Raw genomic sequence first — 72,089 nt, forward strand, 5'->3', positions numbered from 1 at the left:
AATCTGAGCGACTTACCTACAGGGCAGGGGAAATATCCAGGTACCAAACACCTCCTCTCATCTTCCTGTGAACTGTCTTCCTCCTCTTTGAAACCTCAGACCCCACCCCATTCCTTAGCTCAGGATGGCATGTAAGCCTCAATGGCCTATGTCTTTGAGTTTCACATCTTGTCTTGTAATGTACATAGTTAAATTTCTTCATCTTGGTTAATCTGTCTTGTGTCATTTTTTTTTGTTAGATCAGCCAACGAACCTTGTAGAGCAGACTGAAAAATGTGTCCTCCCCACAAAATCAACAAATATTTGTTGATGACCACTAGTCACCAGGATATGAAAAAGACACTGGAAGTATAACACTGTATAGCAGACAGTCATTCTGAATTTCAAGTTAACAGCAGATTAACTAGAGAAGCAAGCAGAAATGACAATGCACCATTCTAGTTTCATGGAGGTACAAAAAAGGGATACCTCAACCAATCTTGTGTTTTAAGAATTGACAGTGTTCTAGTCAATTGGAACAGGCTAGACAGACTTAGCCAGTAATGAGACACTAGACATGAACACTGGAAAACAAAACAAAATAACATAAACAAGAACTTTGAATGTTAAGATAACTGATTAATTGGGGGTGACAGTGGGGGTGCACAAGAAAAGTATTAAATGTCCTTATACTTATTTGTATAGCTTAGTAAACATTTTATTTTGAATTGCATACAGAATTGATGTAAAGTGACCTGGGAAACAGGCGGAGTTCAAGAATAAGACAGGAATGTGTGTGTGTGCATGTGCACGCTCAGTCATGTCCAACTCTTTACAACCCCATGGACTGTAGCCCACAAGGCTCTTCTGTCCACGGAATTTTCCAGACAAGAATACTGGAGTGGGTTGCCATTTCCTACTCCAGGGACCTTCCCAACCCAGGGATTGAACTGGTGTCTCCTGTGTCTCCTGCATTGACAGATGGATTCTTTTACCACTGAGCCACCTAGGAAGCCTACAGAGGGAAAAGTCAAGGGCAAAGTTAAATATCCAAGGCATATGTTGCAGCTCTTACAAACTCAAAGTGACAACCTGTTCTAAAAACTGATAATGATCTCCTTAGTAGAACATAGGTTCCTTTCATGCAGAAATCTTGTCTTAGTCATGTTTGTTAATACCAACACCTGGAACTGTACTTAATAGGTTTTAATATCAAGAAGTCATCCCCAAGTCATGTTAAAATAGACATAATTTCTCAGACAGTGAGAGATGGACCCAAGATTCTATTCCTAACAAGCTCTCAGGTGATGTTGATACTGCTGAGTGGGCAGCCACACAGACTTTCGAAGAACTAGTACCTTGCCCTCTTATATGGGAGAGCTCAGACATTTCTAAATAGGACAGATTTACATCTAAATAAGTTGAATAAAATCAGATTGTTTTTAAAAAGTTATATACCATATACTCGGAGAAGGCAATGGCACCCCACTCCAGTACTCTTGCCTAGAAAATCCCATGGACAGAGGAGCCTGGTAGGCTACAGTCCATGGGGTCGCTACGAGTCGGACACGACTGAGCAACTTCACTTTCACTTTTCCCTTTCATGCACTGGAGAAGGAACTGGCAACCCACTCCAGTATTCTTGCCTGGAGAATCCCAGGGACGGCAGAGCCTGGTGGGCTGCCGTCCATGGGGTCGCACAGAGTCGGACACGACTGAAGCGACTTAGCAGCAGCAGCAGCAGCAGCATACCATATACTATGCATGCCTTGGAAAAGGAAATGGCAGCCCACTCCAGTATTCTTGCCTGGAGAATCCCAGGGACAGGGGAGCCTGGTGGGCTGCCGTCTATGGGGTCCACAGAGTCGGACATGACTGAAGCGACTTAGCACCACCAGCAGCAGCATAGACACATAGATGTAGGCAGGAAACAACTTATTCCACATGCAAGATACGGAAGACTTGCTAGAAGTAATATTTGAACAGAATCTTGATTTCCTATTGGAATTTCAATAGATGAGCCAAGAATTTTTGCAAAATTAGAGAGACACAAAAGGGAACTGATTTTTTTTTGTTAATCGTTGCTTTACAGTTACTTAGAGTGCGTGTAAAGAAATGATAGCAATTAGAAAATTGAAGAGAAGATTTTGACCTCCTTGCTAAAACATACAACTTCCAACCTTTCCTAAGTTCATAAATTTAAATTCTACAGAGAATTGATATAGAAAAAGCTAGTACCTTTTGGCAAAACTTCAGTTAGTACAAGTTGTCATGTGAAATTTTTATCTTTGGGTGTTTAATCATTTTTTTTCAGAGCTTTTTCTATACCAAACTGAGGTTATTCAAATAATTTTTCCAGAAATTATCATATTATTATAATATTTAATATGATAGTTTATTTTATGTGGCAACCTTTCAAGGCCATGATTTCCAGATATTTGATCAAACAGTGCAGATGCTGCCATCAAGGTATGTTCTAGATGAGATCAACATTTAAATCAATAAATTTTGAGATTGCTCTCCATAATGGGCCTCATCTAATCAGTTGAAGATCTTAAGAAAGAACAAAATGAGATTTCCCAAGAAAGAAAGAACTTTGCCTCTGAATTGTCTTTGGGCTTGAATCTCTCTGTCTATCTATTGTATACATACATATATATATATATATATATATATATATATATATAGCTTATTTTCTTGAAATAACCACAGGGCACTCTATTACACAAAGAGCCATTGTGTACCAATGTACCATCCCATGCTATTTGTAGCACAGTGTTTATTTATTCTTCCCTGCAGGACATTGACCATGGCCTCATGAGTACCCCAGAATCACTTATCTATGCATATATATGTATACGTATATGTGTATATACACATGTGCACACACACACACACACGCACACAAGCACATGGCTTCTATTTCTTTGGAAACTCCTGACAAATATTTTACTTCCACTGATTCTAGAACCCTATTATACAGATAAGACTGTCCTCATTTCCAAAGATTCTATGCCACTTGAGGGGAGTTTGGGCCCTCACTCATCAGGGAATGGTTTCATGTTGTTTACTCCCTCAGAAGCATCAAGGAAAAGAGTGGAACTATGCTTTACTTCAGCTATCATCATTAATGGACTAAAATGAATACCTATGACAAATATTATATATATATATACATATATATATATGTAAATGAGATTCATTGCCTTAGTTTAATTTGTTTCAAAACATATTTGGGGAGTGCCAACCCTAGGCTAAACTTTGTTCTAGGAGCTGGGAAAAAGAAAGTCAATGACAGAATCCCTCCTCTAAATGGGAGGAATGCTGTATATTACATGGTAAATGCCTGGTAAATTCAAAGACAAGTGATTCTGGGGTACTCATGAGGCCATGGTCAATGTCCTGCAGGGATGAATAAATAAACATCATGTTACAAATAGCATGGAATGGTACATACTGGCTCTTTGTGTAATATAGTGCCCTGTGGTTATTCAAGAAAATAAACCATTGACCATTAAAGAAAATCACCTAAATTAAATGTCCTAAAGACTGGGTCATGAGGAGAGAACGAAGTTAAACAAATTGGAAAAAAGCTCTCTCCTCAGCCTGACTTGCTTCTGCTAATGTTATTAAGTCCTAAGTCAATGGGTTGGAGTTGTGGACAAGTCAGTGATGGGAGGCAGCCGTGCTGTTCCTACCTTGTTTGCAACTCAGTTCTCAGACTGACCCGACCAGGTCTAGATGTATCCACAGGACAAACATGCCAGCCAGTCCTGCTGTTAGTAACATGTGAAGGCCTCAGTCCTTCACCGCCTCCTTGCCCTGAAACTGAGACAGCAGAGATTTGCTGACATTCACCTGTTAGCCCGCCTCTTTACAATTACCCAAGGTATTTCTTGGGTCACTCAGTTTAGATGGGGAATTTGGCTTGGGAATAGTATGAATGGCTTGAGGCAAAGGTTACACTGTGGTGCAGTGACTTTGGGTTAATGTGTCCTTTTAAGTTTTAGTCTGGGGACAGAGGGGAGTAACCATGCTACATGGCATTGTACAAATTCAGCCTCTGGACTAGCAGGGGAGGCAGGGGGATTTCCATGCCTTTTTTTTATTGGAAAACCAAAGGGCCATCATTCTTTGGAAACAGTTTAACAATCTGCCTGATGTGCAGTCAGCTTTCATGAAATGTAATCATGATGATGATGTTAATGATGAGGGTTGGGTGATGAAGACAATCGCAGCTTAAAGAGGAAATAATTTCTCTCCGCCACTGCTTTTAGTGGACTTTTGTATTTCATGTCATTTCCCCCGTTTCTCAGATAAGGCACATAAAAATAAAGAGAAGCCAAATTAAGTAAGGTGTGCAAATTTTCTGGTCAACTCAATGTTAGATGGTGGTCCAAAAATAATGCAAGGAATATGTCTGTCAGTGTGTACTTGTGGGAAGATTACATTTTTATGGTGTGTTTTCTTTACTTAGCATGGCTCTTATGGTGTGTATGGCATTCACGGGCAGTGGCACATGGGTGGTTTTCTAGAGATGGAGACTAGCATATAGCTGTTCCAGCAAACTCAGGGAGAAGACAGAGGGAGGAATAAATGGAAGAGAGAGAGAGAATGAGACTCTTCGGCTATTCATGTCTATTCTAGTCCCTGAGCTTAAAGAGGAAGGTGGGGACTATTAACCCTCTTTCTTTGAGCCAAGCTGTTTAGCATTTGTGAGACTGGAAGAAGGAGGAGAATGAAGGGAGGGTCAACATCCAGGGAGATGTCTCGTGTTTAAAATTTGGAATGTATTTTGGGGTTTGTAGGCAACCAACTGAGAAAGCCAAAGAAGCGGTGTCTGTGTGTCACTGAGTGTTCATTAGACTGCTGGCAGCTGCATCACTTATTTTAGCAGATGATACAACAACTTCACTAAAGTGTGGTGTGTCTTGCATCTGTATGAATGTGCCTTTGACTTTCACTGGAAAAAAAAAAAAAATATCCTGCAGAGCAGCTTCTAATACTTTCATTCTCCTTGTTACCACTTAAAAATTCTCACTGATTGAGATGTTACATATCATTTTGAGTGGTGTTAACTTAATTATTTCTTATCTGTTGAGGATTTAAACATGCTGGTGTAGCTGGAATTAATTATTAAATAAAGAAGAAAATGATCTGTGGAGCAGAGATGTACTATAGATGAAGCCATTTTTTTTTTAATCTTGCCCTTAACTTCATCTCTCTTTTTTGCAGACTTCAAAAAGTTTCATGGTACCTGCAAATTAATTTTAGATAAAATAGGGAAATTTTAAGTACAGGAGCTGCAAACTTAATAGTCTGTTTTATTAATGAGGGATTTGCTTATCAGTGCCTTTAATTTTGCAAAATGCTTCCTTCTCAAGCATGACAGGAAATATTGAAATGTCAGACCACCATGGGAGCCACCAAAATATTCATGAGTGCCTCAGAGAATCTTATCTATGTACAAACAGAAAAAAAAAAAAAAAAGCCTAGATATAGATCAGGGAAAACTTAATTTTTTCTATATGAAATGCCTTCTAAATGAAGATGTATTATTTTCTGATATAATTGAAATTCGGTTCTCATAAACTAGCAGTAAAAATCGATCTTAATCAAAATACAGAATGATTACAAATGAATGATAGCAGTTAAAAACTATTGAAATTATTTTTTTTTTATTTTAACAACCAAAATTATATGTTTAAACAGTAAAGGAAAAGGAATCCTACTCAGCTCACAAAGAATCTCAATCTGTCTTATTATCTAATTATGAGCAATCTGAAATTTCTTCTCACTTTTGGCTGTTCCCATTCCTTTACATTAAATTTGGCTGATGTAATTACTTTAAATATTCTACCTAAAATATTTCATCAACTTCTAATAGCCTCTTAGTAGAAGATATATATATATATTTCCCTCTAGCAGTTCTTCTATCTTAGGCTGAATGCTTTTAAAACCATCCTCATCTTCATATTAGATCTCTTTTTTTTCCCTTTATAGAATGTATGCTTTCTAAAATCCAGATTTTTTTTCTGAGTAAATACTATTTTGAGACATGATTTATTAGAAGCAAACTAATATGCCGGACTTGGAATATAAAGCTACCAGAAAAAGAAATTCTGAGAAATAGGAGAGATGGACGGGGAAAAAGTCTTAAAGAGCAAGGTAAATCTGAGTAAGATATAAAAAACATAATTTCTATCAAAGTTATTTGATGATGTTTTTGGAGCTGTCCAGATCTCAAAACTATTAAAGACAACATATTATATATAACTCATAAAATGTCTTTTAGGATTGATCTTAAGAAATAAATAACAATTAAAATTCTGCTTTGTAAATGATCATTTTTATTTAATCATTTATCTAAATCCAGATTCTCCTTCTCTATATCTTGTTTAGGCAAAAGGACACCCTCAGAAATCAATTGAAATGATTATGCTTGGAGTTACCATTTTATAACCCTAAAATACTGTTTGATTGACCATATTTTAATTGTTCACATACTCTAATACTTACTATAACTTTAGCATTTCTTATTTAATAAGTAGGTGAAAATAATTTATGAATTGAATGTGAAATTCAAATAGATGAATTCTGCACTGGAAAGAGCTTAAAATGTACCTTGTGTCAGCTGAAGCTGGTATACACAGAATTTATAGCAGAGTATATCAAAGAGCTAATTTGGATAATTTTAGTAGAAGATGATCATCCATATAACTCCATGAGTAATTTGTTTATAATGTGCACACAGAAATGGAAAGAAAAAAGGAAAAGCCAGGCCTTTAATCAAATAGCAGCTGATTGTTAAGTCTATAGGCCTTCCTTTGGTATTAATAATCAGTTCTTCCTTTCCAATTACAGTGCCTTTAGAACATTATTTAAGGAATTTAAAGAAAATCATCCATGGAGAAAAGTTCTTTATTCTTTGATCTAGTTTAACTTATTATAGTCTCCTTTAATCTTCAGCACATTTTTTCCAATTGCATATTATTCAGGTAAGTAAAATAACTCAACATTTCACTAATTACAGAGAAATGTAGAAACATCTATTTGTGGGGTTTTTCAGATACCGCTAGAAGGACAGTAACTCAGTAACTTTCTGAAGGATGATTTGGTAATGAGTCACAGAAGACTAAAAATTCACAAATTCATTAACACAGGATCACATCACATAATTGGTGCTAAAAAGAAGTAATAAATAATATTCACACAGAAATACATATGGAGGATTTTCAGTATTGGGCAGTTTACAATACAGAACGCTATTTGAAAACACCAAATGCCTTCCAAGAAAGTACCCTCATGTCAATAGAGCACATAAACAATGATGCAGTAAATTCCAGTTCACTGGAATATTTTGCATCAACTAAAATATTATTAAAGTAATATATAATGCAATGGAAGAACAAATTAAATACTATTGACTTGGAAAATAGAGTTGCTTTGATCTCATTTTGAACACTCTGATCTCATTTTATTTTAAAAATTATATCCCATGTATTTTTAAGAAACATAGTCTTAAAACGTATAGTCTAATATATATATATATATATTAAAAATTTTAAATTTTTTGCCAGTGAAGTTTTAAAATAATAGATCATGAAATATATTTTATTTTTTAAACCCAGATTATATGTATAATCATTCCAAAAGCTTCACCTTACTCTCTCAATTAATGTCTTAGTCTACAACTATTAAGAACCTACTGTATAGCACAGGGAACTTACTCAACACTCTGTAATGACCTATACAGGAAAAGAATCTAAAAAAAGAGTGGATATATGTATATATATAACTGATTTACTTCACTGTGCAGCATGAATTAACAAAACATTGTAAATCAACTATACTTCAATAAAATTTTATTTAAAAATATTCAAAAAATACAATCTTGCTCTCTGTGGAGAGATTGAGCTTGGGAAGCAATGGGATCTTCCCAGGAGACTCTCCATGCATCATTCCATTTCCTTCCTCCTATCTTCCCTCCCCTCTTTTCTATTGCTCCTTACTCTTGACCTTTTCTTTTCTCAGGCTCTCTAGTCCTCCTCCCAGCAACTCCTCCTCTCATTTCCCTTTCTCTTTCTTTCTCTCCGCTTCAGCCTTCTTAACTTAACTGCCTCCTATTATGCACTTTACTCTTTTTTTTTAATGTATTTATTTTCTCTTATTTTATATTGGAGTATAGCCAATTAACAATGTTGTGATAGTTTCAGGTGGACAGCAGAGAAACTCAGCCATACATATACATATGTCCATTCTCCCTTAATTGTCAGAGATTTGATTTAGGTCATACATGAATGGTCTAGAGGTTTTCCCTACTTCGATTTAAATCTGAATTTTGCAATAATAAGTTCATGATCTGAGCCACAGTCATCTCCTGGTCTTGTTTTTGCTGACTGTAAAGAGAGAGCTTCTCCATCTTTGACTGCAAAGAATGTAATCAATCTGATTTTGTCATTGGCCTTCCGATGATGTCCATGTGTAGAGTAGTCTCTTGTATTGTTGGAAGAGGGTGTTTGCTATGACCTGTGCGTTCTCTTGGCAAAACTCTGTTAGCCTTTGCCCTGCTTCATTCTGTACTCTAAGACCAAACTTACCTGTTACTCCAGGTATCTCTTGACTTCTTACTTTTGCACTCCAGTCCCCTACGATGAAAAGGACATCTTTTTTTTTTTTTTTTTTTGGTGTTAGTTCTAGAAGATCTTGTAGGTTTTCACAGAACTGTTCAACTTCAGATTCTTTGGCATTAGTGGTTAAGGCATAGACTTGGATTACTGTAATATTGAATGGTTTGCCTTGGAAACAAATAGAGATTATTCTGTCTTTTTTGAGATTGCACCCAAGTACTGCATTTCACACCATTTGTTGACTATGAAGGCTACTCCATTTCTTCTAAGGGATTCTTGCCCACAGTAGTAGATGTAATGGCCATCTGAATTAAATTCACCCATTCTGGTCCATTTTAATTCACTGATTGCTAAAATGTTGATGTTAACTCTGGCTATCTCCTGTTTGACCACTTCCAATGGATCTAACGTTCCAGGTTCTTATGCAAGGAACCTGATTGTTCTTTACAACATCGGACTTTACCTTGACCACCAGACATATGCACAGCTGAGCGTTATTATTGCAAAATTGAGACTTGAACTTAACAAAGTAGGGAAAACACTAACCATTCAGATATGACCTGCATCAAATCCCTTGTGATTATACAGTGGAAGTGAAAAGTTGATTAAAGGGATTAGATCTGATAGATTACCTGGAGAATTATAGACGAAGGCTGATAACATTGTAGAGGAGGTGGTGATTCAAACCATCCCCAAGAAAAATAAATGAAAAAAGTAAAATGGTTGTCTGAGGAGGCCTTACAAATATCTGAGAAAGAAGAGAAGTGAATGGCAGAGGAAAAAGATATATCCATTTGAATGGACATAGCAAAGAATAGCAAGGAGAGGTATGAGAGCCTTCCTAAGTTATCAACGCAAAGAAATAGAGGAAAACAAGAAAGACTGGAGATCTCTTCAAGAAAATAAGAGACACCAAGGAAACCTTTCATACAAAGATGGGCTCAATAATGGACAGAAACAGGATGGACCTAACAGAAGCCGAAAATATTATGAAGAGGTGACAAGAATACACAGAACTATACAAAAGAGATCTTAATGACCCATACAATTATGATGGTGTGCTCATTCACCTGGACATCTTAGAATGTGAGGTAAAGTTGGCCTTAAGAAATATCCCTATGAACAAAGCTAGTGGAGCTGTTGAAATTTCAGCTGAGTTATTTCAAATCCTAAAAGATGATGCTGTGAATATGTTGCACTCAATATGCCAGCAAATTTGGAAAATTCAGCAGTGGCCCAGGACTGGAAAAGTTTGGTTTTTATTCCAATCCCAAAGAAAGGCAATGCCAAAGAATGTTCAAACTACAGCAAAATTGCTCTCATTTCACACAATAGCAATGTAATGCTCAAAATTCTTCAAGCTAGGCTTCAACAGTACACGAACCAAGAATTTTCAGGTGTTCAAGCTGGATTTAGAAAAGACAAAGAAACCAGAGATCAAATTGCCAACAACTGTTGGATCATAGAAAAAGCAAGACAATTTCAGAAAAACATCTGCTTCATTGACTATGTTAAAGCCTTTGGCTGTGTGGATCACAACAAACTGTGGAAAATTATTAAAGAGATGGGAATACCAGACCTCCTTAACCTGTCTCCTGAGAAACCTGTATGCAGATCAAGAAGCATCAGTTAAAACCAGACATGGAACAATGAATTGGTTCCTAAGTGGGAAAGGAGCACATCAAGGCTGTATATTGTTGCTCTGCTTTTTTCAGTTATATGTGGAGTACATTGTGTGAAATGTTGAGCTGAATGAAGCACAAGCTGGAATCCAGATTACCAGGAGAAATATCAGTAACCACAGATATGCAGATGACACCACCCTTACGGCAGAAAACAAAGAACTAAAAGGGCTCTTGATGAAAGTGAAAGAAGAGAGTGAATAAAACTCAACATTCAAAGAACCAAGTTCTTGGCATCTGGTCCCATCACTTCATGGCAAATAGTTGGGGAAACAAACCAATGACAGGCTTTATTTTCTTGGGCTCGAAAATCACTTCAGATGGTGACTGCAGCCGTGAAATTAAAAGACACTTGGTCCTAGGAAGAAAAAGTGTGACAAACCTAGACTGCATATTAAAAAAGCAAAGACATTACTTTGCCAAAAAAGGTCTGCCTAGTCAAAGCTATGGTTTTTCCAGTAGTCAGGTGTGGAGGTGAGATTTGGACCATATAAAAGGCTTTTTATGGTCCATAAATTGATGATTTTGAACTGTGGTGCTGGAGAAAACTCTTGAGAGTCCCTTGGACAGCAAGGAGATCAAACTAGTCAATTATAAATATTCATTGGAAGGACTGATGCTGAAGCTGAAACTCTGATATTTTAGCCTCCTGATGTGAAGAGCCGACTCATTAGAAAAGTCCCTGATACTGGTAAAGACTGAAGGTAGAAGGAGACCGGGATGACTGAGTACGATATGTTTGAATGGCATCACCAGCTCAATGTACATGAGTTTGAGCAAGTTCTGAGAGCTGTTGAAGGATAGGGAAGCCTGGCATGCTGCAGTCCATGGGGTCACAAAGAGTTGCACACGACTGAGTGAATAAACAACAATTCTACTCTGCCCCTCACCATCCCTCCCTCATAAGTTCATTGTCTAAGACTGTGAGTCTATTTCTGTTTTGTAAATAAGTTCATTTGTATCATTTTTTTTGAGATTCCGCACGTAAGGAATATAATACAATAGTTCTCTGTCTCACTTCACCCAGTCTGACAATCTCTAGATCCATCCATGTTGCTGCCAATGGCATTATTTCATTGTTTTTAATGGCTGAAACATTGTATATATTACTGCATCATCTTTATCCATTTCTCTGTTGATGGGCATTTAGGTTGCTTCTATGTTCAACTATTGTAAATAGTGCTGCAATGAACATTGGAGTGCTCTTATCTTTTCCAATATAGTTTTCTCTGGATATATACCCAAGAGTGGGATGGCTTGATCAAATTGAAGCTCTATTTTTAGTTTTTTAAGGAGTCTCCATACTGTTCTCCAGTTGGTACAGCCCCCTTTACTCTTTTCCTCATCCTCCTCTGACTATGACCTGGAGATTCTGAGGGCTGAATACAGAGATGTCTGACTTAAAGCATGTGCTCTATTTTGCTTCGTTGACTTTCTAATAATAACTGTAATGGGATTTTAAGAATAAAACATTGTCTAATTTAGAATCAAATGGATGACATCTCAGAGTTGAAGCCAGGAAGACTCTTAAGAGGGTCGGAGTATCATGGAGCCTGCAGTAGCCATGACCATAACCTTAACATACACTTACAAAGACTTTTGCTATAATTCTCTTTTATGCTACCTAAGCTGAATCATTTATGAGTTAATTCTATACCACACAATATATTAATAAAGATGCTGCCCTCGTATTTTAAAATGTGGCCTTTTATAAGAGAATGAAGATTAAGGGTGGTATTTAAAATGACAAAAATATCCTGTATATTATTTTTAAAAAGCATCTAAAAACCTTGTGAACAATTAAAAGAGTAGATATTCATTCTCATGACACAAATACTTCTTCCAACAACTCTTTCACCCTTACAAGTTATAATAAATATCTGATATGAATGGCTCAGAAATGCATTCTCTCCCTTCTGTCTCCCCCCAGTCTCCAACCCTAATCCTACCTAAGAAAGGAATGAATGTTAGTAGGAGGAGAAAAAGTGATCACAGGGCCAGTCTGAATGAGGGCTTAGAGAAGTTTTAAAAATCTGTTTGACAAAAAATAAATCAACATCAGAGATAAATCTCATACAAAGTAAGACATTTAAGCAAGGCCAAATGACATTTCATGTTATCTGGATATAGTAACATTCAAAGTATTTAGCCTTGACCTCTAAGAACATGTGGATATCTGCTAGTGGTAATAATAGTGTCATTGATTACCTAACCATTTTCCTAGCTAGCAGAAATAAAGGCATGTCATGATTCATGCTAAACCAGAAAGAGTGCTTGTTTCATACTTCCATGTCAGAGGTTTCTCAGAAAATGAACAAGCCTTAAGAAACCCTTAGGAAAAAAGAAAGCAATGAAAGCAATGGGTGAAGGCCCTAATGCAGAATGAGCACTAACCCATTGGGAAGGTCTGTTCATGGCTCTTAGAAGGCCACATGGCTTTAGCAGGCCATGTTACCTGAGTTTGTTTTCTAATTACCACACATGCATGAGTATCTGTACCATATTATCTCTGAGCTCCATTAGATCTCATGGTATGTGATCTTGTTTGCTTTGGTGAAAGCTGTCCCCTTCCTTCCAAACGTACACACACACACACACACACACACACATGTGCACACACACACACATACTTTACCTCTGCAATTACTGTTAATATTGGGAAAATACTTTTTCAGTTCATAGATCAACTAAAACTTTAAGTGATATTTTCTTTAATTCTCTGGTAACTTTTAAGTATAACAGTTGTATCTAGAATGAACATTCATTTGCATGTCCAGTTGATGTCTCCTCTGCTTCCTAAACCCTCAATTCCACATGGGAATTGGCCAAAGGGATATGGACCTGTCTTCCTCACCATTTATAAAAAAAAACTTATTATTTATATTGTTATTTTTTATTGTTAGTTTTTGGCCATGCCATGTGGCACGTGGAATCTTAGTTCCCTGACTAAGAATCAAACCCACACGCCCTGCATTGGAAGCGTGAAGTCCTAACCACTGGTCCGCCAAGGAAGTCCCCCTCTTCCTTTTCATTTTGCACATGTTTTCTTCCTCCTTTGATTGGAGTGAGGACTCCAGAGGCTGAAAGAGAACCATGTCTTGCTGCTGTAGTTTTCTTTGCTCACCACTGCTTCTGTGGCCAAGACCGTTGTCCCAGGATCCCCTTTACAGCTGAAGTCACAGTGCTGGTTCTCAGGCAAGTTCATGTGCAGGTCACCTAGGGGCTCTGAGGGCCCCACTGTGCTTGTATCTCTGAAGAGAGACCTTCTCTGCTTAAACTTTTCTGGTGCCCTTCATTCCTGCTCTGGGAGGAGATGTTTGCTGCTGGAGTCAGACCTCTTGGGTCACATAGCAACAAGCTGGTTCAAGCTAGGCTGATTCCTATAGTGTTCACTTCAGTCTCTATAAGCTCAGTTTTCTTCTTGGATCCTCCTCTCTGACCTGTTTTCTCTCTTTCCATTTATCTGCCTTCCTCACACTTCCCTTGCTCACAAAAGCCTAGTCAGCAAGCAGGAAAGTTTACCGTGTAGGCAGATGCCCAACCAGGACTTGGAGTGTCAGTCTCAGTTACAACAGCCTCCCTTTAATCTCTAAAAGTAAATCTCTTGGAATTTCACATTTATGGGAAGATGCTGTAGCGTTGTAAATAACAGCAGAAAAAAAGCCACAGTACTCACTTTCAAGCTTGCACATCTAATTCAGCTCTAACTGTATGCTACCATCTTATTATACCAACTGAGGAAGAAGCAGGTAAAAGTAACATTTTGTTGTTTGTTGATGTGGATGGTATATGTGTGTCTGTCTGCATGCTTTAAAATCTCAAGAGGCCTAGTAACAATGCTTTTCTGTTCTTTTTAGAGTGCTTTCAGGCTAACTCTCCCCAGGTTTTGTCAAAGTGAGCAATTAGGGTAACAGTGTAAAGCTCACTTCACATCCTGCTACTCCACACTGAAGTGCAGGTTATTGTTTCTATGAGATTATTTCACCAGGTTCCTAGGAGAAACTTTCTCCTCATGGTTATTCTTTTACTGGAAGAAGGAGGAGCATATTGACTAGAAGAACTCAAGAAAGTTCAGTTCAGTCACTCAGTTGTGTCCGACTCTTTGCAATCCTAGGGACTGCAGCACACCAGGCTTCCCTGTCCATCAATAACTCCTGGAGCTTACTCAAACTCATGTCCATTGAGTCCGTAATGCCATCCAACCATCTCACCCTCTGTCATCCCTTTCTCCTCCAGCCTTCAATCACCCCCAGCATCAGGGTCTTTTCCAATGAGTCAGTTCTTTGCATCAGGTGGCCAAAGTATTGGAGTTTCAGCTTCAGCATCAGTCCTTCCAAAGAATATTCTGGAGTGATTTCCTTTAGGATGGACTGGTTGGATCTCCTTGCTGTCCCAGGGACTCTCAAGACTCTAATCCTCTAAAGATGAAAATCAGGAAAAAGATACCTCCAAAGTTCTTAGTTAATCTTTTATCTCTCTTCTCTGTAAGGTGAGCAGCTTCTTAACATGTTGGGAAATGTGGCAGCCAAAACCCTATATGTCACATATAAAAAAATTTCAAAAATCATGGGAGGGGTCTAGTTTTTAGAAATTTTATAAGAATCTCATTTTAAGCCAATTGATTATGGACAATAAGGTAGCATCCTGAAAAGCTATTTGAATTTGTATTGTATAGTATACAATAGTATATGAAATAACTCAATGTCCATTAATTGATGAATGAATACATAAAATGTCTTATATGTATACAATAGAAAATCATTTGATGATAAGGAAAGAAATATATTACAATGTGAATATACTTTGGAAATCATGGTGTCAGAAAATATGTCAAAATATGTCAGAAAGGACTTCATACTGTTCATTTATATTACATGTTCAGAATAGACAAATCTGCAGAGACAAAAAGACTAGTTTTTGTCTAGGATGTTTTGAGAGAGGACAAATGTTGTAAAGTTAGACTGTGATGATTATTGTATAATCTTATGAATTTGTGAATGAAAAGATTCTGTTCACTTTACATGGGTGATCTGTACAGTATGTGAATTATATGTCTATAAAGCTGTTAACAAAAGAAAACAACAAATATACGAGGAGTTCCCCTGAACTAGAACAGTTGATCTTATAGGTAGCTTTCTTACCATGTTACACTGACTTTCTCCTAGAATGGATCCCAGATTCACAAAGGGTCCAAATTCTTTAGAAAATAGCATAAATTTTGCTAGAAGGAAATTAATTTTTCTTCATGAACATCAACATATGATACAATGACCTTCTTTACATACACTTTTCATGACTGAGCTCATATGCTAATAACTCATTGGACAGAAGAATGTGTGAAACTTAAGTCTGCCTCTTGAATGGGGGTGAGGAGAATGAAATGTCCAGGAAATGATCAAGAGTGAGTATTTGGTTGTGGAAATGAATTATTATAACTTATATCTATATCTTTAACTATTTGATATTTGCATAGATATCTGTGCTCATCAGGGCGATAAGTCAGATAATTCCTTAGGGTATATGAGTTATCCTGAGAGAAGGCTGAACATTCTGGAATGTGCAGGGCATGATAGGAACACCCAAGTGTGGTCATATACTTACAGGATGTTGTGATATGTTGCAATTTATGCATGACTATAAATATGGATTATATTATCTAGTTTCGCTGACTTCCATGCTCATCAAATAGCCAAGTGTCTGAGAAAATTTCCTTGAAAAAAGCCACAGAAAATATTGAATAATGCCTATGTAAACAAAGCAACAAGATATCTGCAGAACTGATACATCTCCGCCTAATAGAAGCTCTTTGTCAACCAGGTTTTGAAGTAAAACAGTCAGAATTAGGCACGTCTGGCAAAAATCTGACCAAGATTTTTTAAACCATCAGGAAGACACTTTTAAATTTGGATTTCCATCCACTATTGTTGGTGGTAAAATTTCCCTTAAATGCACGTTGTGCCTTGAGTGATTAGATAGTGATGCTTGAAAGGCACAAAGCAATTAGGAAAGCTTTTTGGAAATAGGTGCCCAGAATGCAAAGGAAAAAAAAAGAATATTTTTAAAAAACATTATGTGGAATTCAAATGAGCATTTTACACAATTTCATTAAGCTTAATAAACATAAAACTTTCTTATTTAATAGTCAAAACAAGAGAGAGAAGAGAAGTAGATCTGAACACCAAATAACATTGAATAAAACCTTATTCTTCCTGGCTCTGTTCAAAATGTTGAAGATAATACATGGCAAATGTCTTGTTAATGAACCAATCTCATTTCTTTGTTCTTAAGTATTTTTGGAAGATAATGATAAAGATAAATGTGATAAGGACATGAACAAATGAATATAATGATAGATTTTAAGAGAGGAAAGAAGTACTGATAAATGACAGCAAGGATGAACACATTGACCAGAAGTGAAAGTTCAGCTGCATAGTTCAACTGAATGTATAGATATTTCTAGCATGACTCAATTTATGAGACTTTTTTAGATTACAGTGAATAGCTAACTTTTTGTGAGCTGCTTTTCTGGTTTCAGTAGTGAAAGACTCAGAACAGGTGAAGAAAATGTCTTAAAAATCTGTTCCTTTCATTAGAGAAAAAAAAAAAAGTTTTTTTGTTTTGCTTTGTTTTGTTTGCAAAATTTTCTTTTAATACTGATGGAATGACTGCTTTGACTTAAAACACAATTTCTCATAAAGTCATAAAAATTGCACCACACACAAAAATTATTCACTGCATTATTCATAAGCAAGTTATTTCAGTGGAAAAGTTTTGCCAGAAATGGTCAAAGTACTGCGTGAGGTCAATTTTTCACTAAAAAAAAAGACATTTAAAATATAGTATCTTTTTTTACAATGCTTTGTAATAGATTAAAAGTAAAAGAAAGAATATCTTTTGTATTATGCAGAAGTTCTCATGTTACCTCATGGAAAAATACTTGTAAGAATTGCATACTTATGTATTTTCCTTTTATTAAGAAGACAAGTGTTTCAAATTTGTGAACCTGTGTGTGTGTGTGTGTGTGTGTGTGTGTGTGTGTGTGTGTGTGGTAAGTGAGTCAAAACCCACTCTCTACCAGATAGCACTCCATACCACACCCTAGAAAGAAAGACAAATTAATGAATGAATAAATATTTAATCTAGTGCTTATAGGCAAAACTGATAGTTTAACAGAGAATCGGAAAGTAACTGTTTTCAGTAGAAAAGAAAAAAAGGAAAAAAATGATGCTCCAGAGAGAGAATTTTTTAATTGTGTTTCAAAATGTTTCCATAATTAAGTAATTTTGACCAAAAACAAGTATGTCACATATAAAATTTATTTTATGCCTATATTTTAAATTCAAGAGAGAATTTCATACTCTTATTTTCAAAGTGAAGAACTATAATAGGGTCTGGATTGATTCGTTATAAATATGAACTTGCAATTACCTTCAACTAGTTTGCAAGGATAGTAACATGGACATTTCCTAATCAGATTTCAAGAAAAAAAAAGCCTATATGCTTTGTGTATTAGGTCGTTGGAACTAACCAACCATTGAGTAACTGGATATAACAGGATAGCCAATAATGTACTTCTTCGATTTGTATCCACATATCCTAGTAATAAATCTTTTTTTTTTCCTTTTGACAGCCTTTAAGACAAGTCTTCAAACAAATGGAACTTAGAATTATATGATCACAGAGTTATATCACAAAACATTAAACCAATATTTTCAAAAATCATAAAGCATATTCATGTTGTGCTCACCAAATATGTTTTAGGGAGAATAAAAATATTTTTGAACAATTTATAAATGCATATAAGTGAAATACTTTTTAAAAAGCACTGTTAGTTTCAATTGCCTTAAATTTGTTTTTAATCTTCTGTAATGCACAGTTATTAATATACCGGAATTGTACAACCTGAGATAAATAGACTTAACAATGATTAAGAAACTGATATATACATTAATTTTGAAAGAAGTCTAGAGTTAGGCAGTGCTACAGTTAGTTCAGTATGTGTGTGTATGCATGTGTGTGTATGTGTTTGTGTGTGCTCAGTCATGTCCAATTCTTTGCCACCCTATGGACTGCAGCCCACCAGGCTCCTTTCTCCATGGGAGTTTCCAGGCAAGAATACTAGGATGATTTGCTATTTCCTCCTCCATGGGATCTTCCAGACCCAAGGATTGAACTGGCATCTCCTGCATCTCCTGCATTGCAGGTGGATCCTTTACCGCTAAGCTGATGGGGAAGCCAGTTAGTCCAATAGCTCAGATAATTTCCTCAGGAATCTTCCATTCAGCAATTCCACTGTTCTCACTATTCTGACATGTGCATCCTCCGTGATAGCTGCACTATGTCCTTAACCTACTGTCTCCAAGGATAGCACGGAAATGGTCAACACAAAAAGACAGTTCTCCTTGGAAGAAACACTCTTTTTTTCAATGAAAAAAATCTTCTCTGGAAATTTCTAGTAGATATCTTCTTGAGTTTGCTTGATCCTGACTGATTTCCATGATTATGTTTGGACCAAACCGCTGGCAGCAGCAAAGAGAACAGCCATGGTCTACTGAGCCTGAACATGTTTCATGCCCAAGGACTAGACAAATCACCCAAGTAAAATGGGTTTTCTGCTAACAAGAAAAAAAAAGTTTTCTGTTAGGTAGACAACAAATGTTTCTGCACCTGTAATACATTAGTTTAGTATGTCTTGTATATGATTTATGAGGAAATAAATATGCCTATATCGGCATTTTGTGCCCTTTTATTTATTTATGTTTTCTGATAATTGTATGCTATCAAGAAAGTTTTACAGTTGTGGGTATACTTTAATCCCAGTGATATTTGTGAAAGAATGATCTAATTGAAAAGTTTCTAATTAATCATTTTAAAAATGAATTAAAAATAAATCACCAGTAAGTGAATAAAAATTCTGTCTAAGAGGATTAAGAATAGGGAATGACTTGAGTGCTTCAGTCTTTGTTTTCATTTTTAATACAACATTTTTGTTTGAAGGGAAACTACTGAGAATTCTAAACAGCTCAAACTAACTGGACCTAAAACTATCAAAAAATATTAGGAAAATATCTATAATAGCTGTCACTTCAAATGAATAAATGAGACATCTTAAAAATAGACTTGGCAATATAAGGCATAAGTCTTAGACTGTAAATGGTCCAGAAAAAATACTGGGTTTTTCTTTAACTCCAGTCCTGGCATTAGGGATCTTTACAAGAAGTGCATTGTTAGTTCATTAAATGTTTAACATTAAATGGTATATTCATCAAATGTAAATTAATTTCAAGTAAACATTAAATTAGAGCCATGTAGTTAGTATATCAACAATATTTATGTGCTGAGATTTACAAAAGAGGCTATAGTCCTTAAGAATACAGAGAGTGAGTCCAGTGAGGGTAACAGGACAAATACAAACAGAAAAGATTTAACTAAGAATATATAATGGGAAAATATACAAAGTAAATGTCAATCCATCCATCTCTAATGAACTGAATATATAAATACTTGAAGAAAGCTGAAGAAAATTGAATAACTGAAGTCAAATGGAAGCATTCAGTAGAGAATTTAAGTGATGTCAGCAGTTGACTTGTTCATGAAGAGGGCAGCAGACTTGTGGCTGAAAAACAGAGTGATCATACATCCATCCCAGTTGGCTTGGAAGAGTTCTAATTGATGTGGACTATCCTTGTAACCTGATTTAGAATTTTCTTTCTTTTTTTTTAAAGCCGAATATTATTACTAAATTTTGCTTTAACATAGATGAGATAGTTTTGGTAGATCTCTGCTTTATATTTCCAGCCCTGCATTAACTTCCTCTAATAGTGAATTAAACACATGTATAGTGGACATAGTTTTCTTTTTTATATGTGGATAAATATAAAGAGCAAACAGTGATATCCTGCCACTCATTTTCCAGTTGTTGCAGATGCAGAGTAGTTACCCTCTCCTTTTCAAGACAGTAGCATCAAGGGGCTTGCTGATAAACCATGGGTGCTGAAATAGCACGCTGCACAGGCTGCACTGTGCTGTCACTGCAGTCATGTCTGACTCTGTGACTCCATGGACCATAGCCCACCAGGCTCCTCTGTGCATTGAATTCTCCAGGCAAGAATACTAGAGTGGCTAATCATTTGATTCTCCAGGGGAACTCCCTGACCCAGGAATCGAACTAGGGTTTCCTTCATTGCAGGTGGATTCTTTACCAACTGAGCTATCACAGAAGCCCCTATTGGTTGTGGGACACATATAATTCACAGGTGTGTTCAAACAAGCTGCACTATTCCAGCATCTAAAATAGAAGTCCTTGCCAAAAAATATTTGTATACATACTCACATAAATGAACTACAACATTTTTCTGATGCTACTGATATTGAATAAAACATTGTGGTAGTATAAAATTCTCCTTTTATTGTGCAACATTAATCTTAGTTTGGATATATTTGAGCTATAAAGAACTACTTCACAAATCAAACTGTTTTCTATATTTGTATTAAACTATTTTTAATATTTTTGGTTGTAAACTTTTTAATATTGGGACTTTTTAAAAATGTTTTATTGGAATATAGTTTCTTTACAGAGTTCTATCAGTCTCCATTGTATATCAAAGTCAATCAGCTGTACCTATACGTATATCCCCCCTTTTTTGGATTTCCTTCCCATTTAGGTCACCGCAAAGTACTGAATCGGAGAAGGCAATGGCACCCCATGGACGGAGGAGCCTGGTAGGCTACAGTCCATGGGGTCGCTAAGAGTCGGACACGACTGAGCGACTTCACTTTCACTTTTCACTTTCATGCACTGGAGAAGGAACTGGCAACCCACTCCAGTATTCTTGCCTGGAGAATCCCAGGGACGGCGGAGCCTGGTGGGCTGCCGTCTATGGGGTCGCACAGAGTCGGACACTACTGAAGCGACTTAGCAGCAGCAGTAGCAGCAAAGTACTGAATAGAGTTCCCGGTTACATAGTAACTTCTCATTTGTTATCTATTTTATACATAGTAGTATATAGGTCAATCCCAGTCTCCCAATTCATCTACCCCCATCCCCCATTTGTATCCATGTTTGTTCTCTATGTTTGTATCTCTATTTCTGTTTTTCAAATAAGTTCATCTGTATTATTTTTAGATTGCACTTATAAGTGATATTACATGATACTTTTTTTCTCTTTATGACTTACTTCACTCAGTATGACAGTCTCTAGGTCTATCCACATCTCTGCAAATGGTGCAATTTCATTCCTCTTTAAGTCTGAGTAATATTCCATTGCATACATTTACCACATCTTTTGTATCCATTCCTCTGCTGATGGACATTTAAGTTGCTTCCATGCCCTGGCTATTGTAATTAGCACTGCAATGAACAATGGGGTGCATACATGTTTTTGAGCTATAGTTTTGTCTGAGTTTTTGTCTAACATTATGTGGAAAGGTTAGAGCTATATAATTCTCTGCAGTGTAAGTTCACTTTATCTCAGGAGTGAGATTGCTGGGTCACAAGCTTCTATTTTATAATGCACATTTGCATGGAACTCTAGTCAGCTATGTGTGTAAGACATGTAATTTTGCTTTAGGTTTATTCTCATATTGATCTTACTTCTAAGGTCTAATAGTCAAATTACACTTGCATTTCATCACAGCATTATCTTTCTAGGTAATGTGCCAATAAACACTCTTCTTCGCAGCCACCATCAACGCGAGTTATTTCAAACTTGAGAAGCTGGGTATTACTTGCTCCGTAAGAGACAGTATTGCAAAGACATGCCTTTAAAAAGTATACCATGTCCTTTACTGTTAGCATTAATTTCTGATATAGACTAAATGTTAAAATATCTGAAAGGATTAGGAAGCACACACCTTTGAAAATATAATTGATGTTTTATTTAATTCATACACAGTGCTATAGCAGCAATTCATGACTTTAAAACCTCCTATGTTGAGCCAAGAAAACCATTCTTAGAACAAACTGCTCTGAAAAAAATGTGTCTGTTGGATGCTAAAAATGGTGAGATTCTAATGAGAATGTATCTGTTGATCAACAACCTATTTCTACCATTATCTGAGCACCATATGGCACAGCACTCATGATAATTTTAACATTTGTATTATCACAGTGAAGCCAGCTTATCTTCAATTCTCATTAAAGGAAAAAGAAAATTCCCAAATCTACCCACAAAAGGTAAATATTGAAATAAGGAATCTTTGTACCATTACTACTGTTTGTGCTCCCCTACCAGTGTGTATTTTTCATGCACAGCAGGTAAAGTAAGAATTAGGGCATCAGCAACAGTGGCATGAATTTTTGTTTATCCCGAAGGAGCTAAATATAATAACAAAAATATCTAAGCTAATTTCTGGGTAATGCATTCAGAATTTTTCTCATCCATGGACCATTGCTGCCTATAGAAGCAGCTTGATTGAATTACATTATTCCACACAAACTACACTGTGGAAGGAGATCTTCATACTTAACATTTCTGGGAAGTCAATAAGCAAAGGAATCAAGTGATTTTGACATCTGCTATTTAATGTCTTTACCAGTATGCAAAAGAGAAAACTGAAGAGTATTTAAAAGCAATAACTAAAATATACTGCATATTAGAAGACATGATAGCACTTGAATCCAGCTGCCCTTTGAAGAGATGAGTTATTTTACAGATGGCTCCCATCCGGCAAGGCTGTTCTGTTTATAGGGCTGCCGGTGGTAGAATAGGACACGGGAACAGGGGTGGAAAGGTTAGAGCTATATAATTCTCTGCACAGTAAGTTCAGTAAATTAGATTAAGCTCTCAGCCTTCATTCCTTATCAGTACTGCCATCTAGAGTAACATGGAAAGTGTCATTTTGATGAGAGTTTAGTGCGTGAAGTCGGTTTTTCATAATTTAGCATACTAGTCCAAAGGAAATTGCTTCCTTATTTACAGTTAAAATGGAAATACATTTTCCATGTCAGTAAGACTGATATATGCAATTTAATTCACTTATACAAATTTTATGAACAACCATATATAGCCATTTATTTTATAAGTAGAATAATTTACATAATTAGGTTGATTAGGAATGAATGAAAATTAGGGTGTGGATCAGCCAAGATAGACAAGATAGCAACCAACCTCAAGTCTCAGTGACTTTCAGACAATAAAAACGGTTTTTTTTTTCTTGATTAATCTAGGTGTAAATTACAGGTTCAGAAGAAACATTCTTCTTATCAAAGGACACCCAAGATTTGGGCAGACAGAGGCTTCACCATCTTTAGATGTGGCCCTTTCACTATAAGCATCTGTGATTATCAATGGAGGGAGAATTTGAGAGCCCTGCATTGGAAATTAAACATGTCAGCCTAGAAATGACATGCTCCTCTTTTGGCCATTTTTAATAGCAAAGCAAGTTACATGTATGACTTTATAGGGGTGAGTAAATACAATGTTCCTGGAGAACAGAATCTGAAACACTGCTCAGCAGCAGTGCTACCCAGGAGGAAAACAGCACAGAGTGATGAAGTGACATTGTCCAAGCTGTAACATTATAATAATACACCTGATATTTCAATATTTTTTCTTAAACGTCTTTCCAAATGCCTTCCTAAAGGTATTACTGTGCAAGGGTATTTGAGATAAATTTGAAAGTATAGTTAAAGGAGGGGAGAAATTATGATTAAATTTCAGAGAAATAAAACTGATTAGCAAGATTCAAGACAAGTTGTTCTTTTTTTTTCTTAGCAAACATACTACAGCCATTTATTGGAAGGCATGACACAGAAATGATATCTAATGATCATGAATTGATATGCCTTAGAACCCTAGGACATAAACTGTTGTTGGAAGTGGAGGGAAAAAGACAAACAGTGTCACTTATCATAGCCAGACATCTTGACAAAATTCTTAAATTAAGTTTCCTAAATTTATATAGCAATTTCAAATACTTCATAATAAAACATTGGCTCATACTATGGTATTTTCTCCCCATTGTCTATATAGAATTTTTTTGGAAATGTTGAAAAAGTTACTAAAATAGTTTCCTACTTGCTTTCGGTCTGAAAGTCCAAAAGTATCTATTGCCAAAATCTTTGTTATGACCTGTGGACTCTGACTCTGCTCAATTAGATCAGTTAAAAAAATTAAATCTCCAGAAATATGGGTAAACTTGAGAAAGCATGTACAAAACTATCAACGAAGCCATTACACATACTGTCACTGACCTAGCCTAGCAAAGTTGGCTTTTATTAAATGGCAGCTGTGCCTGGTTAAAAACTTATGACTCCCCTCAGGAATCATGAGGGTTATTAAAAACCAAGTCATAAAACCCTCTGCTCCTTGAAGGCACACCGACAGAGAACACTTCCTATTTCCTTATATAATTTAGCTACCATTGTACCCAACATGTACTTAAAAGATTTTTTTAATTGTCATTTTATCTCTTACACACGTATCTCAAATTGTTAAATAATTACCTTAAACTAATAGTTGAAAAACACAAATGACCTGAATTATAAATATAATCTGATAGTTGGTTACTTTAAATACTGTTTTTTCTTAGATAAATGAATGAGTTTTCAACTAATTTACTTCAATAAGAGTATTTGTTTATCTTTACCTTCACAGTTCTAAAAAAGATTGGATGAGAAAACAAGAATCTATCAATGAGGAAACAACTTATGAAAGTTCATAGGCTTATCAAATGTTAGAAGACTTTGTGGATGTCTTCCTAATTTAAATTTATAGATAATGCTTTGCATATATATGCATGTATTCTCTTTGCAGGAAAATTCTTCACTTTTTATTTTCTTATTAATCTATCTGACTTCTCTTCCAAAAGTTGTACCTTTCCAACCTCCTTTGCTTACAACTGGCTACAATTATCCAGATAATTTACAGAAAGCCAATAATGTATTTAGTGAAATGGACCAGAAAGTCCCTCATAGCCATTTTTCCAATATCAGTACAAAGTTTCTACAAGATAGTCATTATTACTGATAAAGGTCAGATTTAGAAGTTTCACCTTTGGTCTGCATTATTGGTGTGGAAGAGGTGAGAGAGCTCTCCAGGGCCTCTTTTTAAGGGCACTTATGTCATTTGTGATGGCTTTGCCCTCAGACACTAATCACCTTCCAGAGCCCCCACCTTCTAATACCATTAATGAAAATGTAGGATTTCAACACACGAATTTGGGGAGGGACATCAACATTCAGCTGATAGCAGTTGGAAAGCGTAGGAACACTAAGGATGCATCCTAGGATTGTTGTTTTTCAGTCATGAAGCAGTGTCCAACTCTTTGCTGCCCCATGGACTGCAGCATGCCAGGCTTCCCTGTCCTTCACCATCTCCTGGAGTATGACCCAGTGATTTCTTCTGCTCAGGTTGCTCTAAAAAATACCAGAATGGGTGGCTTAAACGGTTGCATATTTCTGTTAAAATATATTTTCTTACAGTTCTGAAAAAGTCCAAGATCAAGTTTCCAGTTTATTCATTTTCTGATGCAAATTTTCCTGTGGGCTTTTTTATGTCTGCCCATTTGCTATATCCTTACATGGCCTTTGCTACCTGTGTGTGTTTAGACAAAGAGGAAGAGCTCTGGTCTCTCTTTCTCTTCTTGTAAGGACACTAATCCTATTGGATAAGGACACCACCCTTATGATCTCATTTAATCTTAATTATGTTCAAAAAACCACTATCTCCAAAAATAGTCACAATAAGGTTTACCGCTTCAACGTGTGAATTTTGGGAGGATTCATACATTTAGGCCACTGATACACAGAAACTATGTCTTTTTATGTTTGTCCTTCAGAAAACATCAAACATTTAAGAAAACTTCCCTATCATATATTTATCTGTGAAGGACCTACCATTTGTGTATTGAATATTTTCTTGAATCCATATTTTCAGTAAGTCTATGATCCTAGAGCCTTTTTCATTCTTGATGAAAGTGAAAGAGGAGGTGAAAAAGCTGGCTTAAAGCTTAACAGTCAAAAAACTAGGAATATGGCATGCGATCCCATTACTTCAAGGCAAATAGATGGGGAAACAAAGGAAACAGTGAAGACTTTATTTTCTTGGGCTCCAAAATCACTGCAGATGGTGACTGCAGCCATGAAATTAAAAGATGCTTGCTCCTTGGAAGAAAAGTTATGACCAAGCTAGACAGCATATTAAAAGGCAGAGACATTACTTTGCCAACAAAGATCCATTTAGTAAAACTATGGTTTTTCCAGTAGTCATGTATGGATGTGAGATCTGGACCATAAAGAAAGCTGAGTGCTGAAGAATTGATACTTTTGAACTGTGGAGAAGGCAATGGCAACCCACTCCAGTACTCTTGCCTGGAAAATCCCATGGATGGAGGAGCCTGGTAGGCTTCAGTCCATAGGGTCGCTAAGAGTCAGACACGACTGAGCGACTTCACTTTCACTTTTCACTTTCATGCATTGGAGAAGGAAATGGCAACCCACTCCAGTGTTCTTGCCTGGAGAATCCCAGGGACAGCGGAGCCTGGTGGGCTGCCGTCTATGGGGTCGCACAGAGTCGGACACGACTGAAGTGACTTAGCAGCAGCAGCAGTTAGAGAAGACTCTTGAGAGTCCCTTGGACTGCAAAAAGATCAAACCAGACATTCCTAAAGAAAATCAGTCCTGAATATTCATTGGAAGGACTGGTGCTGAAGCTGAAGCTCCAATACTTTGGGCACTTGATGTGAAGAACTGACTTATTTGAAAAGATCCTGATCCTGGGAAAGATTGAAGGCAGGAGAAGAAGAGGACGTCAGAGGATGACATGGTTGGATGGCATCACTGACTCAATGGACATGAGTTTGAGCAAGCTCTGCGAATTGGTGATGGATAGGGAAGCCTGGTGTGCTGCAGTCCTTGGGGCCACAAAGAGTTGGACATGACTGAGCAGTTGAACTGAACTGAGGATCCTTTGGTATTATAAATTTCACGAGCTTTTTATTTTCTATGCCGTGCAGTATATCTTTGTATTTATTCTATAGATAAGACTTAAGGAAGGACTTTAGTGTTTATACTATTAACTATTTTCTGATTGAGTTTATTTTCATTATATAGATATCTTTTTAAGAATCAGAAAACTATATTCCTCCCTACATTCATTTTCAGATTAGCATTCTTACTGTTAAATGTTTTTAATGTAAAACCTGTCCCCCTGACCATTTTTTTAAATTATAGGTATCTGGCTCACACAGAGCATTTCAGATATAGCAGAACCTTGATTACTTATAAAGAGAAACATAAATTTGCTGATAATTTCAGTGTAATTATTATGGTTTAATAAAAAGACTATCCTGTAAGTTTACAGAAGTTAGTTTTATCTTATTCTTAATCAGTCATATTTGTTTAGGTAAGTCTAAAATTCTTTGAACTTACATTATTTAGAGAAACAAAATAATAATCAATATACCTTTCAATGCTGACAGTTTTCAATGCTACAATTATGCTTTGGATAAACTTGAAGAGAATGTTTTCTCAAATTGTCTACTATGAAAAAAAGTCACCTTATTGACTTTTTAAAAAAACAAAGTTTATAAACAAAGTTTTCATGTACTATGAAGGTGAGTTAAAAATATTTCAAATGTCATTTTGTCATCTAATTTACAAAGTAACTATAAAATATTTTTTAAACCTTCCAAACAAAAAAAAATATTGGAGATGCTCAAAAAATCAGTGAAATTGACTATTAAATATAGAAGTATATAAAAGTATTAATATATGATAGCAGTTATGTTGTAAGGACATAAATATATGTAAACACAATATTTTGGAGTATAAGTTAGTGCATAAATTCTGATAGTTTATATAGCAAGTAATAATAATTAATATTATTATTTTAATAATAGAGTGTTTGCACTCTACTAGTTATTTATAGAGACTTTTCTCAATTTATTAAGCTTACTAACTCATTATTTAAAAATTGCAGTATTCTGAGATAGTAGTGACACACTCCCATTTTACAGATGAGAAAGTGGAGGCAAAGGAAGGTTAAGTCAATTTTCTCAGTTACAGAGCTATAATGTGTTGGATCTAATTTCAGTCAAGAGGTCTGACACTAAAGCCCATGTTCTTAACATTTAATTAAAACTGCTTCAAATATACAAATGAAGAGTAAAACACTCGGCTTGTTGGCTGACCTAGAAATATGAGTAAATAAAAAAGTAAATGAAGACTAATGGGGTCGCTAAGAGTCAGACACGACTGAGTGACTGAACTGAATGTATAAATATGGTGGTTGGAAATTATTTATTAGAGCAAGATATTGAAAAAATCCTAAATGAACCACAAAAAGAAGTGGTTAAAAAGAAATGTGCATCCTTGAAATAAAATACTATGGAATTTTTAAATGCCATTCCATAATATAATAGTTAAGAATATACAGATACTACTATATATGCAATAGATAACTAATAAAGACCTACTGTATAGCACGGAGAACTATGCTATATTCTGTATATAAACATTCTATATTATATCAATATTTTATAATGGTCTATATGGATGAAGGTGAAAGAGGAGAGTGAAAAAGTTGGCTTAAAGCTCAACATTCGGAAAACTAAGATCATGGCATCTGGTCCCATCACTTCATGGGAAATAGATGGGGAAAGAGTGGAAACAGTGTCAGACTTAATTTTTTTGGGCTCCAAAATCACTGCTGATAGTGATTGCAGCCATGAAATTAAAAGACGCTTACTCCTTGGAAGGAAGGTTATGGCCAACCTAGATAGCATGTTTAAAAGCAGAGACATTACTTTGCCAACAAAAGTCCATCTAGTCAAGGCTATGGTTTTTCCAGTGGTCATGTATGGATGTGAGAGTAGGACGGTGAAGAAAGCTGAGCGCCAAAGAATTGATGCTTTTGACCTGTGGTGTTGGAGAAAACTCTTGAGAGTCCCTTGGACTGCAAGGAGATCCAATCAATCCATCCTAAAAGAGATCAATCCTGGGTGTTATTGGAATGTCTGATGTTGAAGCTGAAACTCCAATACTTTGGGCACCTCATGCGAAGGGTTGACTCATTGGAAAAGACCCTAATGCTGGGTGGGATTGGGGGCAGGAGGAGAAGGGGACGACAGAGGATGAGATGGTTGGATGGCATCACCAACTCGATGAACATGGGTTTGGGTAGACTCCAGGAGTTGGTGATGGACAGAGAGGCCTGGGGTGCTGCAATTCATGGGGTCGCAAAGAGTCGGACACAACTGAGTGACTGAACTGAACTGATATGGGAAAAGAATCTCAAAAAGAATGGATACATGTATATGTGTAACTGATTCCTTTCCTGTATAGCAGAAACTAACACAATATTGCAAATCAACTATATTCTATTAAAAACTTTGAAAAGAATATGCAGATAAGTTTATGATTTATTTTTAGGTGAAAATAGCAGGTTACTTCACAGTAGGTACAGTGTAAATTTCATTGTTCTGTGTCTATACCCAAGTATTAACTCTGATAATCCTGAAAACCCAGAAAATTTTTCCTTCTATGTCACTTTAGTTTTAAAGTTCTTAGAAATGTACTGTTTGGACGGGTTTGATCTTTTTGCAGTCCAAGGGACTCTCAAGAGTCTTCTCCAACACCACAGTTCAAAAGCATCAATTCTTCAGCATTCAGCTTTCTTTACAGTCCAACTCTCACATCCATACATGACTACTAGAAAAACCATAGCCTTGACTAGATGGACCTTTGTTGACAAAGTAATGCCTCTGCTTTTTAATATGCTGTCTAGCTTGGTCATAACTTTCCTTCCAAGGAGTAAGCATCTTTTAATTTCATGGCTGCAATCACCATCTTCAGTGATTTTGGAGCCCCCCAAAATAAAGTCAGCCACTGTTTCCACTGTTTCCCCATCTATTTCCCATGAAGTGATGGGATCAGATGCCATGATCTTAGTTTTCTGAATGTTGAGCTTTTAGCCAACTTTTTCACTCCTCTTCCACTTTCATCAAGAGGCTCTTTAGTTCTTCGCTTTCTGCCATATCGGTGGTGCCATCTGCATATCTGAGGTTATTGATATTTCTCCCATCAATCTTGATTCTAGCTTGTGCTTCATCCAGCCCAGCATTTTGCATGATGTACTCTGCATATAAGTTAAATAAGCATGGTGACAAGCCTTGAGGTACTCCTTTCCCGATTGGAACCAGTCTGTTGTTCCATGTCCAGTTCTAACTGTTGCTTCCTGACTGGCATACAGGTTTCTTAAGAGGCAGGTCAGGTGGTCTGGTATTCCCATCTCTTTAAGAAAAGTGGAAGAGATTGATGATATAGAAAAGGGGAGGACTTATAAAGGAGATAGGATGCCTTGAGGAGATTATGGGGAAAAGGATTGCTACCACATTTATAAGGAATGGGCTTGGAAAATAAGTAACTTTTTCTTGGTGAATATATTTTGTTTTTAATCTAAAAAATCTTAGAAAACTATGATGGCTTGGTTCAGTTATCATACCCTATCATACCTACACTCTGAAGTAGCTTGCTTGCTGTTGAACTACTTAACCTTTGTTCTGAGTTAGAGAGTTTGGAATAATTCTACCTCTTCTTTTAATTTTTTTACCTATGTTTCTTCTCATAAAATGGAACATGGGTCTGTGTATAGCATGAGATTTTTTTTTTTTCAGTCAACCATATCATATCTAAAGTTACACTGTTCCTTACTGTTGAAGGAATTCATTCTTGTAAAGATGTTTATCTTTTTCACAGAGATAAAACATTGATCTACAATATTCTGGTCCATGATGTGCTTACAGTAGATTTCTACAGTGAAATCTTCCCTTTGAAAATCATAACCAGAGAATTACTTGATACTGTGAGGGATGGAAAAAACACCATTATGACTAAAACACTATTTTCTGTGGTAATTCTGACAAATAGCCAAATATCCCTGATGATCCCATCATGACCACCAGAGTTTCTGTACTATTAATACATCATGTCTGGTTATAACCACTTGGCATTCATTGACTATATCTGTGAAAACTTTCAAAAGTCTTTGGGCCAGAAGAATGCCAGTAAAATATGATGCTGCATAATTTGTCAGAGAATTCTTATTCTACACTTCAGAAATTCTTTAGCTGTGGGCTGTATCATATATCCCTATCTATATAGACATATATTATCTAATAAGCAATATCAGTTTTGGTAACACAGATTATCATTCTGGCTTTTGGTATGTTTTGCAATCTTATCCCAAACTACTGAAGGTTTCTAAGAATAAATATAGTTTTATGCTATCCTGAAGGCTTCTAAGAATAAAAACAGTTTTAGGAGCTGTCCATTTGTCTCCATTCTCAGGGAGAAATACTGAGATTTGACCACTGTTGGAAAAAATGTGTTTAATAAATAGTGGTGCCTATGAAGTGGTGCCTCTTGAGAAACCTGTATGCACGTCAGGAAGCAACAGTTAGAACTGGACATGGAACAACAGACTGGTTCCAAATAGGAAAAGAAGTACGTCAAGGCTGTATATTGTCACCCTGCTTATTTAACTTATATGCAGAGTACATCATGAGAAACGCTGGGCTGGATGAAGCACAAGCTGGAATCAAGATTGCCAGGAGAAATATCAATAATTTCGGACATGCAGGTGGCAGCACCCTTATGGCAGAAAGGGAAGAAGAACTAAAGAGCCTCTTGATGAAAGTGAAAGAGGAGAGTGAAAAAGTTGTCTTAAAGCTCAACATTCAGAAAACTAAGATCATGGCACCTGGTCCCATCACTTCATGGCAAATAGATGGGGAAACAGTGGAAACAGTGGCTGACTTTATTTTGGGGGGCTCCAAAATCACTGAAGATGGTGATTGCAGCCATGAAATTAAAAGATGCTTACTCCTTGGAAGGAAAGTTATGACCAACCTAGACAGCATATTAAAAAACAGATACATTACTTTGTCAACAAAGGTCCGTATAGTCAAGGCTATGGTTTTTCCAGTAGTCATGTGTGGATGTGAGAGTTGGACTATAAAGAAAGTTGAGCACCAAAGAACTGATGCTTTTGAACTGTGGTGTTGCAGAAGACTCTTGAGAGTCCCTTGGACTGCAAGGAGATCCAATCAGTCCATCCTAAAGGAGATCAGTCCTGGGTGTTCATTGGAAGGACTGATGTTGAAGCTGAAACTCCAGTAATTTGGCCACCTGATGCGAAGAGCTGACTCATTTGAAATAACCCTGATTCTGGGAAAGATTGACGGTAGGAGAAGAAGGTGACGACAGAGGATGAGATGGTTGGATGGCATCACCAACTCAATGGACATGGGTTTAGATAGACTCTGGCAGATGGTGATGGACAGGGAGGCCTGGCGTGCTGCGGTTCTTGGGGTCACAAAGAGTCAGAGATGACTGAGTGACTGAACTGACCTGAACTGATGAGGTAGTGGTGTTAGAAGGCTATCTTAGAAACTTTGCAGTTTAATTCAGAGGGAAATTCATGAATTTAGTGAAATGTGACTCTTTGTAAGGAAAATCCCTATCTTCATTCTTGTTGTTGTTTTTTAGTCTCTCAGTAATGTCCAACTCTTTTCTACCCCATGGACTTCAACATGCCAGGTCTCCCTGTCCCTCACCACTCCCGGAGTTTTCCCAAGTTCATGTTCATTGCATCGGTGAGGCCGTCCACCCATCTCATCCTCTGACTTCCAGCCATTTCATCCCCTGACGCCCTCTTCTCCTTCTGCTCTCGATCTTTCCCAGTGAACAGACGAATCATTGGAAAAGTCTCTGGTACTGAGAAAGATCTTCATTCTTACTTCATTCTTACTTACCCTTTATCTACAAAAAGTCCCCATGTGGTCAAAGAATCAAAATTAACATCGCCTGTTGTATTACACAGACTATTTATGTTCTTTGTAGAAAAAATTAGAAAACACAGAGAAGTAAAACTTTCAAAAAATAATTCCACTAGAAAGGATAATTATTTTTTCACATTTTTGAAAGTACATTTTTCTATATCTTGTGTGTGTGTATGTATTTATAAAATAACTCTATCAATTTATTGCATTTTTCACCATTTGTAGTTTAATAGTAACAGAGGCGATACAAAAATGGATGGATTTGGAGGTGGAAATTATGCATGCTGCAAAAAAAAAGGATGTATTTCACCTCAATATAGCAATAGTTTTCATAATGCTAATCTATTCCAAAGAACAAATGTGAAATGCTAATCTACAATTTGAACTATAATTATCCATTTTTCCAACACCTTTTATGTGTGAGGAATTGCCTTGCTTCATAAAATGTGAAAATCAATAGCCTGACTATCATATATCTGATTTAGTTTACAATCTTTACAATATACCTGATATCAGCTGCTGTTCTTTCTGTAGCTTTTTCAAGTCATTCTCATATATCTTTAGTTACTTTTCTAATCACTTGTTTACCATAAACTCCTTGAAGATGCATTGCTAGACAAAGAGAATGTATGTTTACAAAATTTCCTCCAAGAATTGTTGTACAACTTTACCTTACACTAAAAATGAATATTAGTTTCTATTGCCTCACTCCCTAGCCCATGATTGGTGTTATCTTTCTTTCTGTCTGAACTGACAGACAATGTTTTTCAATAAGGTTTGAGTAGAGTATTTTGGTTTATATGTATTTTTCATGTTAGGGCTTAAGTTCAAAACACTGGGTTAATTTTCTGGTATGGCATTCTATCTTCCTTGGTCCGTGTGAATTCCTTGATTCTCTTTTTCCAAGTTAAAATTTAAGTTGAGCATTTCCTTTCCCCACTCTTCCACCCATTTTCCTTTCTAATTAGACAATTCTACTGTGTTTATTTTGTGTTTGTGGGGTTTTTGTTGCATGCTCTTTCAATATACTTTGTTTCTTTTCTACTTAGCATTATGCTTTTATGACCTATGAATATTAATGTCTGTTTTTATCATTCATTCTTCAACTTGCTCTACTCCACAGTGAAATTTCATCACCTTTTATCCACAAAGTTGTCTAGGGTTGAAGCAAGGTTAAATGTAAAATGTGGCACTTCAAATGATGTTGGGATGAACAGCTTCATACTGGCTCTGCTCTGAAATCTCTTGAGAATTCCCGAGGGACAGACACACCCAGGAGGAGATGCTCTGAGTTCTAAACTGGGGACAGTGGGAGCATCCGCATTCTCACCGGTGGCCCCTAAGAACTCCCAAATCCACGCTTCCCCTTCACTGTGATCTCGCCATTCTCGTGGATGTTTTAGAAGGCGGTAGAGTACACTGCTTCCTCTTAAGGCAAACTGAGGCAAAGATAGAACTCTGAAATGAATTCATCAATATAAAATCTTTAGCAGAGTGCATAGCCCAGAAGTGCTCATGTGTGGGTGTGTGGGTGCTCAGTTGTTTGTTGTGTCCAACTCTGCGACCCTGTGGACTGTAGCTCATCAGATTCCCATGTCCATGGGATTCTCCAGGCAAGAATATTGGAGTGGGTCACCTTGCCCTCCTCCAGGGGATCTCCCTGATCCAGGATGGAACCAACTTCTATGTCTAATGCATTGAAGGCAGATTCTTTACCCACTGAGCCACCTGGGAAGCCTATGATAAGTGCTCAATCGTATCTGACTCTTTGTGACCCCATGGACTGTAGCCGCCAGGCTCCTCTGTCCATGGGATTCTCCAGGCCAGAGTACTGCAGTTGCTTGCCATTTACTTCTCTAAGGGCTCAAAAATTAGCTATTATTACTAATATTTTGGACATCCCTTGTGACTCAGCTGGTAAAGAATCCACCTGCAATGCAGAAGACATGGGTTCTTTCCCTGGTAGGGAAGATCCCCTGGAGAAGGGAAAGGGTACCCACTCCAGTATTCTGCCTGGAGAACTTCATGGACTGTCTAGTCCATGGGGTCGCAAAGAGTTGGACACACCTGAAAGACTTTCACTTACTAATATTTTGCCTCTCAGTACTACCAACAATTAAAAGATAAGTAGAAAACGGTACAGTGCAGAGAAAAAGAAAACAAGGTCCTTGTCCCTCCTTAGTCTAAGCAGAAATGATTTTGCTTATGTCAGCATTTCCTGTTAATCAAATTTTAACATTCTGAATATTTAATATTACCCATATCCCATTTCAAATAACTCATTAAGGTCTTTTCTGACATTATTACCAGACTCAAATAAACTTTACATCTGCATTTGAAACACTGACTCTAATGCCACAGTCTCTTATTTAGACTAATCTTTCCTGCAATTCTTGACATTGAGAAAGGCCAAATTAATAGATTTGGAAAAATGCCCAATTATAAACAGATTTGGAAGTATATAAATGGTTCTAGCACAATATTTAAAATGCTTAAAGTCATCTTTTCCTGTGGAATTTAAAATGGTAGCTCATATTATTTTGCTCAAGGCTACAAATATTTCACATCAATATTTGCTAATATTGAAGTATTATGTCGAATAGGAGTGTGATCCCATATACTTAAATTTAATATTATGAGAAACACTCAGAAAAAAGCTTACCATGTTTATTTTCTTAAAAAATACTTTCCTTGCTTCTTCCTATATTATTACAAATCTAAATTTTTAGTTTTGAATTTTCATTTATGTATTAAAAACGTCAGACAGGAATGGGTTCAGTGAAGTGGCTCAATGAAGTGTGACAACTGAAGTGTGATTTGAATGATTTTGAGAAATGGGGGTTTCAGAGAGCAGTATGTGTAAGTTAAAATGTCCCTGTCAGAAACAAGATAGCGGTATTTTAAAGTTATCTCCATTCTTTTACATTAAATCCCGATTTTCCACTGATTGCTCTTTTGTGGCATGTTTTCACTGTGTCAAGGTAGAGAGTATGGTAATTGGTCTCCCTCATCATAAAAAGAGAACAGGAAAAGATTTATTGCTCCAGAGTTTATGTAATGTACAAATGCCTGCCCTCTTTGGGGCAGAGTCTGTGATTTTTCTGACTACAAGAAGGAAATTTCAAGTATGAATGGAGATATATTGGCCAAGGAAGTAAACAAGGTTTTTGTTTTTGTTTTCTCTATATATAAATTTATATGAGCTAAAGATTTCTTTTTTAGCTCCTTTTTTCTATCAGTTCTGCTTTTTTGAAAATTATTCTTGCTTTTTTATATTCTAGTGATTTCCTTCGAAATATTCAGCAACATACTTAAACATACAGTTTCCTAATAATTGAAAACATTTAATTTAGATTTTATTTCTCTATACTCTTTGGGCTTCCTATCTGCTCTGTTTAAATTATCTTGAATTCAACTGTGTAGTCTCATTTTGAGTGTACTTTTTTGCAAGTGATATTTATTTTTCAATTCTAGTATAATTGTTGGTTTACAATGCTGTGCAACAATGTGAATCAGTTATATGTATACATATATCCCCTCCCTCTTGCCCCTCCCTCCCATCCCACCCCTCTAGCTCATCACAGAGCATGGAGATGAGATCCCTGTAGTATAGAGCAGGTTCCCACTAGCTATCTATCTTACACACGGTAGTGCATATATGTTAACGCTGCGGGTATGCATGCTATAAGTTGTTTCAGTTGTGTTTGGCTCTTACAGACCCCATGGACTGTGGCTGTCAGGCTCCTCTGTCCATGGGATTCTCCAGGCAAGAATACTGGAGTGTGTTGCCATACCCTTCTCCAGGGCGTCTTCCTTACCCTGGGATCGAAACCAAGTCTCTTGTGTCTCCTGCATTGGCAAGCAGATTATTTACCACTAGTGTCATCTGGGAAGCCCATTTCAGTGTTACTCTCTCAATTCGTTTCAGTAATATTTATTTGAAGAAGATGTATTACTGATTTTTTTGCCTTACTGTTTTTTTTTTTTTTTTTTTGAGAGAAGTTCTTAGTGAGGAAAATTTCCTAGGTTTTTTCTTTGGCTGATTTTGTTGTTGTTGTTGTTCTCACTCTTGAATGATCTTTGACGAGTTTGAAAATTCTTGGTTCAGCACTTTGAAGATGTCATTCCTTTATCTTTCTACATCCAGCGTTGCTATTAAGTCTGTGGTCAGTGAGTGTTTTTCCTGTGGAGATGACCTGCTTTATTTTTCTCTGACAGTAGTAACTTCTGAGGTTTCTCTTGATATTTTGTCTTGGAAATGTATTCCTTATCTATTTACTCAACTGTATGAGCATTTTGGTGTTTTTTCCTCAAATATTCATTTATATTCATTATATCTCTTCCTAGCCCTTTATTCCTATTGAAAATCAAGATGTTCTGGGTCTTATATTTCATGTATCTGTTTTCTCTTATGCTTGCCATGTTTCTTATCTTTTGTGCCAGCTATTTTGGGACATTTCTCCAGCTCACAATTGAATTTTAGAGTTCTTATCCCGCCAAAACTTTACTTTCTATTTGAAACAGGCTCTGAATAAACTTTCTGAAAATGCTTTCTATCATCCTCAAAATTTGGTGGTAGGGAGACTCCATCCTGTGTGCCGAACCGTCTAAGTCCAGTGTCCCTGTTGTTGTTGTTTTCTTTCACTTTATCAATATATAACTGGAGATGAATAGACCAAACAGAAGGAAAATAAAAGAAAGTAGTTGATTGGCAAAATAAAATATGATGTAAACTCTGATGCTGGAACATTCAACAAATGGCTCTGTCAGATACAATATGCCAGGCGCTGTTCTAGGCATTTAGGATACAACAAAATGAGAAAAAAAAAAGTCCTTGCCCTCCTGAGGGCATTCTAGTATCATTTTTTAGTATTTTACTAATGGAATTATTGTGACAGTAAACTATTTGAATAACATGGAGGGTTTTTAACAACACATATAAAAATTACTCATTTTATATATTTATTGATTAGCAATGTTTATTGTATGTGTGTGTCTGTGTGTGTGTGTGTGTGTGTGCGTGCGCGTGCTCAATCTTATCCATGTCTTTGAGATCCCATGGACTGTAGCCCAACAGGGTCCTCTGTCCATGGAATTTTCATGGCAAGAACACTGGAGCAGATTACCATTTCCTACTCCAGGAGATCTTCCTGACCAAGGAATCAGACCCTGCGTCACTTGCATCTCTTGCATTGGCAAGCAGATTCTTTACCACTGTGCCATATCTATACATAATCTACTGTGCAATGCTTTATGGAGACTACAGAGATCATCAAAGAAAAATGAGTCCTCATCAAAAACTCAAAACCAGTATATCTTAAACCTGTAGAGAAAAAGATTAAAAATTATGAAGCACACTCCCAATTAGTAATATGCATAGTGATATATGAAATTAATAAAAATTTATATCTTAAATTTTGGTTATATCACACTTCTATGTGCTTAGTAAAATATGCACAAAATAAGAAATCATAAGCATAATAAAGATATAATAAATGTGTTTTCAAAAATTATTAATGGTCTAAAATGTACTCAGACCTTCAAAGTTTCTCTGCATGTTCTGGACTCTTGGATCTCAATAATCTTGCAGACAAATTACTTTCAAACTACCATTGGCTCTGTTAAGAAATGTTTGCTGTGACACGCAATCCTGGCTCTCAGGCTCTCTGTCCAGCGTACATGGAGCCATCACCAGGAACCTGCCCTTCTCAGCCCACAGTCACAGGCTGGCTTCTACCATCTGGGGCTCATTGTTACCAAGTCCTCTAAACACTTAGAGTCAGCATTCTGATACTGCAAATTATGAGCCACCTAATATGATAAACTTATCTGTGTGGATGGGAGGGGGTTAGAGGAACAGCTATTGAATGATACTCTCATTGAACATCTAAAAACAATGCCCTGGTCCTTGATACAGTGAGTCTAAAAGTGACAGTTTCAGGCAAATTTTGAATTGTGCCATTTTCCTTAGTCATTAGAACAGATATTTTTTGGAACAGAGCAAAATGATTTTGTGGGCTTTTATTTTCGGTATTGTTCTTGAACATGCCGTTTTCTTCCACACAACTTTGATGCTAAGTTCAGTTCAGTTGCTCAGTCATGTCCGACTCTTTGTGACTCCATGAATCGCAGCACGCCAGGCCTCCCTGTCTATCCCCAGCTCGCGGAGTTTACCCAAACCCATGTGCATCGAGTCGGTGACGCCATCCAGCCATCTCATCCTCTGTCGTCACCTTCTCCTCCTGCCACCAATCTTTCCCAGCATCAGGGTCTTTTTCAATGAGTCAACTCTTCGCATCAGGTGGCCAAAGTATTGGAGTTTCAGCTTCAACATCAGTCCTTCCAAAGAACACCCAGGACTGATCTCCTTTAGGATGGACTGGTTGGATCTCCTTGCAGTCCAAGGGACTCTCAAGCATCTTCTCCAACACCACAGTTCAAAAGCATCAATTCTTTGGTGCTCAGCTTTATTCACAGTCCAACTCTCACATCCACACATGACTACTGGAAAAACCATAGCCTTGACTAGACAGACATTTGTTGGCAAAGTAATGTCTCTGCTTTTTAATATGCTATCTAGGTTGGTCATAACTTTCCTTCAAGTGTCTTTTAATTTCATAGTTGCAGTCATCATCTGCAGTGATTTTGGAGCCCCCAAAAATAAATCTGCCCCTGTTCCCACTGTTTCCCCATCTATTTCCCATGAAATGATGGGACCAGATGCCATGATCTTAGTTTTCTGACTGTTGAGCTTTAAGCCAACTTTTTCACTCTCCTCTTTCACCTTCATCAAGAGGCTCTTTAGTTCTTCTTCACTTTCTGCCATAAGGGTGGTGTCATCTGCATATTTGAGGTTATTGATATTTCTCCCAGCAATCTTGATTCCAGCTTGTGCGTCTTCCAGCCCAGTGTTTCTCATGATGTACTCTGCATATAAGTAAAATAAGCAAGGTGACAGTATACAGCCTTGACGTACTCCTTTTCCTATTTGGTACCAGTCTGTTGTTCCATGTCCAGTTCTAACTGTTGCTTCTCAGCATTTATTTAGTACCAAATAAGGGTTTCTCCAATGGTTCAGTGGGTAATGGATCTGCCTGCAATGCAGGAGACACAGAAGACATTGGTTCAATCCCTGAGTGGGAATGATCCCCTGGAGGGGAAAATGGCAACCCACTCCAGTATGCTTGCCTGGGAAATCCCATGGAGAGAGGAGCCTGGTGGGCTACAGTCCAATGGGTTGCAAAGAGTGAGACAAGACTGAACATGAGCACAGACAGAAAACAGGTATTAGTTATTTTTGCCTAGTTTAAAATTGAATGTTCATAAATAATTTATTAAATATATTAAAATAATTTTTATGATGAGAAATTTAAATCAAATTTAAAGTATTTATTAGTTTGGGTTCATTTAAAAAGGCAGAACCCTTCAGAGATCTATCTATCCATCTGTCTATCTATGTATCTATCTACGGATTTATTATTTGTGAGAAGAATGAGGGATTTGACCTCATGATGTTGGGATAGTGGTGAAGTGGTCCCTACAAAGCTGCTGCATTTGTATCTGAAGATGAATCTTGACATTCCAATGCAGGTAGTTGAGCTGGGAAGATAGTTGTGAATTGGGGGAAAATAAGAAAAAGCCAGAGCCTACAGGAATGCTCTGAGGCCCATTAGGACAGACTGACACCACTTTAATATTTGTTGCCTCTGACTTTGATGGTACAGGTTTCCTGCAGAAGCTGAAGCCCTTTATCTCTGAAATATGCCCAGGTAGCAAAGAAACCGAAGGCAAGATTGAGTGTTTGCAGGCCTGGCTATAGCCAAGAAAGCGAGCTAACACTGTGACAAAATGTGTGAACTACAAAACCATTGCTGCTTCCCCTTTTCTCTCTAAACCTCTCACTAGAATCCTTTTCATGGTCCACCCTAATTGGAAATGTACAGAAAAGGAAGTTCTGGGAAATGAAGTTGAGCCTAGCCAAAGTTACACATTACAAAGTCACTACATCTAGCATTCTGCATTGAACCACAGTTTGCTACTCCTAATGCAATTTTCCAAGTCTCTTCAGAAATAGTAAAAGCTATATTCCTAAAATCAAGTTACAGTACATTTCTGAGGCTGCAGAGTAACATTCTGATAATCTAGAAAGTAAGCCAGTAGATGAGAGCAACCATCAGAATAGTTCACTTGATTTAGTAATCAAATCAGTTTCATGTTTTACTGAGCTGATCATCAGAATAGGTGATTTAATCATGAATACAGACAAGCTTCAGAGAAATTTGGAAAATTTTGCTCTAATTTTAATATTATTATCCTCATATAAATAATCAGCAGGCAGCTTAACAATCAGGCTTTTGAAACATAATTTTTTAATATAATTTAAGGAAGCACTCAAAGCATAGCACATCCAGAATTTTATCCTCCCAATATTCTCAGAGGTAAATTGTCACTTCTGATTGCACTGTTTTATTTGGTCATTGTTTACTGTGTCTTTTAAAAAGTTTATTTGTAATCAAATCAGAAGCTGAACAATCAATAAAATTAGTACCTTCCAGAGTAAATTCAAGGAAAGTGTTTAGAAATAGATGATTTATTTTCTTAATAGAATTGTCTACAATTCTCTCAGCCACTTAAGAAACATTGCTACCTACTTCAGAGGAATTTTCTTTATCTTGGACATTAAAATTAACCCTAGATTTTAAGAAAGAAAGATAAATAACTTTGGATTCTTATCTTTAATTTCAGAGGAAAATTAAAGCAATATAAATAGCATTAGAAAAATAGTGTATTTGAATTTAAATCCAGCAATTGGAATCTTTAAAAATTGCAGTACTAGTCTTTCAAATAGATGTGAAGGAAAAGAGAACAAAAGAGGCAGTGTCTAAATACATACAACTTCTCAACCACTTTTCTGTTTTAAAATATTTGAAACATATTAACCAACACAAAAAAAGAAGATAAAATTCATCAATAATCTCTTTAATTCATATATTTGATTAATATCTTGGTGGGTAGAGAGAGAGAGGTACATCAGTAGATGGTAGGTGATAGATTTGAAGTGGAAATTAATCTTCCACCCTGGGGAGTTACAATCCTTAGAAATTATAAACATTAGTAGTTTTTTGTGTCTTCAGATATATATTTTTCCACTCTTATCTTTATGCTGCACACACAAATGAGTCCATACATACACAATTTTCCAACTAAAATTAGACTTTACAGATTTTCCGCTAAATATGTATGACTATATCGCAACACAGAGCTATATTCCATTTATTTTCTGGATGCTTCTGTAGTATTACATTACATAAACATATCATAATTAATCAGTTTACTAATTTTGGATATGTAGGTTGGTTCTTTTCAGTTGTTGTTTGTTTGTTTTGGTGTCTCATAATTCTGCAGTGAAAGCTGTTGTATATTTGTAAGATAATTTCTTACTTACTATTGCAGAATAGATCCCTGTAAGTGAAATTGCTTGATCACATTTTTTGTTCATTTTTAATCTGAACAGAATTCACATCTACCGTTAAAAGAAAATATCCTGTTCTTTAATATTCACCAGACTGGAAAAGTATCCATCTTTTAAAATTTATGCTAACTCTTTATTTTAAAAAGGTAAAACTTTTCACTTTAATTAGCATTTGAGATGATTAGTAAGGCTGAACCTCATATTGTGCTTGCATGCTGAGTTTCTCCAGTCGTTTCCAACTCTTTGGGTCTACGGACTGTAGCCCCGCCAGGCTTCTCTGTCCATGGGATTCTCCAGGCAAGAATACTGGAGTGGGTTGCTATGCCCTCCTCCAAGGGGATCATGCCAACCCAAGGATTGAACCTGCATCTCATGTCTCGTGCATTGGCAGGTGGGTTCTTTATCACAAGCGCCACCTGGGAAGCCCATCATATTATATGTTTAGTGATCAATTGTGTTTCTTCCCTTATGATTTAGCTATTCAGATAATTTGCCTATTAAAAAAATTAAGCTATTCATCTTTTCCTTAATTATCTATAAGTACTCTACATACACTTGGAATTTTAGCCCTCTTTTGTATTTGTTATAATTTATTTGACTTTTGATAGTATCAAATAGAACATGTACATAAATAAGAAATTTGGGAAATAATTTTAAAGTGTACACCATCACTTTATCAAAAGTCTGCTATCACTGAAAGACGCAGAGCGGTCACCCTGATGTTCCTTAAATATCACATCCCTCTTTCAGTGATGAGGCACACTATCTTGACTTTCATATCAATTACTCTCACTTTAATTGTCCAGTTTATTTTTATAGTTTTGCTGCCTATTTATACTTCCCGCAAATATGGTTTTATTTTCCCATTCCTTTCAGCCCCCCCCCAACCACCCGCTCCCACCTCACAAACACACACAGACTCTGCTTTGATGGTCATTATTGTTTTGTTTTTTTTTTCACCATTAATATCTCCCTGTTCTCTGGATACTCCAAACATCTGCTGATTTTTTTTTTTTAATTTTAAAACAAAACAAACCTCCTTTGACTACTCATTGTTTTCCAGATCTTTTTCTCTCCTCCATTTTTTTATCAAAATTTTCTTTCTGTAGTGTCTCATGCTCTATTCACTTGTTTTGGGTGCTAAGCTATACATAAAATAGACCATCTTAACCATCTTTGAATTTACAGTGTAGTGGCACTAAGTACATTCACACTGCTGGTACAACTGTTATCCCTAACAATCTCCAGAACTTTTTTTTCATCCTAAACCAAAAGGCTGGACCCTTTAAATGATTACTCCCTACATTTCTTTGCTTTAGTACCTGACTGCTACTATTTTACATTTTGTATCTTTGGATTTGACAATTCTAGGTAACTCATGCAAGTGGAATCAAATAACGTTTGTCTTTTTATCTCTAACTTTTTTCAGTTTGCATAATGTCTTCAAGTTTCATCCATGTTGAAGTTTGTATCAGAATTTTATTGCTGTCTGATGCTTACTGATATTCCAGTATTTATGTACATTTTTTTGACTCATTCATCCATCGATGAATACTCAGATTCTTTTCACGTTTTGACTATTGTGAATAAGCTACTCTGAACAAGGATGTACAAATATTCTGTTTGAGTCCCACTTTTAAATCTTTTGGATCCATAACTAAAAGGGCAATGGCTGGGTCACATGATAACTCTATATTTAATTTTCTTAGGAGTCATCATAATGTTTTCCATGGTAACTAAACCATTTTATAACAAAGTTCTATGGAATGTAGTTTCTGATATATTTGTATATAGTTTTGAAATTTTAAAATTGGGTGTTGTGAAATCTGTTATTATGTCTATTTGTGATTTCTAGATTACCTATTATTTTTCATATTGTCAGTATTTTTATTTTTAGCAGCCATTACTATACTTTAAATGCAATGACAAATGATACATTTTGTAGAACATTTTTTGAAAAATATTTACCTTCACATATGCTGTTATTTATGTGAAAAAATATATATTTTCTAAAACTATCAGATAGTACATAAGACAGAATCCTAGAATATTATCTAAGATTATGTCATGCTGTGAAAGGCAGTATTCTTAAATGTAAGCTCCACGTGGCCAGATTTCATTTTATAATCCTGTGTTCTGGGTTTCTAGAATAGAATTTTGTGCAAAGAAGTTGTTCATTAAGTATTTATTGAATTTGACTTAGTTAATCCTGCATTTTATGCTTTACTCTCTGTGGTTTAGCTGTGGGTGCCTGAAAATCAAACGAGTATTTTGGATGAGGTTAGTCACAATATTTCCATTAGCTTCTTTCCCTCTGGGATATGAAAGAAAAGATTAATGCTTCCCAAAACGTGGCATGTGTCAAATTATCTCCTGTGGTAGATATTTGAAGAAGATCCTTGTGATATTTTACCCTGTTCTCATAATAGTACTCAGAAAAAAATGTCAGCAGGCAGTTGTTATTCTTCAGAGAAGGTATTTCAGATGGTCATCATAATAGTTAAAGACTAGTTGTATGTAGAAAGATATTGTAAAAATATTTTAATAAAAAACACCCTGCAATATGTATCATCTTAGGTTTTATAGACCATAAATGTGTAATTTACAGCCTCACTAGCATGAATTTGATGTGTGATGACACTTTGTCTTACAAATTAAACAGTCACCACTGAAACAGTAAGCACTTAACTGTCTTTAGACTTCATTGACTATAGAATGAGGTAGTAACTGATTAAGAATATTATAAGTAATGATCTTAGAAATAAATAAATGTAAGCTTGATATAAAGATAACCTTTCACGTATATTGTGGACAGTGGACTTGTGACTCATTTTACTCAATGAAGTGAAAATAGAATTTTGATTATAACCTCTTGGTAGCTTTAAAAGCCATTGTTCAGTATCTTAATTTTTGTTCTAGGCTTTGTGGACATGGATGCATGTAAATACACAATTTTAAGAAAAATATTGGTCTTCCTGTTTGAGCATTATAGTGCATTGGATTTAAAAATAGTCACCCGCTATGTATGATCCATACATTTTTATAAGATGTAGCAAAAAAAATAATACAGCCAGCGGTGCAAAGAAATCTCTTCAAGAATGTTCCCAGCCACTTTGTGGCTGACTGGAAGGAAACAAATTTCCATCAACAGGAGAAAAGATAAATAACTTGTAATAATCGTACCATGGCATACTATATAACAATGAAAATGAATAAACTATTGTTATGTACCCATTTATCCAAATGGATAAATTATGTAAAAAATACTGAGAAAATTCACAAAACAGTTTGTAGAAGAATACACATAACTCAAAACTTTGAAAACATGTAATGTGTGCTCAGTTGCTCAGTCATGTTCGACTCTTTGTGACCCCTTGGACTGTAGATAGCCAGACTCCTCTATCCATGGAATTTTCCAGGCAAGAATATCAGAGTGGGTTGCCATTTCCTTCGCCAGGGGATCGTCTCAATCCAGGGATTAAACCTGCATCTCCTGAATTGGCAGGAGGATTCTTTACCACTGCACCACCTGGGAAGTCTGGTGGCTTATAAAACCATCCACAGATTATATATGTATCTATGCATATATTTATGTGTGCAGTTGCATATGTGTATACATTTGTGTGTGTGTGTGTATATATATATACACACATACATATACATATATGGAAAGGTCAATATATGTTGGGAAAAAAATACCAAATTCAAGTTAGCTTAAATTTTAAGTTAGTGACATTAGTTATAACCTCAGGATGAGGATTGAAGAAAATGTTGTCAAGGAGGAATAAAGCAGGCATTTGAAGGATATTATGTTTTAATGTTATACTTCTTATAGTTTTTATCTATTTACTCTTTATATTCCTATGTGTCTCAAATATGCTATAATAATTTAAAAAAAAAACTGAATGCAATTTCTTATGGCTCCAAAGTAGTCTTCCCTCACTTATCTATGACCACCAACATAAGAAATCAAAGTGTTATGGTTTATTATCATCAAATATAATTGATTACAAGGAAGACTGGCAAGCATGTAACATCTGAACTCAAGCAGACTGTGGTCCATCTTCCCATTAGCTATAGTTCACAAGCTAAGCTCCTAAGTGTAACTTAGAAGATCCTTCACTTTTTATCCCTAAACTGACTCTGCAGCCACTTTCTAAACATATAAAATGTTGCATCAAATTATCATTTTCCCCAAATCATGAATTGCAACTTATACTTTGTAATTTTATGCAAGATACTCCTTGGCTTGTGATGTCTCATTTACCCTTGGCTAAAATAAATTTACATCTTTCCAAAGGCACATATTTTGCAGGGGTAGATTTTATTCCCGACACCCTGAGGATGGTTAGTTTTTCCTCTGAGCACAACTGTTTCTGTTCCAGGGTCACATGTTGCTTGTTCATCATCTGTGCTCATGTCTGTCTTTCTAAGTAAAATATGAACACCTAAAGAGCAGAAGAGGTGATTCAGAATCTCTAATGTGAGGAATTTTTGCACAGAATGATCCTAGAAAGATAAGGGGATGACAGGATGAGATGGTTGGATGATATCACTGACTCAAAGACATGTGCTTGAGCAAGCTCTGGGAGATGGTGAAGGACAGGGACGCCTGGTGTGCTACAGTCCATAGGGTCACAAAGAGTTGGACGTGACTGAGCAACTAAACAGCAACAGCAATGACCCTAGGATCTCAGAGTATGTTCTCGTTAATGGTGATTGTACCACGGTTTTCTGAGAGGACTCTGGATTCAAATATTTCTAAAAATTTGGGGTCAGAATAGTGCTTACTATGAAGACATATGTAGGTTTATACTTCATGATATGGCAAAATACATACATCTGCAGAAAAGTCTCACTGTTCTGTAAATGGAAAAAGTTTTGGGGTCCAAAATGGAAGGTATCTCTTTCTGGACTGGTGGGGAAAGACATTGCAGCATAGTGGTGGTCTGGGGGACAGACCAAGAGAGAGCTCTATAAACTCGAATCTTAGTCATATCTGAGAGCAGTTTACAGATTGCTTTTCTGGTCTGTAATGTTTTACTTTAAGTCAATTGGTAAATTTAAAAAACAATACAGTCCGATTTTATTTACACTGGGGACAGTAAGTATGACTGCATTTGAAACATATCAGTAAGCGGAAACAGAGTTGCCCGCAAGAGTAGGTAATGAAACTGGAGGTAGCTTTAATATTTCTAGAATTATTGCTAGAATATTTTGCAGAATTGAAAACTAATGACCAATACAGATTGCTGGAAACTGTAAGTGTTCCTTTGGGGTTTCCAAAAATTACATAGCAAAAAGAAACTAGTATAAGAATAAACTTTCCAAAAGGAAAAGGAAATCAGGATGGTATTGGCAAAGGTGACCTTAGTTTATATGCATGGCTTATGAGGCCTGAGAAAAGTATAAGCTTACTGTTGAATAAATAATTGAATGGAGAAAAGAAACACTTTAAAAAATTTAATGGTACCAAGAAATATTTGGATACGACTTCAAAACAGAGCCTGGTAAGAAGGACTTGAACTCATTTACTCTGCTGCTATCTATCCATGGACATTTTATTCCTTCTAGTGGTTACAGCCTAGGAAATGTGCTACTTATTTTATTAATCTTGTGTTCCCCTACAGCAGTAAATTCATATACAAGTTATCTTTAATTCAAGATAAAAATTTAAAAAAATGTCAGAACAGATAGAGGTGATTATAACTAGAAACTATATGAATAATTTCTTACATGAGCTTGTAAAATAAATATCAGGCTAACTCTAATTTTACTTCTGAGGAAAATGAGCTGTTTCTTAGTTGGTAAGTCATGTCCGACTCTTTTGCAATCCCTCGGACTGCAGCCCACCAGGCTTCTCTGTCCATGGGATTTCCCAGGCAAGAATACTAGAGTGGGTCGACATTTCCTTCTCCAGGGGATCTTCCTGACCCAGGGATTAAACTTGAGTCTCCCACATTGGCACGTAAATTCTTTACCACTGAGCTACCTGGTAAGCCCAAGGAAAATGAAATTTAGAACAAATTACATGCTCAAGGCATCATAGCCACTTAGAGGACTGTTGGGACTAAATCTCATGTCTTCAAACCTAGATCCCAACCTCTTTCCTGTGGTTTACCCTCTGTCCACTTTCTAGGTACAAAGAGCAGAACTTTATATGGAGGATATTTCCATAAAGTCTCTCAATTCATGCTCATACTTGGCCCTATTTTTTCTCTCCTCTTTACGTGTAGCATTTGTAGTATTGTAGTTTTCATTCTAGCAGCATCCAAATTAGGTCTAAGTTGACATTTTTGGAAATCCTTCTGCCACTGAGGAAATAATAGCTTTTATGTTTTAAAAGGATCATTTCCCACTCCAAGGCAGATTGACCTGTATCCTAGCTCCACTCTGAAGACAAAACAGCAGGACTTTGGCTCCTGTAGAATTCTCCAGCTCACAACCTCACTCTCATTGTTTTCTGCCTCTTAACCTGAACCCTGACCTTCTGTTTGATTTATTTGTTGAACATGAGCTGCTCAAATTAACTCTTAGGTCTGAAGTGAAATGGTATAAAACATGTTTACTTGGAGCATTGACTTGAGACATATGCTCAACGAACATCTGACGTGAATTTCAAATGCATGTACACAATTGGCAGAAATACAATCTAACAAAAATAGATCTATATCAAACTCATTTGAATGGCTGTCTATTGGTGGGAGAAGAATGTGAGTGAGTGCTATGGTTTAAAGAAATTTACCAAATAAATATAAAAGGAAGAGGACCTTGGACCAATGGTTATAGCATTCCACAAAACAAGAAGTTTCGTTAATTCAACTTTCTGCTTGCCCTCCAAGTTCAAATATATAAAAATCAATTGATAATACACTAAATATATTAAAGTCATTGCTGTAAAAATATGATGCACACTCAGTGGCTTAAAACTGATTTCTTATCTTACAGTTTCTGTGAGTCAGGAGTTCAGACATGGCTTTGCTGAATTCTCTGCTTAGGGTCTCACAAGGCTACAGTCAAAGTGTCTGCAAAGGTGTGTTTTTTGTTTTTTTAGCTTCCCAATTTTCATCATTTATTTAAGGATAAAATTACATATAAACAAATGCATAGACCTTAACACACAATTCAATGAGTTTTGTTTTAGCATGGAGATACAAAAATTTCAATCTTTCAGAAAGTTACTTCAAGACTTTCCAGTCAATAGCCACACTTACAATTAGATTTTTTTAAAGATCAGTGTTAAGTTTAGCACAAAATTGAGAGAAAAGTACTGAGATTGCCCACATACTCCCTGTCCTTAAACATACATAACCTTCCCCATTGTCTACATTACTCACCAGGTTGGTTGATTTGTTTTCTTGTCTTTCTTTTGTTGCTCTGAGACTTAGGACTCAAGCTTGGCTCCAGCTTAATGGTTTATCAGCTCTTCCTGTGGAAGAGTTCTTTCCCTGGAAGTTCCTGAGGCCCAAGAGCTTTGTTCTTATCTGGAGGCTTGATGGGAAATAATCTGCTTCTAAGTTCATTTGCATCATGGGCAGAAGTAATTTTCTCACAGCTGCAACAGTGAGGCCCGTTGCTTTTTGCTGTCTGTTATCAGAGACCCCTCTAGGCTCCTAGGACTGCCCTTAGGTCCTTACCATGTACCCTCTTCCACAAGCCTTTCACAGAATCACAGCTTACTCCTTCAGAGCCAGACTAGGGACTCTCTTTCACTTCAGCCTGCTGAGACACAATCTTATACTAAGGGATGTAACTATGGGTGCACCATTCCTTCACCTTTGCCACATAATGGAACCTGATCAAGGCAGTGTCATCCTATCACATTTACATATTCTATTGGTTAGAAGCAAGTTCTGCCTATAGTCAAGCACAGTAGATGGCATGAGGGCATCATTTATCCAGGATCACCCTAAGATATGTCCTCCTGCACTGTGTGAACTTTAAAATGAACGAGGCACTCTCTCTTATTCTAACTCATGGACAAACTTCCATATTATGTTCAGTACAAAAACGTAGAATCATATTTAAAATATACTATCAACTCTGTTTTGAGGCTTCCCAAGTGGCTCAGTGGGAAAGGATCCTCCTGCAATGCAGGAGACACAGGAGAAGCGGGTTCCATCCCTGAGTTGGGAGGATCCCATGAAGAAGGAAATAGCAACCCTCTCCAGTATTCTTGCCTGGAAAAGTCCATGGAAAGAGGAGCCTTAGTGGGCTACAGTCCATGGGATCACAAGGAGTCAGACACGACAGAGCACGCACACATGCTGATCAGCTATGTTTAATAATTTTGTGTGTATGTGCTTCATTTCCTAGATAATTTCTAAAATGATGAACAAAAACCTGTTGATAGAGATCCATTTTACAGAGTCAGTAAATTGTGGAGCAGGGAAAGTAATGAAACTTAGCAATTGTCCTTGTGTATATTTTCAGTTTTGTACTAAATACACAACAGCCCTTCAAAGTTCATAGAGTAGTTTTTCAAAAAGTAAATGAGGTTTCCTATAGGAAACTATTATTTTAAAAGTTGAAAAAATGAGAGTTTGCAAAATAGACAATTTAAAATAAAACAGAAACATTGCAGGATCAAAAATTGTTTTCCTGTCTAATACTTTACCTGAAAAGGGAGTGATGATATGTTTGTGATCATGGTCTCTTAAAAAATCAGACCTCTAAGTATAAGATATATGTTGCTATTCATTCAGTGAAAGCAAGTTTTAGGAGATGAAAACAAATATAAATTAATTGATCACTGCTAACTTCTATGAATAAGTAATCACAAGATTATCTAAACAGAAGTTTGGCAACTTATTTTACCACAGATACTTTGGTATCACATATTCTACAGAGTTATCTCAAAGCACTCTTATTTACAAGACAGCAGCTGATTATGTTCCACTGGATACTTTCTAGTGTTTTAAGTAATGTGGTGATGAGACTTATTTCTCAGGCATCATGTGATCAATACTCTAAGGAACACAGTCACACTGCAATAATCACTGCATTATGTTACTGCTCTCTACATCTCAGAGATGGGAGAGACCAAGTGTTTCATTTGTGCACTTTCATTATCCATGAGTGATTGGATCTTAATTGATCCTCAATAAATGTTTGTAGAGCCTTTAAAAGAAGAGTGATAGAAAATAGTGAGAAGGGTTTTCATTAAAAAGTGTAAGTACAAGACATTAATATTTGTCTGATAAAATATCTCCATCTCTAAATGTCTTAATGATTCTGAAAGTGACTCATAAGAAGGCAAAATCCTGCTCATCATCTGAAATATAGCCTATACTTTTCCGATTATCTAGAAATAATGATACCTAGTTAAGAAAGTCGTAGGGAGCGAACCTCTTTGAACAATTTCAACCTGGGATAGTGATAAAATGTGGCTCTCCTTGGCACCGAAGCAGCACAATAGTAACTAAGAGTAAACAGGGGAAATGGTACTACTTAAGATGTGCTATATGTATTCCAAATAACCTCAAGAACACAAATTTCTTTATTAGGCCACTTTTTCACATACCAGATGCATAAAATACCCTCTGTAGATAAAGACGTTTTGTCACTAGCAGCATCACACTTGCTCACATACATATATACATATATGCACATGTTTATGTGTTTATGCATGCATATATATGTGTGAGTAAGTATGTATATGTGTGCAAATACTTTCTTAAGCGTTACTCAGAGTTGAAGTCCTTCACTTATACTAAGTGTTTTATTCCTTCTAACAACCTTTCAAGGTAGATTCTATTATTATCCTCCGTTGAAAAAACTGAGACACAGAAAGGTTAAGGAACTTGCCTTTCTCTCAGGACTACTAAGTGCCAGAGTCACATTCAAACCTGATCAGTCTGGCATCAGAGTGTAAACTCTCTGGTCATACAGAGACACTGACCCCATGTGCTATAGCCTCTGACTGAACTTCCATGGTGGCTCAGTGGTAAAGAATCTGCCTGTCAATGCAGGAGACATGGGTTCAATCTCTGATGTGGGAAGATCCCACTTGCTGCGGAGCAACTAAGCCCATGAGTCACAACTATTGAACCTGTGCTATGGACCTTGGTAACTGCAACTTCTGAGCCCACACATCACACCTACTGAAGGCTCGTGCCCTAGAGCCCATGCTCTGCAGCAAGAGAAGCCACCACAATGAGAAGCTTCTCACTGCAACAAAGAGTAGCCCCCATCCCATCACAACTAGAATAACATCCATTCAGCGGTAAAGACCCAACACAGCCAAAAATAAGTAAATAAATGCATAATTATATATATATATATATATATAAAACCTCTGCCTGGGAGAACCACATCTCAGGGAGATAGACCCTCTAGGTAGCTTTAGCTTAGCCCTCAAAGTGAGATGGGCAAGAAGAAGCCCAGTCATGGAAGTCAATTCTATACTGAATAAAGTTTTTGATAACAAAGGGTATCATTGAAACACCATTTGTTAGCAATAGATCTACCATTTGAAAACATCCAAAATAATGTGCTTTGCCCCATAAACATGCCCTGGAAACACTGCCTAGCCTATCTTACAAGATTTGTTATTTTGACTATTTCTTTCAGTCCTTAGGAAAAAAAAAATATGTCTCGAACTTATGTAATACTTGCATTTCAAAGTACTTAACTAGATTTTCTATCAGATAAATTGGGGACTGGGAAGTCTGTATTGGTATATACGTCTATTACATTTATATTTATGCTCTCAGTGAATCTAAGCTTAAAATTACAAGTAGACAAGAAACTTGGTTTTTATACTAAGAAATAAATGCAGACTCTTAAAAATTAGAGTGTATGTTTAAAAGATACAATATTTAAATTACTCCATTACAAACAGACTACTAGCTTTACTTATGTCCACTTCCTCACATCTCCCCAGCATGGAATATCTCATTTTATCATATAAATATCTCATTTTATAGCAAAAAGGTAAAGGAGTATTTTGAACAAAGGTCTCATTTCCTGGCAAATCTTAAACCACCTTTCATTAATTTATACTTTTTGCTAGCTTACTTCTACCCAATATATATATATACATTGATGTATACCTACTTTGTGCTTCTCTGGTGGCTTAGATGGTGTCGAATCTGCTTGCAATGCAGGAGACTCAGGTTTGATCACTGAGTCAGGAAGATCCCCTGAAGAAGGGAATGGCTACCCACTCCAGTGTTCTTGCATTGTGAATCCCATGGACAGAGGAGCTTGGTGGGCTACAGTCCATGGGGACGCAGAGGCAAACACGACTGAGTGACTAACACTAACTAACATTCCTACTTTTGCTTTTAAAAATTCTGATTCCTGACAGCACTCTTCTCAGTCTATACATACTTCATTGTAATTACTATCAATAACTTTCTAGTGCAAAACTCAGTTCTACCAGGAGCATAGCAAAAGGGTATGGATGGTTGCATGCTTTTAGGCACCTAAAATTATCACAATGGGTGGCTGCATTAGTTCTAGTGGACACCCACAGACTCCAGAAGACACAGTACCTTTACAGAGCACAGACGCTGTGCTCTCATCTACAGAAGCCAGGAGTAGTACTTAAGATCAGAATCTCAGGGTAAAATTCAGAAGTTTCCTTTGGAGCTTGTAATAACAAGGATTGGAGCTTGATTACTTTTGCAGTGGATCCTTTTTGAGAGAATCTGGCTGTCATCCTTTTGAAATATCAAAGTTGCTTGTGAATCCTATCTTTTGGTTGGGGAGGGACCACTCTTATTGAGAGTTAGGACTTGCTTGATGAAAGCAGGACCCTAAGGCATTTGGGAAGAGACAGAATAATGATGTTGGTAATGCCTGCAACCTCTCCTGGGTGTGTGAGAGAATGACAGTTTAGAGCAAGGAGGAGGAAGAATGAACATTTCCATCCTTATGTGTTTGTTTGTTTGTTTGTAGCATAAGAGGAAGCAAGGGCTTAGAGCTATGCTCAGATTTAATGGCTTTGTGGATATACCCTCCACAATTCAATAAAAATTGTCTGATTTCCTTAACTTTCTTCTTTAAGGGATCAGGACTGCCGCATTTTTAAAGAATGGAAATGCGCATTTGGAGTCAGCATATATTTCACGTTGCTGAGACTCTTCCAAGATTCCTTCGGATCTTGTTCTTTGCCTTTAGCATTTTGAGGTCCCATGTGTCTGCCTCACCTGCATTCTTTTCTCCTGGGTGAGCAAATGAGCCACAGGCTTGGTATGTGTCTATCAGGGATACAGAAATTGTCAAAAGCCCTCCAGACAGAAACCTAGTTGACATTCCCTGAAAACAAAGAAGCAGGTTCCCTAATATAACTCTTTTTCTTTAAAATAAGGCATAACTATAAGTAGTTAACAAACTCTCATAGGATGCTTAGAAAACATCAGTGGGCCTGCAAGGGCCCAGATAAAAAGAAGGATGCTTTTAAAATCAACATATCAGAGAAACACATTCTAACAAGGGTTGCCCTCTTCAAAGTAATCATCTGAGGAGGTCCTCCTCTGTTTTAGCAGAGCTTCCACAGCTCAGAACTGTGTTGAATCTCTTCTGGAATTTCTTTCAGAGTTAAGTTTATGAGCTGCATAAGAAAACCATTACTTTATGGTTATACCTCATAAAGTTCCATACAAAGAATAGGAAAAACGTTGAAACAAATGGGGTGTGGCTTGTCCCATCTAAAAAATCAGCTGAAAAGTTAGGCTTTGTATCCTTCCCAGAACACCGACATCTGATATTCCTTTGGATGTGCGGTAGAAGGAAAAAGTTTTCTCCTTACAAATATATTTGATGCCTATGTACCTAATTGTTTATAAAACCTGGCAACAAAGAGAATGTTTCCTAAAGACTGTCCATGAGCATGTATTATATATATCCACCTATGTTTTAGGACTGGATGGATGCCCTTGTAGAGCCATTAGTGGAAGTGCAAATCATTCTAGAAGGAAGTTGATTTATTCCCATGTAAGCAACTCTAATGTTTTAATTACTTCACCCACATGGCTCACTACCTGAGTTTGTGCTGTTATTCATTCTCATTTTCTTTACTGATGTTCCCTCTTACTAGATCCCTGCGTCTCTAATCCATTACCTAAAATGTAGGCACAATAACCTTTCTAAGTCATACTTCTGAATGACACTTCCTGTTAAAATCTTGTAATGATTACATTTTACCTTCAAGATAAAACTCATTGTTTAGTAGGCTATTCAAAGTTTTCACAATCTGTCCACTTCTAGACTTCATATTGATGAATCTAGTCCCATCATATCTTCTTTTCTCTTAATTGTTCTCCAGGCTGATGGGTTTGCTTCCAGGAAAGCATTGTTCAGTCTAGTTTTTAGAACTCCATTCTTGCTATTCAACACATGCTAACTGAAATATCTATTCAAGCTTTTAATGTACAGAACAGTCATCATTCCCCAATGATTTTGTCTTATTTTAGACCAAAGACATAGAAATTGTATCTTTCTAGCAATATTTTTTTTTTAATCATGGATACCTAGTGTGCATTATTTAAAATGCCAGTTTCTTTAGCAAGACCTGAAGGTCATGTTCAAATGTGTTGAGTTCAAGAATTCATATTACTTAAAAACCATGCCAGAAGATTATCATGTAAGTTTTAATACTGTTTTAAGAAAAGTTTTTGGAATACTCCCCCCTTGTCATTAATTAGTGAAGGAGAGGGTTTTGGTCCTCATCTAAAATCCTTAGTATGAACAAATGATTAAGCACAGCATTCAACAAAAAGTAGAAACTTGAGAATGAATTATTGAAGAATAAATTCTCATGAAATGTCTACAATCTCTGTTACCTTGTAGCAGCTAGGGCCCAGAGATGGTTGTAAATAATTACATCCCTCTTTGCACAAGCATGCTGTTCCTCCCAGCAAAAGGAAGAGAATTATGTCCTTTCTTTTGCATCCTGGTTGATCCTCTGACTCTTTTGAACACAACAATGCAAAGGAGGTAACATTAAAAGAAACCACTTTGCCAAGAAAGGTCTGTATAGTCAAAGCTATGTATTTTCCCAGTAGTCATGTAGAGATATGAGAGTTGGACCATAACGAAGGCTGAGTGCTGAAGAACTGATGCTTTTGAATTGTGGTGCTGGAGAAGACGCTCAAAAGCCCCTTGGTTTGAGAGATCAAACCAGTCAATCCTAAAGAAATCAACCCTGAAAATTCACTGGAAGGACTATTGCTGTAGCTGATGCTCCAATACTTTGGCCACCTGATGTGAAGAGCTGAGTCTTTGGAAAAGCCCCTGATGCTGGGAAAGATCGAGAGCAAAAGGAGAAGGGGATGGCAGAGGATGAGATGGTTAGGTAGCATGGAGCATCACCAAATCAATGGGCATGAATTTGAGCAAACTCTGGAAGATAGTGGAGGACAGAGGAGCCTGGAATGCTGCTATCTATGGGATTTCAAAGAGTTGGACACAATTTAGCAACTGAACAACAACATTAAAAGACTTCTAAGTGTAAGTAAGGATTATGACTGTCTGGAAGCTTCAATCTTTTCTTTTTTTGGATACTTTTTTTGAAATCCATATCCCATGCAACGAGGAGCCCAAGGCACAAGAAGTATCTATACAAGATGATTTAGTTTGCTGAATTTTCATTTCACATTCAGCTTATGGTATTTTAAAAGCTCATCGCTGCTCTCTTTGCTCTTCCATCAGTTTTTCACCACCCACTTGTTTTGTCTCCCACAAAGTTGAAAGCTGTCACCTTAGCTCTTGATTCTCCTGGAAGGTGTTTTCATATTCACTGTCATAATCATTAAGGAAGCTCTGAGATCATCTTGCATGGTGAGATTTAACTCAAATGAAATATCAGAAATCTTGACTTCAATTTCACCTCATTTCCACTATTTCATTACTCCTACAGTCAACATTCTTGAATCAACTCCTGGGTATTTCTCCACTGCGTAATGTTACCAGCTCTGAATTTCATGGTAGATACTTTCCCTCCATATGTCCTTTTCTATGTCAAGGGTTAAAGTTTGAGTATCCTGTAATCTCAGGGCCTTTAGATTAGATAGAACCCTTTAGATAAGTAATTTAGTGGACTCATTCAAGATAAAAAGGTAAGGGATAATATATTTTTTAAATGTTGACATGCAGCTAACTTTTGTATCATAAATGGAAACTTAGAATAACAATGTGACATACTGGAAAATAGATAAATAATACTACATAATATTTATTGTCAAATGCTGTATTAGGAATTTTATTTATATTAAATACAATCTCAAAATCACCTTTGAAAATAGGTATTTAATATTTCTATTTTATGGTGAAGAAACCAAGGCTAAGACAGGTAGAGTAACTTTTTTCATAATCTCAGAGGAAAGTGAAAAGTGAACGTGAAAGTCACTCAATCTTGTCCGACTCTTTGCGACCCCATGGGCTATACAGACCATGGAATTCTCCAGGCCAGAATACGGGAGTGGGTAGCCTTTCCCTTCTTCAGGGGATCTTCCCCACTCAGAGATCAAACCTAAGTCTTGCCCATTGCGAATGGATTCTTTACCAGCTGAGCCACAAGGGAAGCCCTAGAATACTGGGGTAGGTAGCCTATCCCTTCTCCAGGGGATCTTCCTGACCCAGAGGAACTAAATGTTAAAACTGGGATATGAGTCTCTGATCATTTAGTAACTCATGCTGCCCTCTACTTAAAAATAACTATCACAAAATAGAATATAGGTTAATATTTTAGGCAAGCCAGTGGTAAAAATATTTTAGTTGAACCATCATTTGGTGACTTTCATTCAAGGGAGTTACCGATCCTGCTAAGAAAATAGAAGCTGCTGCCAAATGGCTGGCAGTGGGTCTGTGTCATCTAGTTGTGAAGCTGGTATATTCCTCAACAGCAGGACCCAGTCTCTGAGAGTCCTCCCAGATCCCTTATCTGAAAAATATGTTCTACCCTTCTATAATTTCAAAGCAGAATAAGAAGTGTATACTATGCTAATGCTAAGTCACTTCAGTCGTGTCCGACTCTGTGCAACCCTATGGACAGCAGCCCACCAGGCTCCGCTGTCCATGGGATTCTCTAGGCAAGAATACTGGAGTGAGTTGCCATTTTCTTCTCCAAGAAGTGTATGAAAACTATGAAATATTATCCATTCACTGTGATTTTATTTTCATTCTACAACTCTTGAAAATGAGGTTTCTAAATAGCATATGATTGCACATTATAGGCAGTTTTTAACTCTCACATTCTCTACTTTATACATGATCTTCCTCAGCCAGAGATGCTTTCTTTTTCTCCACAGCTAGAGGTTGAGTCTTTCTTCCCTTCCTTTTTCTAGCACTGACTTTGTTTCTTTCATATTTAATGACTCATCTGTAGAGCTTTGTAGGATTTCATCTTAGTGTGTTTTACCTCTGAAAGTTTCCAAGTAAAATAAGGAAGATATAGGGTAAGAGGAAGGGCTAGAGAGAAGGCAACCTTCCTAACTGTAGAGCATATTTGGTGGCTGTAGGGAGTAAAGATGTTCCTACACTATTAACAGGAAAAAAAGAAAAATGAGTTTCTCTTTTGTAAAGAGCACTTTATTCACAATACATCTCCAGTCTGGACACACAAAACACCAATACAGCTAGAGAAACTGCATAAACTTGTCATCAAATGGAATGACAAATATCATCAAGTTTTGCCACATCCTGGAGAAAAACTCATGAGCACTAAATCCTGGTAATAAAATTCTTAGAGGAGCCAGGTTAGGGCTTCAGTAAAAGTTGTTTCTTTCTTTTTTTTTAATGAAATTTGGGACTTAATTTATTCATATTCCAATGAATAGAATTATGAGCTCGTAAGTACTGTTTTACATTATCTGGTCAAATCTTTTCTTTAGTTTTGTTTTTTTTTTAAATACATGATTAAATTAATATTTTGCCCAAAGTCATATAGCAAGTTGAAGAGAAGAACCACTTTTGCAGAGTTAGATTTTTCGACAATTTTAAACTTTCCCTTTGTATTTAATGTTTCTCTTGCCCATTGCTGCTAGCAGCAAAATCTCTTAGAAAGCCTCATGAGGACTGTGTGCTTTCCTCAGGTATGAGAGGACAGAGAGAATCTATGAAACAGCTTTCTATCTAGCAATGGCCTAAGGACAAATGAAACTCTGGTCAAAACCATCAAGACAAACCTGTAGGGACTGTGGGAGACATAAATTACTGGTTTCTTGTGCTTAAATTAAGATGTGGAACATTGAGCTTTTATTCCACCTTTTTGACGTAATTTGATTGCTAAGATTTTATTTTCATAGTGAGCATACACTACTTATGTAACAAAAAAAGGAAAGATGAAGAGAGAATATTTCCATTTTTATGCCACAATAAAAATGACTGCTGCTGGAGGTTGATAGAATGAAAAGTAGGAGTTCCCTAAAAGACCTCAAAGGTTACATCTAAGCCTTCACCTCCTCCCAAACCTGTCTTTGTTCCACTGGGTTCCCTTCTCTTCTCTGGGGCCTTGATGCCGGGGAGATGAGCTAGGCAACTTCTAACCTAATCACAGAGAGTTGTCTCCTGCTTCTAAATCCACATACTCACAATATAGTTTCTAATTAGAGACTCATGTTCCCTACTTCATGGATATCCCTTAGTAGTAGGTGCTACTTGCTTTTCTGCAAAATCCAGGACAATGTAGATTTGTGAATTTCATAGCACATACCTTACTGCATTTTCATAGTTCATTTGCATGTCTCCTCCATGAGACTATGAACTTTTGGACATTAAACTTTTATTATCTCTGTATTCTCAGCATCTAGTATAATGAGAAACCCAAACTAAATATATTTATTGACATTTGTTCTATTTGAAAGAAAGGAGGAAGCGAAGAAATTGGGATAAAGACACAAAGAAAAGACCAATAATTGTTATATTTTGTAGTTGTAGATTATTTTATAATTTGATTAAACCCAGCCTAAAAGTACTGTAACATTCAAAAGCACATGGACATTGGGACTTCTCTGGTGGTCCAGTGGTTAAGACTCCATGCTTCCGGTGTGGGGGGGGAGGGGGGACACAGTTTCCATCCTTGGTCAGGGAACTAAGAGCCCACAAGCTGTGCAGCCAAATTTTTTTTTAAATACACTGAATGTTATTAAAAATACACTGGACATTATAACAAATTATAATAATGTGCTTGTGAGAAACTCATTTCTATTTTACAAAACACATCTGTATGTAACAGCCCCCAAAACCAGGCATGTCTGTATTTTGGGGTGTGCTAGCACAATGCTCATTTAAATTGCTAGGACATTTTGATTTTAACCATTCTAACACTTTGAAATTGGATTAAATGTAGATTTTAATAATCTATACTTTTTTTTTTAAATGTAGATTTTAATAGTAATTAACTTAAAGTATATATTTTTATTTATAGATTCTAAAACTTCTTGAAAATGTCATTACTCTTTAATGGAGAGTTGAAAATAATTTTCATTAAAACTCAATTTTCTGCCTTCCTGTTAAAAAGTCTCATATCAAAGCAGAGTAGTCTCTTTAAAGGGCATTATATTTTACCTCATATCACTATTATTTGATTTCCATAAGTTTCATCACATAGTTGGTTTAAAGTTATATTAATATGTTAGGGGTCTGATAGGGTCTATTGATACTAACATTAAAGCAAAAAAGCCTGAAAAAGAGAATTTCTTTTCAGGAAAAAAGAATAAAGTTCCAAGATTTCCTCTGGTTGCTGTTCTTGTTTTTTACTACTTTTGTGGCTGTGTTATATTATTTAGCTTTAATTCCTCCCATTGTAATTTAAACCTTTTCTTCTGTTCACTCCTTGATGAAGATGGAAAACAGCTGGCTGCCAACAATCCTTTATTTTCCCCCAAATCTCCTTGAAACAATACAAAGCTCACTTTATTTTCATTGTTCATCTGATCTGACTGATTTACCAACTTACATGAAAACATAGGTGAAAAAATGGACTAGAAATTGTAGTCGTTTGATTCATTTCCCACATAAGTCAATTTCTTTTCATTAAGTACTTTAATTATGTAAACTTTGTTGAGCCTCTTGATGAAGGTGAACGAGGAGAGTGAAAAAGTCAACTTAACACTCAATATTATAAAAACTCAGATCATGGCATCTGGTCCCATCACTTCATGGCACATAGAAGAGGAATAGGTGGAAGTAGTAGCAGATTTCCTCTTATTGGGCTCTAAAATCATTCTGGATGGTGACTGCAGCCATGAAATTAGAAGACAATTGGTTCTTGGTCGGAAAGCTATGACAAACCCAGACAGTGTGTTAAAAAGCAAAGATGTCACTTTGCCGACAAAAGTCTGTATTGTCAAGGCTATGGTCTTTCTTTTTTTTTTTTTTAATTTACTTGGATTCATGTCAATGTATAGCAAAACAAATACAATATTGTAAAGTTAAAACATAGAAAATAAACTAATTAAAAAAAATAGTTGGAAGCTAATTACTTTACAACATTGTAGTGGTTTTTGCCATACAATGATATGAATCAGCCATGGGTTTACATGGATGTTCCCCAGCCTGAACCTCCCTCCCACCTTCCTCCCCATCCCATCCCTCTGGGTCATCCCAGTGCACCAGCCCTGAGCACTTGTCTCATGCATCAAACCTGGACTGGCAATCTGTTTCACATATGATAATATACATGTTTCAATGCTATTCTCTCAGATCATCCCACCCTCGCCTTCTCCCACAGAGTCCAAAAGACTGTTCTATACATCTGTGTCTCTTTTTCTGTCTTGCATATAGGGTTATTGTTACCATCTTTCTAAATTCCGTATATATGCATTAGTATACTGTATTGGTGTTTTTCTTTCTGGCTTACTTCACTCTGTATAATGGGCTCCAGTTTCATCCACCTCATTAGAACTGACTCAGATGCATTCTTTTTAATGGCTGAGTAATATTCCATTGTGTATATGTACCACAGCTTTCTTATCCATTCGTCTGCTGATAGACATCTAGGTTGCTTCTATGTCCTGGCTATTATAAACAGTGCTGCAATGAATATTGGGGTACATGTGTCTCTTTCAATTCTGGTTTCCTCAGTGTGTATGCCCAGTAGTGGGAATGCTGGATAATATGGCAGTTCTATTTCCAGTTTTTTAAGGAATCTCCACACTGTTCTCCATAATGGCTATACTAGTTTGCATTCCCACCAACAGTGCAAGAGGGTTCCCTTTTCTCCACACCCTCTCCAGCATTTATTGCTTGTAGACTTTTGGATAGCAAGGGCTATGGTCTTTCCAGTAGTCATGTACAAACGTGAGAGCTGACAATAAACAAGGCTGAGCACTGAAGAATTGATGCTTTCAAACTGTGGTGTTGGAGAAGAATCTTGAGAGTCCCTTGGAAAACAAAGAGATCAAACTAGTCAATCTTAAAGGAAATCAATCCTAAATACTCTTTGGAAGGACTGATGCTGAAGCTGAAGCTCCAATACTTTGGCCACCTGATAGGAACAGCTGACTCATTGGAAAAGACCCTGATGCTGGGAAAGATTAAATGCAGAAGGAGAAGAGAGTGGCAGAGGATTAGATCATTGGATGGCATCACCGATTCAACGGACATGCTGCTGTTGCTGCTGCTGCTGCTAAGTCGCTTCAGTCGTGTCCAACTCTGTGAGACCCCATAGACAGCAGCCCATCAGGCTCCGCGGTCCCTGGGATTCTCAAGAACACTGGAGTGGGTTGCCATTTAATTCTCCAATCAATGGACATGAACTTGGGCAAATTCTAGGAAATGGTGAGGGACAAGGAAGCCTGGCGTGCTGCATTCCACGGGGTCATGAAGAGTTAGACACAACTTGGTGACTGAACAACAACAAAATGTTGTGATGACAGAGATTTCTCTGAATAAAACAGTATATTTATTAGTGTTAATTATTATTAAAATAATGTATTATAGTATATACTATGTAAATATGAGAGAAGTAATAAATCCATATTTCCATACTCTGCTGTATTTGTATATTATGTTATTTATAAAGCACTAGTTATAGTTTCAATTTGAGGAAGTGTGAAAAGGAAGCACTGTGGGATTTTAGTGACCATTTGTACATACTTCAGCATTTTCTCATCAGTGAGAAGAAGGAGGAAATGTGAATTAAGAAATCCCTATTAAAATGCCAGTGACTTAAGTCCACTAGATTATTAACCCAGCTCTTGCTAAATCTACCCAGAAGTATTTACCTTGAAAATTTGTGAAATTAACAGAATCCTTTATGTTTAGCCATTACTTTAAAAAGAATCTTTTGATAAATGACCAATACTCATATTTCTTAAAATCAATCAATTTTATGCAATTCTGAAATATGACTGCATTCATCTGAATATGAAAAAGTGTTGTCCTGTCTAATCAGATGTGAAGTATTCTCTAGGGTCATTTTTCAAATGCTTTGCCATCATTAACATGGGTGTCATTGTCCTACACCTGGACACTCTCACCAGCTTAGCTGCCCACGTTTACTAGAGGATTCTAACCAGACGCAGCAAGTAGCAAAGATGTCACATGCCATGTGGGGCTGTAATATAGTGCACCTGACAACTGGCAGAGCCCCTGGAAACAAGGCTTAATGGTGAAATGAGTGCAATTAAGTGTGCCATTACATCTATGCTGTCCCAGAGTATGAGAATGCTTAATGTGACTCATCAGCCCCATTCCAGGTTCCAGACATTTAGAAACTGAATGAGCATAAATAGCGAAAGCCACAGTAAATCAGTCGCATAAAAGAATTTATAAATATAAAAGATGATAAGCAATTTTTGGTCTCCAGGTTTCTTTTCAGTAATGCAGCTTAGCATTATGCCATGTAGTGCTGCTAGAATCATTTCCAATTCAGCACATTTAACTTTGCTATTTCATAAAATATTACCTCCTTTTGCTAGAACAAACGAACCATTTGTAACCCATTCTTTCTGAGGGAGGGTAGAGATGTCTTTCAATTCCACTGCCAAACTCAAAACAAGATTGCTAAATTCAAGTTAAGAAATACTTCTGCATTGACTGAGGTTGCAACTCCCATCCAACAGTCATTTTGAAACAATCAATAGTACAGTGAGTCAAAAGTCTAAGATTACAGAAATTGCCCATTTGGACAATCAGGACAAAAAGAGTTAGAACATCATTTTGTGATTCTCTGATCAATTGTTGTCTTCAGGGAAAAAAATAAAAACGTTGGAAAATATAAACTTCCTGAACTCATAGTCAATAAAACAATAGTTTAACTTTTGCAAAAAGAAAAAAAGTAACAACCCAACTTGGTAAACACAATGGAAGATTTCAGACAGGAGGCCACAGGAACAACCTTGAAGAAGTCTAAAGACAAGATTTAAGATCATCTCTGCTAAAGATAGCAAGTGAAGACAAAATAAAAGTGATTAACCAGCATGAGTTCAAGATTTTCCATTACAGATCACAGAAAGTATTCTCTTGCTCTAAAATTCTTTTTCACACCAGAAAATTACGTCTTTACTGAAAAACAAACAAACAAACAAAAAACAGTGAAGGAAGGACTGAGTATCTATCATGAGTCTCAGTTTTAACAAAATTTAAAACCTCAAGATATGCTATGTAAATGAGAGAAGAGGAAGGAGCTAAATTTACACTAATATTGGAACAGACATTTTAAATTTGACTGATCTTACCTGAAAATGTACTGTGTGTAAAATTGTATAATGTAAAACTGAATTTGGAACTAAAGGAAAGAAATTAATGCTACCCATTAACTAGATCCCAAAGAAGTCTGATAAATTTAATTACAGTTTGATTGCTATATATTGGCTGATAACATTTCTATGGCATTTTACAGCGTTGTCCCACAAGGAAAATTAGCAGTAAACATAAGCTAAGAAAAATGCAGTTTCATGCATATCTGATGGATATGGAAATAGAAACAGACCACACTCAAGGAGGTCGATCAGATGCAAACATGTATGGTGCCTGCTGGAGCAGATGGCCCAGTTGATGAGAATTTCAGAAGTTTACAGCCAGACTTCAGGTCCAAAGTCACTCATTGAGAAATAAAGAAAACAAAAAACAAAACAAAACCATCCCGAGAAACCTTAGCTAAGGAAATAAAATGCATCATTTTCTAGCCACTGGTTTCTTTAGTTCAGAGAGGATCATTTTAGCGAAAACTTACACTTTTATTTCTGAAAATAAGTCTGAAGAATCAGATACACCATGAAGACTATGATAATTTAAAGATTTAGGTTTAGTATAATGATCAAGCCTACTTTTCATTTATCACAAGTAAATTGGTTACTTAACAAATATAGCACTGCACAAATTTCAGATCCATAGTATTGAGAGAGGTGACTTTTCTCTCTTGTTACACATTAATTAACAGTTAACAGTCAGCACAGGGCATATGGTGTTCCTTTCACACCACTGTGAGCCATGCCTCAGAATGCTACATCACCCTTCTAAGAATCTTTTTCTTCTCCTTCCTCCCCATATGGCATTCAATTCTAAAATAGGTTTTCCTCCATACACTTGGTTGTCTATTTAATATTTCATAGTTGGGAATCAGGTGTGACTGAAAGATGAAAGCAAGTGCACGTAAAATTTGAGTTCTCAGTTGGGTCTGCGGATGGGTCATCTACAGGTAAGTGTCTCTGCAAAAGTCGACTGAAAACTGAACTCATCCATTTGCTTTACTAGCTAACTCTCCATGACAGTAAGAAATTAAGATCGTATTATTTAGGTCTAATCAAACTATTTAGCTCAAGGCACTCATCGCTTCAGAATTTTGACCTCAGAAATGCAAGGAGCTGAACAGAGGCAGATCAAAGCTTGACACGGGTAATTTTGCCATGACTTCCGATATGTAGTTAGATTGCAAACTCCAAGCTCTGTAATGCAGATTTATAAAGTGAATTAAATAGTAGAGGGTCATTAGTGCTGACTGGCAACCTCATACTCATTCTCAGACATGTTACTTGATTGAAGCACATTGTTTGATTCAAGATATTTGATTAAGTTATACAGTAAAATGTGTTTTGTCCGTAAACATGAGGATGTGAATTTTACTAGTAATCTCCTGTTAGTCTCAATTCTAACAGAGCTGAGATTTGCATGAAAATCCTTTAGTGCTGAGGGCCTCATGTTAATGAATTTGGGCAATGGGTGTTTGAAGCTGTTGTTCCCTCCTTTTGTTGTCTATATCTACTGAGAAGTCTTAGAGACAATCTTTGTTTAAAAAACAAACAAACAAACAAAATAACACTTCAATTGATAAACAAAGAGGCCACTTTTGAAAAAAATACTTTCTTAGAGAATTGAGCAGAAAGTACAGAGTTGCCACATACTCCATCCCCTCATGCATGCATAGCTTCTTCATTCAACATCACCCATCAGAGCAATACATTTGTTAAAACTAATAAATCTACATTGATCTGTCATTATCACTCAAATTCCATAGTTTACATTGGGAGTGGCTGCTAGTGTTGTAGCTTCCATTGAACTGGAAAAATATATAATGACATGTATTCACCATTAGAGTTCCATACAAGGTAATATTATTGCCCTACAAAAGCCTCTGAGATCTGTCTATTTGTCCCTCCCTCTCCTCCCTAACCCCTGGCAACCACTGAATTTTCTTCTTTTTTTTTTTGCTGTCTCCATAGTGTTACCTTTCCCACAATGTCGTAGAGCTGGAGTCAAACAGTATGTAGGCTCTTTAGATTGGCTTCTCTTACTTAACAATATCCATTTAGTATTCCTCCATATCTTTTCATAGCTTCACAGCCCCTTTCTTTCTAGTGAAGAATAATAATCCCTTGTCTAGGTGTACTAGTTTATAACCAATTACCTACTGAAGGGCATCTTTGTTGCTTTCAATTTTTAACAATAAAGCTGCTATAAACAACTGTGTGCAGGTTTTTGTGTGGAAATAAGTTTTCATTCCTTTGGGCAAATACCAAGGTGCGCAACTGCTGGACTGTATAATCAGAATAAATCTAGTTTTTAAAGAAACCACCAAACTGTCTCCCAAAGTATATGTACCCTTTTGCATTTCCATGAGCAATGAATGAGAGTTCCTATTACTCCTCATCCTTGCCAGTGTTTGGTTTTCTCAGGATTCTGAATTTTGAACATTCTAATAAGCATGTAGTGGTTATCTCATTTTTTAAAATTTGCATTTCCCTGAGGACATATGATGTGAATCATCTCTGTGAGTCACTCTTCATAGTGTATTGAAATAGTCTTTATTTTAGCTTGTACTGTTTGTTTCTGTTTCTCAGTCATGACTCTGTTGGGTCATAAACATTTCATGATTCTCTAGGTATTATGTATTTTATATTAAATTATTCTTGGTGGAAGACAAGAATAACTTACCTGCAATTTATTTATACTTAAATAAGAATTTGTACATAATCTTTTTCCCCTTTCATATTATATCAGGGTTGTCTATTTAAAATAATGCTGCTATTTCCCCTCACTAGATTGTGCACTCTAAGAGAGCAGAAAATCATACTGGAAACAGGAAATCATATGACCTCTTTATCCCCATTGTGTAAACACTGTATAAAACATAGTTCTCGATAAACTTTTTTTTAATGAATAAGCATTATATATTTGGGCATACATATTAGTGATTTATAGAAATTTTTATAAATATAAACATAATTACTATAAATGGAAAACACATTTAAACTAAGATTATCTCACCTGTTTTCTATTATTTATTTTGATTTATGACTGCAGATTAAAGAGTATAAGAAACAAAGTATAAAATAAGAGGCAAAATAAATTGCCTAAGAAGCTTCCCTGGTGTTTCCTACAGTAAAGAATCTGCCTGCATGGCAGGAGATCTGGGTTGGATCCCTGGTTGGGAAGCTCCTCTGGAGAAGGAAATGGCTATCTTCACCAGTATTATTGCTTGGAGGATCCCATAGACAGAGGGGAGCCTGGCAGCCTATAGTCTATGGGGTCACAAGGAGGCAGACATGACTGAGCAACTATCATGTTCACTTTTTAAGAATGTTCATAGTCATGTATCAAGAAGGAGCAAATACAGGTTTTAAGATTCTAAATGATCTTAATTGTATACCTATAGAATTATCGCTAACCCCAAATTGAAATAATTTAAAAAAGAATATTGTTACCAATTAGCATGGCATTTAGAAAGAAAAACTACATGATTTGTTAATTCACTGACGTATTCATTCATTTATTGTGTAAGAATATGTGGAGAATAAAAGATTAAGTCAAATACAGTTATTTTTATCACTCCTAAAAACATAGCAATTGAGCAAAAAAATAACAAAAAAAGATGAAGGTACTAAAAGAAAGTAGTAAGAGATTTAAAAAAAAGAAAACTTTCAGTTAGGTAGAGCAAGAGCAACTTCATAGAAGGTAGAGGATTTAGTATTTATTATCTCATTTCTTCTAGTGAAAACTGTTATTGTTTAAAAGGAACTGTGGTTTGTTTTGCTATATTACACACATTTTTTCTGAAATGTCATTCTAAAAACAGAATTAAAATGCCAAGAGTTTAAAATAATTTTAATTAGCAAACAGGCTAGGCAAGTAACAATTCAGCTTATTTTAGGAAAAAATTAGAACATGTTCAGTTCACTTCAGTAACTCAGTCATGTCCGACTATTTGTGACCCCATGGACTGCAGCACGCCAGGCTTCCATGTCCATCACCACTCCCGGAGCTTACTCCTACTCATGTCCATCGAGTTGGTGATGCCATCCAATCGTCTCATCCTCTATCATCCCATTCTCCTCCTGCCTTCAGTCTTTCCAGGCATCAGGCTCTTTTCCACTGAGTCAGTTTTTTGCATCATGTGGCCAGTGTATTGGAGTTTCAGCTTCAGCATCAGTCCTTCAAATGAATATTCAGGACTGATGTTGTTTAGGATGGACTGGTTGAATCTCCTTGCAGTCCAAGGGACTCTCAAGAGTCTTTTCCAACACCACAGTTCAAAAGCATCAATTCTTCGGTGTTCAGCTTTCTTTATAGTCCAACTCATGTGCAAACGTAACTACATAGCCTTGCCTAGATGGACTTTGTTGGCAAAGTTATGTCTTTGCTTTTTAATATGCTGTCTAGGCTGGTCATAGCTTTTCTTTAAAGGAGCAAGCGTCTTTTAATTTCATGGCTGCCATCACCATCTGAAGTGGTTTTTCAGCCTAAGAATATAAAATCTTTCACTATTTCCATTGTTTCCTCATCTATTTGCCATGAAGTGATGGGACCAGATAGCATGATCTTTGTTTTCTGAATGTTGAGCTTTAAGCCAGCTTTTTCACTCTCCTCTTTCACTTTCATCAAGAGGCTCTTTAGTTCTTCTTCGCTATCTGCCATAAGGGTGGTACCATCTGCATATCTGAGGTTATTGATATTTCTTCCAGCAATCTTGATTCCAGCTTGTGCTTCATCCAACCTGGCATTTCTCATAATGTACTCTGCATATAAGTTAAATAAACATGGTGATAATATACAGCCTCGACATACTCCTTTCCCGATTTAGAAGCAGTCTGTTGTTCCATGTCCAGTTCTAAGTATTGCTTCTTGACCTGCATACAGATGTCTCAGGAGGCAGGTCAGGTGGTCTGGTATTCCCATCTCTTTCAGAATTTTCCACAGTTTGTTGTGACCCACACAGTCAAAGGCTTTGACTTAGTCAATAAAAGTAGATGTCTTCCTGGAACTCTCTTGCTTTTTTGATGATCCAACTGATGTTGGCAATTTGATCTCTGGTTCCTCTGCCTTTTCTAAATCCAGCTTGAACAGCTGGAAATTCACAGTTCACGTACTGTTGAAGCCTGGCTTGGAGAATTTTGAGCATTACTTCCCTAGCGTTTGAGATGAGTGCAATTCTGCTGTAGTTTGAAGATTTTTTGGCATTGCCTTTCTTTAGGATTGGAATGAAAACTGACCTTTTCCAGTCCTGTGGCCACTGCTGAGTTTTCCAAATTTGCTGGCATATGGAGTGCCGCACTTTCACATCACAATGTTTTAGGATTTGAAATAGTTCAACTGGAATTCCATCACCTTTACTAGCTATGTTCATAGTGATGTTTCCTAAGGCCCACTTGACTTCACTTTCCAGATGTCTGGCTCTAGCTGAGTGATCACACCATCCTGGTTATCTGGGTCATGAAGATCTTTTTAGTACAGTTTTTCTGTGTGTTCTTGCCACCTCTTCTTAATATCTTCTGCTTCTGTTAGGTCCATACCATTTCTGTCCTTTGTTGTGTCCATCTTTGCATGAAATTTTCCCTTGGTACTCTAATTTTCTTGAAGAGTTCTATAGACTTTCCCATTCTATTATTTTCCTCTATTTCTTTGCATTGATCACTGAGGAAGGCTTTTTTATCTCTTTTTGTTATTCTTTGGAAGTCTGCATTCCATTTTCTCCTTTGCCTTTCACTTCTCTTCTTTCCTTAGCTATTTGTAAGGCCTCCTCAGACAACCATTTTGCCTTTTTGCATTTCATTTTCTTGGGGATAGCGTTGATCACTGCCTCTTGTACAATGTCACAAACCTCCATCCATAGTTTTTCAAGCATTCTGTCTTTCAGATCTAATCCTTTGAATCTATTTCACTTTCACTGTATAATTATAAGGGATTTGATTTAGGTCATACCTGAATGATCTAGTGGTTCTCCCTACTTTCTTCAATTTAAGTCTGAATTTGGCAATAAGGAGTTCATGATCTGAGCCCTAGTCAGCTCCCTGTCTTATTTTTCCTGAGTGTATAGAGCTTCTCCATCTTTGGCTGCAAAGAATAGAATCAATCTGATTTTGGTATTGACCATCTGATGATGCCCATGTGTACAGTCTTCTTTTGTGTTGTTTGAAGAAGGTGTTTGGTATGACTGGTGCATTCTCTTGGCAAACTCTGTTAGCCTTTGCCCTGCTTCATTTTGTACTCCAAGGCCAAATTTGCCTGTTACTCCAGGTAGCTCCTGATTTCTTAGTTTTACATTCCAGTCACCTATAGTGAAGAGGACATCTTTTTGGGGTGTTAGTTCTAGAAGGTCTTGTAGTTCTTCATAGGACAGTTCAACTTCAGCTTCTTCAGCATTACTCGTTGGGACATAGACTTGGATTGCTGTGATATTGAATGGTTTGCCTTGGAAACAAACAAGAGATCTTCCTGTTGTTTTTGAGATTGCATCCAAGTACCGCATATCAGACTCTTTTGTCAACTATGATGGCTACTCCAAATCTTCTAAGAGATTCTTGCCCACATTAGAAGATATATTGGTCATCTGAGTTAAATTCACCCATTCCAGTCCATTTTAGTTCACTGATTTGTAAAATGTTGATGTTCACTCTTGCTGTATCCTGTTTGATCATTTCCAATTTGCCTTGATTTGTGGACCTAACATTCCAGGTTCCTATGCAATATTGCTCTTACAGCATCAGACTTTGCTTCCATCACCAGTCACATCCACAAGTGGGTGTTGTTTTTGCTTTGGCTCTGTCTCTTCATTCTTTCTGGAGTTATTTCTCCACTAATCTCCCATAGCATATTGGGTACCTACCGACCTGGGGAGTTCATCTTTCAGTGTCCTATCTTTTTACATTTTCATACTGT

This window comes from Giraffa tippelskirchi, chromosome 9 (assembly GCF_054371585.1).
Source record: "Giraffa tippelskirchi isolate mGirTip1 chromosome 9, T2T-mGirTip1v1.2.pri, whole genome shotgun sequence".
Lineage (NCBI taxonomy): Eukaryota > Metazoa > Chordata > Mammalia > Artiodactyla > Giraffidae > Giraffa > Giraffa tippelskirchi.